Genomic DNA, 72,089 nt, shown 5'->3' on the forward strand with positions numbered 1-72,089 from the left:
ATTGTGGGGATGACAAACAAAAGCAGTTTTTATTGCACTGTTGAACCACTCTGGAAGAATTAGGAGCCTAGTAATTTTTTTCTAAAACCCCGAGGAGGCTGCATTGCCTTAGGATGCCCAAGCAGATGAGGAGCAAACCTTTGGTGATATTCAGTGTCTCTCTGGGCAGGTGCACAGACAAAAATAATCCAGGTGCAAAAGAAAACTGGATCCTACAGAAATGCAAGATAAGAAAAAGGTGCCGGAAATAAAACAGGTCAGTTCACAATGATAAGAGCAAAGGTGACTGAGAATGAGAAACGGCTACATCCTTGCCTATATCACTAACCAGTGACAATATTTTATTACATCCTGACAGAAAGTAACATAAGGCTCACTGGAAATTTCTACTCCTTCAAGTGTGAGAAACCATATTGTTTCACAAATGTCTCCAGTTGAACTATCTAAAAATGCAATGTAAGTCAGTCCAAAGGCTAACAGACTCCGGAGGAGAGATGCATGCTTGAGTAGGACCATCTTGGCAGAAGAGATAAGAGAAAACTACCTAGTTTTAAGCACAGATCATGTACCCAGAGACCAATTCCATTTTCTCTGAGCTACCAGTGTCTCTCTTTCAGACACTTCTCATTTTGCTAACTTTATTATATATACCTTGATAGTTAAGTATGTACATCTACATGTGTTTATATAGTTACATACAACAATATAATATGTTTAATTGATGGTGTTATTCAAAGCTTTAAACTCTACTTTTCAAAAAAATAATCTAATCACTCTAGTTCTGGGCAGAGTTCCATGAAATAGTCCATTGACCTGCAGAAGCAGCATCACCTCAGAGATTGTTAAGTTCCAATCCTCCAGTCCTATTCCAGAATGAATGAATCAGAACCTCCAGAGGTGGGGCCCAGAAATCTGTATTTTAACAAGCTCGGCAAGTGACTCTTCTTTGTTGTTTTTGTTTTTATTGAGGTATAGTTGATTTACAATACTATGTAAGTTCAGATGTAATAACGTAGTGATTCACAATTTTTAAAAGTTATATCCATTTATAGTTATTATAAGATACTGGCTCTATTCTGTGTATATATCCTTGTAGCTATTTTACACATAGTAGTTTGTACCTCTTAACCCCTATCCCTCTCTTGCCCCTTTCTCCTTCCCTCTCTCCACTGGTAACCACTAGTTTGTTCTCTATATCTATGAGTCTGTTTCTTTTTTGTTATATTCACTAGTTTGTTTTAATTTTTAGATTCCACACATAAGTGAGATCATACAATATTTCACTTTTTCTGTCTGACCTCTTTCACTAAGCATAATACCCTCTAAGTCCATCACGTTGTTGCAAAAGGCAAAATTTCTTTTTTTTTTTTTTTTTTTGCGGTACGCGGGCCTCTCACTGCTGTGGCCTCTCCCGTTGCGGAGCACAGGCTCCGGACGCGCAGGCTCAGCGGCCATGGCTCACGGGCCCAGCCGCTCCGCGGCATGTGGGATCCTCCCGGACCGGGGCACGAACTCGCGTCCCCTGCGTCGGCAGGCAGACTCCCAACCACTGCGCCACCAGGGAAGCTCAAAATTTCATTTTTTTATGGTTGAGTAGTGTTCCATTGTGTGTGTGTGTGTGTATATATATATATATAGAGAGAGAGAGAGAGAGAGAGAGAGAGAGACATTTATATACCACATCGTCTACCTCTTCATCTGTTGTTGGACACTTGGGTTCCTTCCATATTAAGACAGCCAAGGTTATTGTAAATAATACTGCTATGAACATTGGGGTGCCTGTATCTTTTCAAACTATAGTTTTCATTTTCTTCAGATATATACCCAGAAGTGGAATTGCTGGATCATATGGTGGTTCTATTTTTAGTTTTTGAGGAACCTCCATACTGTTTTCCACAGTGGCTGCACCAAGTTATATCCCCACAAAAAATGTACAAGGGTTCCCTTTTCTCCACATCCTCACCAGCATTTGTAATTTGTGGTCTTTCCCAGATGATTCTTATAAACCCTAAATCTAATGAAAAGACGCACTATGTCGGAAGAAGGATTAAAAGACGTGGAATGACTTTCCATCTTAGTTTGAGCATTATGAAGAAGACATATATGGTCAAGAATACATAGGTTAAAAATTCATTTGAAGAATGTATGGCAATTAAGAATTTTATTTTCTCTCCCTCTCTGAATTTTAACTTCTTTGGAGGCTTCCAGGTAAACAATGACTACTATTATCTTAATATTGGATTAGTCCAAGATCTTAAAGTCAGTTAGCAATTTCACATGACATAATTAAATTATCATTGAAGAATAATACCATCACTGTTAATAATAAGAATCTGACAGAGAAACAAGACCCCTGAAAACATTTCCCAGTTAGTTTAGTTAGCCTAATTCCACAGGCTCACATAATTTTCATTTTTGCCTGAGATTATAAGGACAAAATTTATAAAGATGTTAGTTATTTAAATTATGATTCAATTTAATTGGACAACCATGTTTACACTTACAATCCTTAAATATTAGTGTAAATAATAATAAACTATACAGCTTATAGGCAATTTAAGAATTTAGGTGATTCTTTTAATTTAGATTATTTATTTAAACCAAATCCAAATCCTACATAAATTAAAGTGACCTATTTGCATGTTTATTTCTCACAGTGGTGAAATCAAGAAGGCATATAGCCATCTTTTTTATTTTTTTGCTTTGTACACATTTTAATAAGTTGGGAAAATCCTCATAATTTTTTTAACATCTTTATTGGAGGATAATTGCTTTACAATGGTGTGTTAGTTTCTGCTGTATAACAAAGTGAATCAGTTCTACATATACATATGTTCCCATATCTCTTCCCTCTTGCCTATAGCCATCTTTGAAGCCCCAGACTCCCCCCAAAATTTAATTCATCAAAGAGTATGCCATGATAGGTATATAAAATTACTTTGGGGAAATTTTAATTTCCTGGATTTAGTTTACCTTCTAAATCTCAGTGAAAAGTCTTAATGCAAAATTGTTTCTTAAAACCCCTTTTATGACTATGAATTGTTGACCTGATGTCAACTTGCATGTGTTCATTATCTTCAATTCAGCAGGGACACTCGAGTCAACAGCCTCAGGTAGCTTTTCTCTTTCTCATCAAACAAACTGTTTAGGAAAAGGAATTACATTAGAAGGATACTGTTTAAACTTTGGCCAAAAACTTAGTAGTTTACCTGGTTATTCACATGACGTTCTAAATCTTTATTAGAGTGTAACCTTTACCATTTAACCAAAGTTTTACTTTTTCCACTTGGCAGCCCTATTTTTTCAAATACAAAACCACCTTAAGGTTGAAACTACTCATTTCTTCAAACTATTTACTGTATTTCTTTTACCAATCAATGCAAATTCCATCAGTGACACTGGATTTGAGAGGCTTGTGCCCTCGGTTTTATCTGTGAAAGTCGACGGGCCTTCAGTCCTTAATCAAAGGGAATTTCCCAACTTATCCAAAGGTAACCTGGAAAGGAAACAGCTTTCCTTTGCCCTGGGGGTGTGCTCACACCAGGCGCTTCCTGCACATGCCTTGCTTCAGAATCAGAAAAGCCAGTCCCTCCTGAGGACCCCGAATTTTCTGGGATGGCATCTCATTCCTCTACTCACACAAAGGAAAAAAAGCCGCTCTAAAAAGACTACACTGAGGGCTTCCCTGGTGGTTGAGAGTCCGCCTGCCGATGCAGGGGACGCGGGTTCGTGCCCCGGTCCGGGAAGATCCCACATGCCGCGGAGCGGCTGGGCCCGTGAGCCATGGCCGCTGAGCCTGCGCGTCTGGAGCCTGTGCCCCGCAACGGGAGAGGCCGCAACAGTGAGAGGCCCGAGTATCGCAAAAAAAAAAAAAAAAAAAAAAAGGCTACACTGTCTATCCACAGGAATAGATATGAAGACATAAGTTCCAGTGAGAAAAGGCAAATTTAAGAATAAGTGCTGGACTTCCCTGGTGGCACAGTGGTTGGGGACCCACCTGCCAATGCAGGAGACATGGGTTCGATTCCTGGTCCGGGAAGATCCCGCATGCCGCGGAGCGGCTGGGCCCATGTGCCACAACTACTGAGCCCTAGAGCCTGTGAGCCACAACTACTGAGCCCGTGTGCCGCGACTACTGAGACCCACGTGCCTAGAGCCCATGCTCTGCAACAAGAGAAGCCACGGCAATGAGAAGCCCGCACACCGCAATGAAGAGTAACCCCCGCTCACCGCAACTAGAGAAAAGCCTGCCCGCAGCCATGAAGACCCAATGCAACCAAAAATAAATAAAATAAATAAATTTATTTTAAAAAAAAGAATAAGTGCTGAGTAATGCCAGGTATATGAGTCTAAAAGCACATAGAAACACTATACGTTGTCATTTACATATGTGGAATAGTGAGAGAAAACGCAACAGTGGTTGCCTGGGGATGAACGGGTTTGATTGAGAAAACGGTCTGGATTATAAATGAGAGCAGCTGCCTCTGAGAAAGCAGAGGGCAAGACGACTGGAGATGCCGACGAGAACAGGCCTTCCAGCAGCCAAGAGCAGAAGCCAGGATCTGGAAATCCATCCAAGGACCCCGTCAGGCTCCTTCTGCCCCGCTCACCTCACCCCTCAACCCAGGTCGGGGCCCAGGTGAAAGGGCATGAGCACCTTGCTTTAAAATTTTTAGAGACCGGAGGCTGTCGGGGCTCCCCTCAGGCGGGTCTACAAATGGCTAAAGCCCCGAGGCTTGTTGGTCATGGATGAGCCATAGGCCGTGGGGACCAGACACGAACCTGGAGCAGAGTTGGAAGCGGGTCAGAAGTCACTCATGCGACCTCAGTATCACTCTGCTGGGATGAAACAGTCTCCGTGGGACTTGGGGGTGGGAGAGGGGAGGTGGAAATCATTTCTAGGTGATCTCATCAAATCCAGGATTTCACCCTGGAAGTATTTCTGATTATGTTTACAGCCAAGAGATGGAATCTGCAGAACTCAGTGGTGATTGGATCCTGGGCTGACACCTCTGATGTGTTCAAGGGCCCAGATTACTAACGCTAAGCCCTTTGAGTTCAAATCTAGAACCTATGACTGACTCTCTGTGTGATCTCCAGCAAATGGCTTAACCTCTCTGAGCCTCACTTTCTGCATCTTATGCTGACAGTTATAAATTCCACCTCATACTACTGTGGTGAGGATGAAATGGGCTAATTGTGTAAATCGTCCCGCCCACCCCACCCCCACCCCCACCCCCACCCCCACCCCCCGCCACAGTTTGAACACCTGGGAAATGGGTGTAAAAACGTCCCGAGGTGCCTTGTGGGTAACCCAATCAGGTAGGTAACCTGAAAGGTTGAGAATTCCCAAGTGTCTGATTTGGGTGCGCTGGGATCCGCCCAGAGGGCGTGGCCAACCAAAGAATGCTGGTCTGGGACCCCAGTACATCCGGCCCCCGAGACTATATAAGAGGTCAGCTAGTTCAGCCTGCAGCCCAGTCTTGGCACCTCTTGGCTCATGACGCTGAGGTCCCTGGCCACACAATGGATCCACTGATGGTGAGTCTGCGGCCAATGTCTGGGTACTGAGGTGGAAGGTCGTGAGTCCTAGCAGGGGGTACACTCTCATGGAAGAGGAGCCCAAACATTCAAAACATTAATTTATTTGAGGCCTTCTTTACTGAGCACCCCTGCGTGTCTGCACTGTCCAGGGGGTGCCCTCGTGCAGACAGTCGAGTTCCTGAAGAAGAGACAGTGTTGGGACCTGTCCAGTTGGCTGCTGTCCCCGAAGGCCCCTTGAGGGCAAGGCTGCTGCCTAGATGGTACACCCCCCCCCCAGTCCCCAGATCACTACCTGGTACTGGGCAGCTGCAACCTGTGTGGAAAGGATGGAAGGATGTGCAAAATGGGTGGCCATGTGTGGAGGGGCCTGGGTGGATTCTGGTAGAAATTAGACAATCAAGAGAACGAGTTATATAGCCCGTGGCAGGGGGCACCGATTTCTCCCTTCCTTGAAAACATTTTATTTTTATTTACCCAGCTTTATTGAGGTATAATTGGCAAACTCGCGTAAATGTAAAGTGTACGACATGCTGATTTGATGTATGTATATGTTGTGAAATGATTACCACACTCAAAGTGGTTAACACAATCATCACCTGATGTGTGGTTACCTTTCTGTTTTGGGTGACGATGCTTAAGATCTACTCTCTTAGCAAATTTCTAGTATCCGGTACAGCATTATTGACTATCACCATCATGCTGTACATTAGATCCTTAGAACATATTCCTCTTATGAATTGTGTACTCTTTGACCAAGAGCTCCCACTTCCCCACCCCCCATCCCCTAGCAACTTCCACGCTTCTCTCTGGTTCTATGAGTTCAACTGTTTTTCCTCATTCTACATAAAAATAATAAGATAAAGTTTATGTTTTTTTCTGACTTATTTCACATAGAATAATGCCATGCCCTCTAGGTTCATCCATGTAGTCACAAATGTCAGGATTTCCTTCTTTCTGATGGCTGCATAATGTTCTCTGTTCTCAGAAAGTAGAGCGTTCCTATGAAACTTTTTGTAAGCTGAAATGGCATAAAGCAATGAGGCAATTACCTCAGGACGCTTCTTGCTAAAGGATGGGCAAAACAAATGGAGATAAAGCCCAGGTGCTCACAGACAGAGTTCAAGGGTATGGCGGCTTGCTGAGGAGGTGCTGAGTGTAGTCCCCCAGGGAGGAGCTGCCACTCTCCCTGTTCTGGGTGTGCGTTGCCTCTGTTCAAGTTCACTGCAAAACAAATGTTGAGGGACTTCCCTGGTGGTCCAGTGGTTAAGAGTCTTCGTTTCCAGTGCAGAGAGTGCGGGTTTGATCCCTGGTCGGTTAACTAAGATTCTACATGCTGCACGACGTGGCCAAAAAAAAAAAAAAAATGATTAGCACTATTTTCACTTTCACCTGTTTTTCTAAAAGTGAAAATCCTCTTCTGGTTTTTTTTTTTTTTTTTTTTGCGGTATGTGGGCCTCTCACTGCTGTGGCCTCTGCCGCTGCGGAGCACAGGCTCCGGACGCGCAGGCTTAGTGGCCATGGCCCACGGGCCCAGCCGCTCCGCGGCATGCGGGACCCTCTCGGACCGGGGCACGAACCCGTGTCCCCTGCATCGGCAGGCGGACTCTCAACCACGGTGCCACCAGGGAAGCCCCTCTTCTGGGTTTTTTGTTTGTTTGTTTTTGGTTATTGAAAACAGGTATTAATGTAGGTCTTCCATAAAAGCAAAGTGGCATAATGCAAACTTTCCAAAAAGCTCTGGATACCTGAATAGCACATTTTCTGTATCATTCATCCTATGGACAGACACTTGGGTTGTTTCCATATCTTGACTATGGCGACTAAGGCTGCGTTGAACCTCTGAGTGTGGCTCTCTTTTCGAGATACAGATTTCATTTCCTTTGAACACCCAGAAGTGGAATAGCTGGATCATATGGTAGTTCTAGTATTTAATTTTTCAGGAACTCCCATACTGTTTTCCATAACAGCTGTACCAATTTACATTCCCAACAGCAGTGCATGAGGGTTCCCTTTTCTCCAAATCCTCCCCCAATTTTATATCTTGTCTTTTTGATAGTAGCTATTCTAACAGTTATGAGGTGCTATTTTACTGTGGTTTCTGTTTGCGTTTCCCTGATGATTAGTGATGATCAGCACCTTTTTGTGTACCTATTGGCCATCTGTATGTCTTTGCAAAAATGTCTGTGAAGGTCCTTTGCCCATTTCTAAGTCAGATTGGTTTTTGCTATGGAGTGGTATGAGTTCCATATATATTTAGATATGAACCCCTTATCAGATAGATGGTTTGCAGAGATTTTCTCCCATCCACAGGTTGCTTTTTGACTTTATTGCTTGTTTCCTTTGCTGTGCAGAAGCTTTCAGTTTGATGGAGTCCCACTTGTTTATTTTGGCTTTTGTTGCACATGCTTTTGGTGTCAAATACAAAATAATCAATGCCAAGACCAGTGTCAAGGAAATTTTTCCCCTATGTTTTCTTCTAGAATCTTCATGGTTTCAAGTTTTATATTTAATTTTTTAGTATATTTCAAGTTAATTTTTGTGAGTTCTATAAGATGGGGATCCACTTTCATTCTTAAACCTGTGTGTATCTAGTTTTGCCAACACCCTTTATTGCAGCGACTATCTTTTCTACATTGTGTGTTCTTGGCACCCTGGTCAAAGATGCATAGATTTATTTCTGGCTCTCTATTCTGTTCCATTAGTCTATGTGTCTCTTTTTCAGCCAGTACCATACTATTTTGATTACTATAGCTTTATAATACAGTTTGAAATCAGGAAGTGTTATGCCTCTTTTCTTTCTCAGATTGCTTTTGTAATTTGGGTCTTCGGTGGATTGAGTTGAACTTTAGAATTGTTTTTTCTATTTTTGTGAAAAATGCCATTGGAATTTTGTTAAGAATTCCTTTGAATCTTTAGATCAATTTGGGTAATTGCTCATTTTAACAATATTAATTCTTTCAATCTAAGAATAGGGGCTATCTTTCCATCTATTTGTGTCTTCTTCAATCTCATCAATATAATTTTCACTGTTCAGGTGTTTCACCTCTATGGTTAAATTTATTCCTAAGTACCTTATTGTTTTGATGCTATTGCAAGTGGGATTGTTTTTTTAATTTCTCTGACTGAGAGTTGTTTGTGTATAGAAACACTACTGATTCTTGTATCCTGCAACTTTGCTAAATTCACTTATTCTAGGCATGTTTTTGTAGAGCCTTTAGAGTTTTCTGTATATAACATCATGACATCTGCAAACAGATATTTTTGCTTCTCCCTTTCTGATTAGGATGCCTTTTATTTCCTTTTCTTAATTAATTGCTCAGGCTAGGAATTCCAGTACTATGTTGAATAGAAGTGACAGCTGGCACCTTTGTCTTGTTCTGGAACTTAAGAGAAAAATCTTCAGCTTTTCAACACCTAATTTGTAGATTTTGTCATGAAAAGGTGTTGAATTTTGTCAAGTGTTTTGTCTGCAGCTACTAAAATAACCATATTTGTTTCATCCTTCATTTTTTAATTCATTAGACACATTTATTGATTTGTGTGTATTGAACATTCCTGTAACCCAGGGATAAACCCCATTTAAGGATGGTGTATAATCCATTTAATGTGCTCTGAATTTGGTTTGCTAGAGTATTGTTGAAGATTTTTACATCTATGTTCATCAGGAATACTGACCTATAATTTTATTTTATTATTTATTTATTTGTTTATTTATTTATATTTCTTTTTTGTTGGGTCTTCATTGCTGTGCGCGGGCTATCTCTAGTTGCGGTGAGTGGGGGCTACTCCTCGTTGTGGTGCACAGGCTTCTCATTGCGGTGGATTCTCTTGTTGCAGAGCGTGGGCTCTAGGTGTGCAGGCTTCAGTAGTTGTGGCTCGCGGGCTCTAGAGTACAGGCTCGGTAGTTGTGGCACACAGGCTTAGTTGCTCCACGGCAAGTGGGATCTTCCCAGACCAGGGCTCGAACTAGTGTCCCCTGCATTGACAGGCGGATTCTTAACCACTGCGCCATCAGGGAAGTCCCTGGCCTATAATTTTATTTTCTTGTAGTGTCCTTATAAGCTTTGGTGGCAGGATAACACTGGCCTCATAATGAATTTGGAACTAATCCTTCCTCTTCAATTATTGGGAAGAATGTGAGAAAGATGGACATTAATTCTTTAAAGGTTTGGTAGACTTGATCAGTGAAGTCACTTTCACTGTTGGAATCTTGTTGGAAAGATTTTTGATGACTGACATACATCTATTCAGATTTCCATTTCCTTATGGTTCAGTCTTGGTAGGTTGTATGTTTCTAGGAATTAACCCATTACTTTTAGGCTATCCAATTTTTTGGCATATAATTGTTAATAGTAATCACTTATGATCTTTATATTTCTGCAGTCTCTGTTATACTCCTTCCTCTTTCATATTTGATTTTATTTGTTAGACTGTTCTCTTTCTTTCTTCTATAGTCTAGCTAAAGCTTTGTCAATTTTGCTTGTCTTTTCAAAATCCATCTCTTAGTGTCATTGACCTTTTCTATTATTTTTCTAGTCTCTATTTCATTTATTTCTGCTATGGTCTCTGTTATTTCTTCTTTTCTTCCACTAGCATTGGTTGTAATTTGTTCTTTTCTAGTTCCTTGAGATGTGAACTTTGATTGCTTATTTGAGATCTTTCTGGTTTCTTAATGTGGGCACATAATTGTTATAAACTTCTTTTCTAGAACTACTATTGCTGTCTCTCATATGTTTTGGTATGTTGTGTTTCCGTTTTCATTTGTCTCAAAATATTTTCTTTTCTTTTGCTTTCTTCTTTGACCCATTGATTGCTCAGCAGTGTGCTGTTTAATTTCCACATATTTGTGACTTTTCCAACCTTTCTCTTTTTTGATTTCTACTTTCACACCATTTTGGTAAGAAAAGATACTGGATATGACCTTAATCTTATTAAATTTTTAAAACTTTTTGTGATGTAACATATGATCATGATTTATCCTGGAGAATGTTCTATGTGTACCTGAGAAGAATGTGTATTCTTGTGCTGTTGGATGGAATGTAGTATATATGTCTGTTAGTTTCATTTGATCTAACGTGCAGTTCAAGTCCAATATTTCTATATTGATCTTCTGTCTGGAAGATCTATCTATTGTTGAAAGTGGGGAATGAAGTCCCCAGCTACTGTTGTGCTGCTGTCTATTTCTGGCTTCAGAACTGTTAGTATTTGTTTAACATATTTATGTGTTCTTATGTTGAGTCCATTAATTTACAATTGTTATATCCTCTTGATTAATTGTTCCCTTTTCTTATATAATGATATTCTTTTTCTCATGTAACAGCTTTTGATTAATCAACTTTTCTGATATAGTATAGCTACCCTGCTCTCTTTTGGTTTCCATTTGCATGGAATGTATTTTGTCATCTTTTCACTTTCATCCTACATGTGTCCTGAAACCTTAAACATCAACTATATTACAATTTTTAAAAGTCTGTGGGGCAAGATCTCTGCAGGGGATGGTGTGGTATTCATGCATTTATCGAGATACCACGTCCACTGACAGATGAGAGTACCATAGGGAAAGCTCATATTTTAGAAATATTACCCTGACTGTCTTTGGAGGATACACAAGATGGAGTCAACCCCAGATTCACAGAGGCCAATTAAGAGGCAGTTGCAGGCTTTTAGGCAAGCAATGATGGTGGGCTAGACTAGGATTTGGTCAATAGGTATGGAGAAGCACGGTGTGTGGAACTGGGATTTGAGCTAGGTAAGGCACATGAAATTCTAACTTTTTTTTGCAGGATCTCACAAATGAAGACCAAGTTCATTTATCAGGCAGTGGCAAAGAGGCTTCAGGGGATTCTTACCTTCAAGCAATTGAAGAAATGGAGGCATTTTATCAATACCTCAATGAGAAATATAAGGCAGGAACTCCAGCTGCACCAGAGCCAGAGCTCTATGTACCTTTGACTGACCATGATGAGAACAGCCAAAAGGAGTCAATCCAGAACCAGGTGATGTATCCTTTGAAGCCCACAATGATGATTTCTACACGTTCTAACATCCCTGGACAGTTCTTATCCTGAACTAAGATCACTCCATGTTAGAGCCCTTGGTTTGCCCTTGGAAACATAAGCAAGACCCTTTTTGACCCCAAGGTGACCTCTTTTGATGAGAGCAAACCCACAGTAACATCCCAGATGACAGATGTTACTGACACCCCAAACACATCCTGAGATTTTAAAGGCTGGCTGCAGACCTAGAACTGGGGAAGTGGAAATCAGAAGTCCTTTACTGGGTCCTTTTTCTATGAGGTCTTCCCAACTGGATCTGTCACACCCTGCTAAGGATGAAGTAGAGTTCTCTAGTCTTGAGGAGCTTTCAGTCCAGTGGTGAGGGAAGGGGAGTAGAGAGGCATAACAGTATTTCAAGAGTGGAAATGAGAGGAAAGGAAGTGCCCTAATATGATGTTATTAGAGGTTGACTTCCAATGAGGCTTCATCTCAGAGAATCCCTAGGTTTTTTTTTTTTTGAAGTGGCGCTTTTTTTTAATTTTTTAATATTTATTTATTTGCTTGTGCTGGGTCTTAGTTGCGGCCGGCAGCCTCCTTAGTTGTGGCTCACAGGCTCCTTAGCTGTGGCATGTGAACTCTTAGTTGCTGTATGCATGTGGGATCTAGCTCCCTGACCAGGGATCAAACCCGGGCCCCGTGCATTGGGAGTGAGAAGTCTTAACCACTGCCCCATCAGGGAAGTCCCAAGAATCCCTAGGTTTTGATGGTCCTTTTTGTTGGAGTGTCTCCACAGTGACATTGGCCTCATGAGGGTACCCATTTCCACACCTCCAAGTGACTGTGGCTTCTGCTACATTGTGGCTTGGAAAATTCCAGTTATTTCCAAGTGTGAATATATATAATAATTAAATTTAAGGGCATCTATCACTTCTATGGATTTTTTTGTAGGAGAAGATGACTTTGGAGTGCCCTCAGTCTACCATAGTCAATGGCTGTACAGTCATAAATTTTTAATATAACCTGGGGGAATTATCCTAGCTGTCTCTCTGCTCTGAGATTCAGGACAGGACAGAGAGACCAGTCTTTGGTGGCAGGGATAGGAATGGATGTCATATTTGATAAGACAGGCTATAGTCACTAAGACACGTTACTGAGAGAGACAGGCTGAGCAAAGGACAGGACAGGGGTATGGCAAAACTGAGCAGACTGGTTTGGCTAAAGCAGGACAAGAGCTGCAAGGAGGCACACAGGGTGAAAAGATGTGAGGCTACTGACATGATGGCTTTGGGGAGTTCATTGTAAGCTTTCTACCAGATGTATAGGAAACCTAGAAGCGTAAGGATGGCCAATGAGAATAGAAGTATAGACTTTGGCCATGTGCACGTTAGGCCACTGCTTGTAATGAGGCTCCTTCTTGGAATGGTTCCTGGAGGCTGATGCTTTCCAGGATGGTTCTCAGGAAGCTGGAATGCCAAGGACAACCCCGTACATTTCTGGGGGAAATGTCCACAGTGGTTCAGGTCTGTGACCACCCAGAGTGAGATAGGTCCAATTCAAGTTAAGAGTCTTCTACTTAGGCCATGTCACTTCACCTTTTTGGACCCCTATTTACTCTTCTTTAATAGGGATTAAGCATGGCTCCTGTTTCTGAGGCATGATGGGAATAAAATGAGATAAGATGTTTGGAAGTTCATTAATTTAACCAAATCTCCAGTAGGATGTCTGGGAGATGGGACATCTTTGGAAAAGTCTCTGGGCAGGGGCGGGCAATACAGAGATAGGGGATTAAGAGGTACAAACTCTTATGTATACAACAAGCTACAAGTATATATTGTATAAAACAAGGAATATAAAAATTATTTATAATAACTAGAATTTGAGTATAACCTTTATTATGATTCACTATATTGTATACCTGTAACATATAATACTATACATTAAGTATACATCAATTTAAAAAAGGTCTGTGGGGCAAGATCTCTACAGGAGATGGTGGGGCTTTCATTCATTCATCGAGATTCCCACCTTCACTGATAGATAGGAGTTGCATAAGAAGACTTTTCTTTTCCTTTTTCTTTTTTTTTTTTTTTTGCGGTACGCAGGCCTCTCACTGTTGTGGCCTCTCCCATTGCGGAGCACAGGCTCCAGACGCGCAGGCTTATCGGCCATGGCTCACGGGCCCAGCCGCTCCGCGGCATGTGGGATCTTCCCGGACCGGGGCACGAACCCGTGTCCCCTGCATTGGCAGGCGGACTCTCAACCACTGCGCCTCCAAGGAAGCCCAAGACTTTTCATTTTAGAAATATTACTCTGACGGTCTTTGGAGGTTACCCTACATGGAGTCAACTCCAGATTCACAGAGGCCACTTAAGAGGCAATTGCAAACTTTGGGCAAGAAATGATGATGGGCTAGACTAGGATTGGGTCAGCAGGGATGGACAGGAAGAGCGTGTGAAATTGGGATTTGAGCTGGTTATGACACATGAACTTCTTTTTTTGCAGAATCCCACAACTGAAGATCTAGTTCAGTTATCAGGCAACAGCAAAGGGATGTCGAGGGACTCTTACCTTCAGACAATTGAAGAAATTGAGGCATTTCTCCAGGACATCAATGAGACACATGAGGCAAGATGCCCAGCTGCACCAGAGCCAGAGCTCTATGTGCCTCTGACTGCCCATGAAGAGGACAGCCAAAAGGAGTCAATCCAGAATCAGGTGATGAAATTTTTGAGGCTCACAGTGATGATTTCTGCATGTTCTAACATCCCTGGGACAGTTCTCATCCAGAACTAAGATCACCCCATGGTAAAGCACTTGATTTGCCCCCTGGAAACCTTAAGTGAGACATTTTTTGACCCCAAGGTGACCTCTTTTGATGAGAGTAAACCCAAGTAACATCCCAGTTGACAGATGTCACTGACACCCCAAACACATCCTGAGATTTTAGAGGCTGGATGCAGACCTAGAGCTGGAGGAGTAGAAATCAGAAGTCTTTCTTTGGGTCCCTTTTCTCTGACGTCTGCCCAGCTGGATCTGTCAGACCCTGATAAGGTGGAAATAGAGTTCTCTAGTCTTGAGGAGTTTTCAGTCCAGTAGTAGGGGAAGGGGAGAAGACAGGCATGACACTGTTTCAAGAGTGGGAATGATAGTAAAAGAAGTGCCCTAGTACGATGTTATGAGAGGTTGACTTCCAGTGAGGTTTCATCTCAGAGAATCCCTAGGTTTTGATGGCCCTTCTTGGAGGATTGTCTCCACAGTGACATTGGCCTCATGGAGGTACACTTTTCCACATCTCCAAGTGACGGTGGCTTCTGCTACACTGTGGCTTAGAAAATTCCACTTACTTCCAAGCATGAATGTAGATAACAATTAAATTTAAGGGCATCTATCACTTCTATGGATTTTTTTGTAGCAGAAGATAACTTCGGAGTGCCTTCAGTCTACCATAGTCAATGGCTGTACAGTCATATGTTTCGAACATAGCCTGGGTGAACTATCCTAGCTGTCTCTCTACTCTGAGAGTCAGGACAGGGTGGGAGAGACCAGTCTTTGGTGGCAGAATGGATGTCATATTTAATAAGACAGGCTATGAGCAAGGGACAGGACAGGGATATGGCAAAAGTGAGCAGACTGGTCTGGCTAGAGTAGGATAAGAGCTGCAAGGAGGCACACCGGGTGAAAAAGATGTGAGGCTACAGACATGATGGCTTTGAGGAGTTAACTGGAAGCTTTCTACCAGATGTATAGGAAACCTAGAAGCGTAAGGATGGCCAATGAGAATAGAAGTATAGACTTTGGCCATGTGCACATTAGCCTCTGCCTGTAATGAAGCTTCTTCTTGGAATGGTTCCTGGAGGATGATGCTTTCCAGGATGGTTCTCAGGAAGCTGGAATGCCAGGGGGAACTCCAGGAGGTCTCTTGGGGAAACATCCACAGAGGATCAGGTCTGTGAGCACCAAGAGCAAGACAGGTCCAATTCAAGTTAAGAATCTTCTACTTGGGCCATGTCATTTCACCTCTTTGGACGTCTGTGAATTCTTCTTTAATACGGTTTTATCATGGCTCCTGTTTCTGGGGTCATGGGTGGAATAAAATGCGATAATATGTTTGGAAGTTCATTAAATTAAACAAATCTCTGGTAGGATTTCTGGAAGATGGGGCATCTGTGGAAAAGTCTCTGTTGGGGCGGGGCAATATAGAGACAAGGGATTAAGAGGTACAAACTCTTATGTATACAACAAGCTACAAGGATATATTGTACAAAACAAGGAATATAGCCAATATTTTATAATAACTAAAAATTGAGTATAACATTTAACTATTGTGAATCACTATATAGTACATCTATAACATATAATAGTGTACATCAAGTGTTCATCAATTTTTTAAAAGTCTATGGGGCAAGCTCGCTGCAGGGGATAGTGGGGTGTTTCCATTCATCTAGAATCCCACCTCCACTGATAGGTAGGAGTAGCATAGGAAGACTTTTCATTTTAGAAATATTACTGTTTATGGAGGGCACACCGGATGAAGTCAACTCCAGATTCACAGAGGTCAATTAAGAGGAAATTGCAGGCTTTTATGCAAGCAATGATGGTGGACTAGACGAGGACTGGGTCAGCAGGGATAGAGAGGAAGGGCGTGTGGAGTTAGGATTTGAGCTGGGTAAGACATCTGACTTCTAACTTTTTTTGCAGAATCCCACAGCTGAAGATCTAGTTCGGTTATCAGGCAACAGCAAAGAGGCTTCCATGACTTCTTTCTTTCTGACACTTGAGGACATTGATGAGTTTCTCCAGGACATCAATGAGATACATGAGGCAAGAACCCCCGCTGCACCAGAGTCAGAGCTCTATGTACCTCTGACTGCCCGTGATGAGGACAGCCAAAAGGAGTCAATGCAGAACCAGGTGATGAATCCTTTGATGCCCACAAGGATGATTTATGCATGTTCTAACATCCCTGGGACAGTTCTTGTCCATATCTAACAACAACCCATGTTAAATCCCTTGATTTGCCCCCTGGGAACCTAAAGTGCCTTTCTTTTTGACCCCAAGGTGACCTCCTTTGATGAGAGAAACCCTGCAGCAGCATCCCAGTTGATGGATGTCACTGACACCACAAAGGCGTTCATCACTGATTGTAAAGTGACACCCGTTAATGCAAACAAGATGACAATCCCCAATAAGGGTAGCCAGATGAAGATCCTCGATGATGACCAGAGCCTCAGTGGAGGCCAGATGACCTTTGGTGGGGACCAGACCCTCTATGAGGGTCAGATGAAGAACCCCAGTGAATGCCAGATTCTCAGTGGAGCCCAGATGACCTTCCCTTGGGACCAGGCTGTCTCTGGAAGTCAGATGAAAACCATCCATGTATACCAGACCCACAATGGAGGCCAGATGAGCTTCAGTGGGGACCAAACCCTCTATAGGCGTCCAATGAAGATACTCAATGATGAGAACACTCCCCATGAAGTCCATATGGTGCCACATTCCTCATCATCATTGCCATATCCTAGATTTCTGTACATTTCTAGTTCCTATTTGATCCAAGGACAACCCCTAGAAAAGCAGAAGTGGAATCTCAAGATTCAGAGATGTTCGTTGCAGAAGAATTCTGACATTTTGAAACCCTACATCTGTACATACCAGGGCTGTGGGAAATCGTATTCAAAATCTTCCCACCTGCGAATCCATGAGCGCCTACACACTGGTGAGTGAAGACTGAAATATAAGGGTGTCAGGAAAATGACTAAAGATCTCTGCCTTTATAAGACTTTGGGGTCATTTGAGATTGTTGCCACCTCCCTCTAAGTCTAGGACCCAGAAGACCCTAGAAAATGCTGGCAAATCTGAAAGGGTATATAAAGCAGTCCTAAGAACAGACACTAGTTCTGGGCCAGAGGCAACCTGGCTGCAGCCTTTTGTGGTATTGAATGTCTGGGATGATGGAAGAAGTGGAGGGATTTGTTTGACCTCCTAGAATGGTCTTGACTTTACCTCTCCTGGGACTTCTCTTCATGGACTCCTATAGGTCCAACAGATAACCCCTCTTCCTCAGCTTTCTTTACCCACCACTGACCTTCGTCTTCCCCTCCTGGTTTTCTTTTTCTTTTCCTCTCCCTCCTTCACAGTTTTCCTCTCAGCCTTCTAGCCCATCCTGCCCTCCTTCTCTTCCTTTCCCATGCAACCCCTCCAGTCTCCTGTCTGTCTCTCCCTGTCCCACTGCAACATGCCCAACCCCTTTTTCTTCTCCATTCATTTCCAACTTCTGTGTCCCATGCTATCCTGAAGCATGACAAGTCTTGCTTTCTTTTTGGGGTCCAGGAGAGAAGCCCTACAAATGCAACGCGAAGGGATGCACATGGGCATTCTCCCGTTCGGATGAGCTCAACAGACACGTGAGGAAGCACACCAGGGAGAGGCCCTACCAGTGTACTAAATGCGACAGGAACTTTTCACGATCAGATCACTTAAAGCAGCATCAGAGAGTCCACAGATAAATTGCTTCCATGATACCAAACCTATCAGCCTTTGAGAAAATGAGTTGAGCTGAAAGATTCTCCCTGCAAAACTTTGCTCGGTGCTCAGTACCTAGCACATAGTAGATGCTTAATATTAGTTGTAAACTTTTAAGGTTTTCATTTATTTTTTCTGAAACATATAAAGAATGCATGTATGCATTTCAATAGAATCAGCACTACTCTTCATTCACTTTCCTGTACGTGGTGAATGTTCTCAGTGTGCTGTGTATGAATTCTTGTAGATCGCTGCTTGTGTATTTACTTCTATGTGTACATGTAAAGATGTTTATATGTAGATGATTGCAATGTGGCATAGCATAGTTCAGATGTATAAAGAATGTAGCATTTCATATCTGAGCTCATGTTTCTTTGGAGGTTCATTTCAAGGGAGTTGAGAGGGACACTTGGTCACTTGCAGTGTCAAGTGGCCTCAGATTAAATGAAACTCATTTGGATGAACTTAATCTATTAAAAGGTTGAACCTCTTGTCTTGGCTGTTTTTCTCTCAGACAAAGTGTCTCTTTTCCCCTCTGCCTTCTCTATATGCCGTCAGGACACGGGGCGGGGGGTGGTATTGGAGGAGGAGTCAAGTGCTGGCTGCCAGGGGAAGGACATTTCCTTTGCATGGGGGCTTCAGGGTCTTTTCATCATGGCTTCTGCTGACACGTCTGCAGCTGCAGTGACCTGGGGTCTGTTTCTCTTGGCCTGGGCATGGCTGGACACCTGCTCCTGAGGAGTTTAGCCATCTTTGCCTGCTGCTAGGTCCTTCTCCTAGCAGGTGGCTTGGGCTCCCATCCAAATGCCAACTTGTATAATATTCTCCCTGGAAAAGTGGGTAAAACCCAGGATGTGATTTGTCCCACTGCTCATTTCCAAGGGGGGTCCTCTGAAAAGCACTTTCCAGATGAAGACTTAAAAAAGAAGCAGACTACAAATCCCAGGGCTTCAGTTTGCCCTGCAACATTTGAAGATCTACTTAACCCACCCAATCTCACCTCACACAGGTCTCAGATGCTAGATCCCCCAAGATCCCCACATGGGTTATATGAGGGCGTCAATAGTTAAGGACTCCAACCAGTCACTGGACCTTTTTTATGTTTGTCAGGGCAGTCATGTCTGGAATGAGATATCATGCCCATTCCCAGATAATGCCGAGGAATTTCACTGGATACTAGGTCCTTGTGCCTTGCTTGTGTCAGTGGCCCAGCTATGTAGCTGCGTGTGAGTCAGCTGGGGGTCCAGTTCTTGTTAGGTGGTGCCCTTGTCTAGGTCCACCAGGAGAATGTCATCAGTATAATAAAGGCCGGTGCTCCCTCCAGGGGCAGGACTTTTTCCAAATCACATTCATCACCGATAGCTGGAGAATTAGGTAGCCTGGAAGTAAGACATTAAAGGTATACTGCAACCCTTTCCTTATGAAGGCAAATTGATTTTTATCATCTGGGTAGAGAGGGGATGCTTTAAAAAGCATGTTCAGTAACAATTGCAACATACCAAGTTCCCTCAGCTTGGGCAATAACCTCTGTGATACAATATCAGGTACCTCTCTGGAGCTATGGCATTGAGCCTCCTATAAGCCATGGTGAGTCTCCAGATACCCAAGGCCTTGAGCACGGTCCGGGTGGGGCTATTGAATGACGAGATCTCTCGTGGAGAACTTTGGCTTCTGTGAGATTGGCAATGTGGGTGGCTATTCCTTTTTTTGACCAATCAGCCCATATTATTTTGGATAAACCATGCTACTCAGCACTGGGAAGAAATTGGGTAGGTTCATGAGTCATCCTCCCACTAAAATGCTGCAGTTCTTATCAGGGATTTGGGGCAAAGGCAGGTAGGAGTACACACAGACAATCCATCTATAACAATAATATGTTCAGTACTGAGCCATGGCAAAGGAGCTTTATAAGGACCCACAAGGAATTACCCACAGCTCAGTTTCAGCAAGACTCCCAGTGATAGAACCTCAAACCCCAAACTGGAGAGGTTTATCTGTTCCCCCTCATTCTGGAGCAAGGATTTCAGGGATCACAGTCACTTGTGTACCAGCAGTCAAAGGCCAAGAAGTGCATATTTACCATATCCAAGACATGGAAGTAATCTAAGTGCGCATTAACGGATGAATGGATAAGGAAGATGTGGTATATGTATATAGTGGAATATTACTCAGCCATAAAAAGGAATGAAATAATGCCATTTGCAGCTACATGAATGGAACTAGAGATTATCATACTAAGTGAAGTAAGTCAGACAAAGACAAATATCATATGATATCACTTATATGTGGCATCTAAAAAATGATACAAATGATCTTATTTACAAAACAGAGACAGACTCACAGACATAGGAAACAAACTATGGTTACCAAAGGGGAAAGTGTTGGGGAGGGATAAATTAGGAGCTTGGGATTAGCAGATACGCACTACTATATATAAAACAAATAAACACCAAGGACCTACTGTATAGCATAGGGAACTATATTCAGTACCTTGTAATAACCTATAATGGAAAGGAATCTGGAAAAGAATATAGATATAGATGATACAGATACACATATAGATATCTGAATAACTTTGCTGTTCACCAGAAACGAACACAACATTGTAAATCAACTATACTTCAGTTTTTAAAGAAAGGCCAAGAAGTGCAATTCTCCCTCACATCCCTGTTGAAACTTGACCTTAGCTTAGGGCCTCCAGTCCCCCGTGGGGACAGAGGGATCTTAGTATGGCCCGTAGTTTTGTTAATTTTTTTAGTCTTATTTATTTTTGAATGCCAAGAGGTCCAGGTAAAAGTGGCAGTACTCTTCATTTCCAGGCTCCCCAGGAGCCCCATCAGGTGTCCCATGGCCCAGCATTTGGTCCTGATTTCCTTGGCCTATCAGTTTCCTTTGAGACTGCCAGCCAAGAATCAAGTTCAGAGAACTTTCTAGGAAGGCCTTAGCCCAGTTTGCCCAGGAGAGGGCGCCAGGCCATTACTCTAACATCAGTTATCTCTCTCGCTCAGTCTTTGCTATTTTGCCAGTGGCCACGTTTTCCGCATCTAGGAACTCATCAGTTAAGACTTGAACTGTGTCGTGGACCAATTGACCTGACTTCACAACAGGGTGTAACGGCCTGATGACCAGGGCCAACCCAAGTAGCATCTACAAACCTGGAAATTTGAGTCTGGCTAAGTCTTACCATCTACTGTCCTCAGTCCCTCATTGTAGGTCCCCATGGGGCCACAAGGATGGCTTGCAGGGAGGTTATATCCTCCGCAGGTGTGGTCTAAACAAGGGACCTGTCACAGGTGAGCCAAACCTGAGGGACTGCCCAGTAGAGGAAGGGGGTCTCAGATGGTGGGGCTCTCTCCCTTCCCTCTTCCTCTTCCTCCCCAGCCAAAATGGACACCATCAGGGCACTTTGAAAGAGAGGGTCTGTAGCAATGCATCCCACAAACAGACTCTCCATCATGAAGTTTAACAAGATGATCTTGGTTATGGTGGAGGCAAACTAACCAAGTCTCCAGGTCTCTTTGAGCTACTGGAGAAAGCAATCCTGAAGGACTCCATAGTCTTTCGCAGACAGTATGAATCTCAGTAACGCACTGGGTTGCCCGGCCTCTGTTGGCACCAGGAACCTGCTTGGATCCAACAAGAGTTACTGCATGCAACGCAGTGTCTCTGACAGCTGTTAGTCCCGTGGCTGCAGGACCATGAGCAGTGGCCAGGGAACTGCTACCTTAGCTTTCCTGGAGTCCCTCTGTTGGATTTCTAATTTGACCCATGAGGGAACTCAGCCAAGGGAGTTGAAGACCAATGGTTCCTCTCAGAACTAAAAGTTTCCATAAATAATTCACTAGCACTTCCAAGGCCCATTTGCATGGCTGTGGAAGTGCCCAGGGGACCCTCAGGTTTTTTGTTCTTCCAGAAAGGCTTAGGGCTCGATTGGCCACCCTGCTGGCTGCATCAATTTGTTGAGTTGCCAGGGGCCAAGATGGTTAATTAAGACAACAAGCCAAACTGCAGGGAAAAGTCCAACCTCACTTACTGTGTCACTGCAAGCAAGAGGTGAAATGGAGAGGTGCTGGCTCCTTAATGCTCCGTTTTCCACAATGGAAAAGATTTTCACACGTTGGGGTATGGGGAAATCATTCTGGCTTATACAAAGTTTGGCCTAAACTTTATGTGAACTAGAACATCCTGGCTTTTGGCCTGTCAAACATCCATTGTACATCTGCTTTAACTATAGAAGAATGCATTATCTAGAAGTAAAAAGAATGTCTACTTTGAGGATAAGAATCAATGCTTCCCTTCCTATGACACCAATGTTAGTACTCCTTGGAAGGTTCCTTTCCCAAATGCCAAGGCCATACTGACTCGCCATGTATTGGTGCACTCTAACCTGTTTCTTCTGAAACCTTGAAGGAATGTACCCTTGTCATATCTGATGTATGTTCTTGTCCTGAGAAGATATGAAACTGTGCTGAAAGTCATGCATCTCCGCAGCACTTCCTTCCTTGGTGGAGACTGCACTCCAAGGCTAGTCCTCAGTATGGCTAGAATAACACTCTCTTCTATTCCTTATTTTAGATTGTTTATTGATTGTTGGGGTTGACACCCACTTGGAACAGCACAAGGCAAGGGTCAGATAATACGGGCAGACAGGAATGATCTCACTGCCAAGGATCCTCAAACAAACACTTCCTGTCTTTTCATGCACTTGGGGGATCTGGGGGAGGAAGAGGAGGAAGGGCTAAGACTGGAAAAGTACTGAGTCATAGTGAAGAAAAATGCCTCACCAAGGCCCCTGGTAAGGTGGCCTCTGGATGGAGGTGACCAGGCAAGAAACACAAATATGCATCAGTTTATCTGGTCCAAGTGGCCCTGGGATCCTTGCAGCTCCCTTCAGGAAACTGCAATGGCCTGGCTGCGCCTGGCTGCCTGGCGTGGGGAGGGCAGCTTCCCCCAGCAGACCAGTCAGGCAAAGCGCTATGGTCAGACCTGAAAAATCATACACAGGATTTAGAATGGAACCTGATTCCTCACCCAATTTCAGAGTTGGAATATTATTAATACTTTTGTACCTACTTGTGTTCTCCCCCATCCAACCATCTGTCTAGCCTCTAGAATTAACAACTACTCTGAATTTTGTATGTATAAAGTCCCTTGGTTTTCCTTGTAGCAATTTATTACAAATGTATGTATTCAAAAAATGTACAGTTTTTCTTATTTTGTGCTTCATGTAAATGACATTACGCTCCTCATAGTCTTCTGAACCTGATTTATTCTCAACTCAAAATGATATTTCTAAGATTCATTTGTGTTATTGCTTGGACCAAAAATAAAAAGAAATCCTTAACAACTGCCAAAGAAAATTTCAATGCCTTATCAACACACTGGGATGGGAAGGAGACCAGAGATATGAGAGTGCACTTGGGTCTTATGTCAAGTGCAACCAACCGAAAGAGAAAAGATAATACAGCCGTCCCTTATTATCCAAATTTAATCTGCTGGACAGTGAATTTTTAGACATCGACTTAAATATGCAAAATTGTAACATATTTCCACCCCATTGAAAATCTCAGCCAATTTCCTCAAATCTCACTAAAACACTCATATACTAATCCACCAAGCATTTCACATTATATAAAGAATTAAACCCTCAATTCCATATTTATTTATAATGTAATAAACTCACTAGTAGACATGGCAGTGTGCAGTAGGCCATGATACTGTACGGTATGGGATACTAATTGCATTCTCCTTTTGCACCACAGCAAACATGCTCTGTGATTGCATCATTCAGAGTCCAATCAGGAGACAGAAAACACAGTGATTTAAACATTCATGAAACAGAACGAATAAACTGTGATAAAAGAGTAACCCTCAGATGCAAGGGAACATTATATGAGACCCTAGGGCTGAAAGAGCACAGGCTCAGGAGTAAGGACAAGCATGGAAGGTGAGCCCTCTCTCTGAGGTTGGGGTTCTGATCTCATTGAAGAAGGTATAGTTGCAGAAGGTGGATGGCAGAGAAGTTTGCAGGTTTGTAGTCATTGCGGAAGCAGAGCTGGACCACAGTCACTGCTCAAGCAGGAAGGAACCCTCCAGGGTGCAGGTGAGCTGTAGACGGGGGCTGGATGCATGAGTGGGAATGGAGGTGCTAGTGTGGGCCCGAGGCACAGAACACACAGTGCCCATGGTGGAAGGGCTGTGGTGCTGGGAGGGTTAGAGGAGACAACCTTGAGAGTTAGCAGAGGGACTGAGGGCACTGGTGTGGGTGGGAGGCCTGCAGTGTGCAGTGTCTTCATTGACGGGGCTGCGGGAGGATGATCACCAGGCTGTGCTCTGGCTGCAAAAGGTCAACAAATAGTAATATGGAGGCGGTGAACGAAGACGCAGATAGATCAGTGGGATGAAATAGAAAGCTCATAAAAAGACAGAAGGACCTATGGGAAATAAGTATAAAAGTGACAAGTCACTGGAAGAAAGATGATCTTTAAGAAATTGTGCCGGGAGAGCTGCTTAACCCACTAGCAAAAGTTGAAATTAGATCTGTAGCTCATTCCATAGGTAAAAGTAAACTCAAATGGATCAGGAATCTATAAGTAAAATATGCAACCATACAACTACTAGAAAAAGAAACAGGTGAATTCCTCTATAACCAGAATTTAGACATGGGGTTCTAAGTATGACTCACATCCAGATGCAATAAAAGAAGAGAGTTCGTAAAATTGATTGCCTGAAAATAAAAATCTTTCACATGGCAAAATATAGAAAGATAGATTATTGATAGATGATAGATAGATAGGTAGATGATAGATAGGTAGATAGGTAGATAGATAAAATCAAAAGACAACTGGCAAACTCTAAAAATGAGGGGAAAATACACAAAAACTGAGAGGAAACAATGGACAAAATCATGAACAGATAATTCACGCTAAAAAATACTTCAATTGTCCATAAATATATGAGAAGACATCTAGTTGTCATTCATCATTTGAAAGGCAGAAATTAAAACTACAATGGGGCTTCCCTGGTGGCGCAGTGGTTAAGAATCCTCCTGCCAATGCAGGGGACACGGGTTCGAGCTCTGGTCCGGGAAGATCCCACATGCCGCGGAGCAACTAAGCCCGCGAGCCACAACTAGTGAGCCTGTGCTCTAGAGCCCTCGAGTTACAACTACTGAAGCCTGTGCTCTGCAGCAAGAGAAGCTACCGCAATGAGAAGCCCCTGCGCATAGCAATGAAGACCCAACGCAGCCTAAAATAAATAAATTTTTCTAAAAAATTATAAAACTACAATGAAAGAGTGAAGTCAGTGAAAATGGTGCGGTAAAGACCTCCAAAAATTCTCTCCTCCATAAAAGCAATGAGAACCCTGGAAAAAATGGTTAGAATTCAACAGTTTTATAATTCAGGAGATTAGTTAAAGGCTTGCAGCTATCTGGGGGGAATTTATTCAAGAAAAATGGCTGATACCAGTAAGAACAGCGAACTCTGTGGCATTTCAACTTGTCCTATTTCCATCCACCTCAGCTCCATGGTAGCCTTGAAAACTAACAGCCTGCAGTCATGGTGAAAACTAGCAGCCTGGCAGCCACTGCAGGGGACAGAACAAGCCTGGAGTTACTGTAAAGCACTGTTTCCAGAAAACTGTCATTATTTGACCTGTCTGGTGGTTCCCTGAAAGAACCCACTTGCAAGGCTGACTATATTTGGCCAACCTCAGAGCTTGCCCAGTGCAAACAGCCTCTTCTCCAGGGATATCTATCAAAATGACCATAGGCAATTGTTGAACACCACACTTGCGTGACGCAGTAGATAACAGTTGGGAGCAAACAAACCAAAAAGGTTAAATGGAAAAGCTGGGGAATAAGATATCCATAGGAGACTCTGGAAAGTTCCAACATATAACTGGGATTCTAGAAGGTCACACACATACATAGGGCTGGGCTCATGCCCAGGCCTCTATGCATGCTTAGGAAAGAGATGGCCTTAGTTTCTCATCTCTGGTTAACTTTGAGGTTTTGTGCAAGCAGGAAGTGAAAGCTAACATGGAGATGTCAATTGCCTGGCTGAATATTGAAGATGTGCTACCCCAGTGTGCACACAGGGCCACCTGGCAAAAACCGTAAAACTTACTGGTTCCAGGCATCTAAAGAGATATCTGTCCAATCATTAGCTGACCATTAAAGTAGCTAAGCAGAAACTTTGGTCACACACAACAAAAAATTCAATCTCTGTAGAATTATTTCAGAAAAGTCACTAAGCAGATAACAACCACAAATACAACAACCATCCCTGGGAGGGGGGGAAATTGGATCTCTAGAGTTGCCACATTATTTTTAAAATGTCAAGTTTTCAACAATACAAAAAATGATGAGACATGCAAAGAAACAAAAAAGTATGGCCCATACACAGGGAAAAAAATAGTAGAAACTGTCCCTAAGGAACCCCAGACATTGGACTTACTGAACAAAAATTCAAATCAGCTAATTTAAATATGTCCAAAGAACTTTAAAGAGTATGAAAATGATGTCTCAGCAAATGGAGAATATAATACAAAAACAGTGGGATATACACATGCAAAAGAAAGAAGTCACAGCATAGACAAAAAATTAACTCAAAACGATGAAAGACCTAAATATAAGAGATAAAAGTAGAAAACTCCTAGAAGAAAACATAAGGGTATAAATTTATGACCATGAATTAGGCAATCGTTTCTTAAATATGACACCAAAAGCACAAGCAACCAAATTAGAAATAAATGAACTGAACTTCATCAAAATTTAAAACTTTTGTACTTCAAAGGACCCCATCAAGAATATGAAAATTCCACCCACAGAGTGGGAGAAAGTATTTGCAAATCATATATCTGATAAGGGTCTAGTATCCGAACATAAAAACTCTTACAATTCACCAATAAAAAGACAAATAACCCAATTTAAAAATGAACAAGCAATTTGAAAAGACATTTCTCCAAAGAGAGAATACAAATGGCCAATTAGCTATATTTGTAAGAAAAATACAAGAGGTACACAAATGGACAATAAGCGCGTGAAAAGACATTCAACTTCATTAGTCATTAGGGAAATGCAAATTAAAACCACCGTGAGATACGATTTCACACCCACTAGGATGACTATAATCAAAAAGATGGAAAATAACAAGTGTTAATGAAATGGAGAAATTGGAACCTTCATGCATTGCCAGTGGGAGTGTAAAATGGTGCGGTCACTTTAGAAATAGTTTGGCAGTTCCTCCAAACGTTAAACTAGTTACCATGTGACTCAGCATTTTCACACTAAGAGAATTGAAAACATATGTCCATGCAAAAACCTGTATATGAGTGTTCATAGCAGCATTATTAATAATAATAAAAAGTGGAAAGAACCCAAGTGTCCATCAACTGATGAATAGATAAACGAAGTGTACCATATCCATACAATGGAATATTCTTCATCCATAAAAGGAATGAAGTCTTAATTCATGCTACAACATGGATGAAGCTTGAAAACATTTAGCTAAGTGAAAGAAGCCAGTCACAAAAGACCACATATAGTATGATTTCATTAACATGAAAGGCCCAGAATAGGCAAATCCAGGACACAAGAGTAGATGAGTGGCTGCCCAGGGGTAGAGAAAGGGGGGGAATATGGAGGTGACTATTAATGGGTATGGGGTTTCTTTCTGGGGTGATGAAAACGTCTTGGAATTAGTGGTAATGATTGCACAACTTCATGAATATATATATTTTTAAATTATTTTATTTTATTTTATTTTTTTGCGGTACGTGGGTCTTTCGCTGTTGTGGCCTCTCCCGTTGCGGAGCACAGGCTCCCGACGCGCAGGCTCAGCGGCCATGGCTCACGGGCCCAGCCGCTCCATGGCATGTGGGATCTTCCCGGACCGGGGCACGAACCCGTGTCCCCTGCATCGGCAGGCGGACTCTCAACCACTGCACCACCAGGGAAGCCCCATGAATATATTTCTTAAATGCTGAATATACACTTTAAAAAGATGAATTTTGTTATGTGAATTATTATTATATTATTCAGATACAAATTAATTATTCAATGAATAAATGAATGGGGGGAATAATAGACAAATCTCTCAAGCAGAAGAATTCCAAATAATTTACATAGAAACTCCACCTTCAGGGAGGTGGAACACAAGTCTCTACTCCTTAATTGTGGACTGCACATAGTGACTTCCTTCCAAAGAGTACAGCATAGAAGGTGAGAGGGGCCTTCCCTGGTGGCCCAGTGGTTAAGAACCCGCCTGTCAATGCAGGGGACACGGGTTCGAGCCCTGGTCTGGGAAGATCCCACGTGCCGCGGAGCAACTAAGCCTGTGCACCACAACTACTGAGCCTGCGTTCTAGAACCCACGAGCCACAACTACTGAGCCTGTGTGCCACAACTACTGAAGCCTGCATGCCTAGAGCCTGTGCTCCGTAACAAGACAAGCCACCGCAATGAGAAGCTCACGCACCGCAATGAAGACCCAACACAGCCAAAAATAAAATAAATTTAAAAATTAAAAAAAAAAGAAGGTGGGAGGGGGGAGCAACTTTGCAGTGGAGAAACTTAACAAACACCACCACAGCCAAGCAATCAAGCTTAACATCAACAATGATAAGTCATGTGAATAGTATGTAGTATCTGTGGTATGATTTGCTGGAGATATCTCCAACCAAATCATGAGAAAAACATCATACAAATCCACTGAGAGACTTTCTACAAAATATCTGACCAGTACTCCTCAAAACTGTGAAGGTCATCAAAAAACAAAACAAAACAAAAAGGAAAGTGAGAAATTATCACAGCCAAGAGGAGCCTTCATTCTAAAGGCAGTAAGAAAACATGATTACTAAATATAAGGTACTATCCTGGATGGAAACCTGGAACAGAAAGAGGACATTAGGTAAAAACTAAGGAAATCTAAATAAAGTATAGACTCAAGTTAATAAAAATGTATCAATATTGGTTTATTAATTGTAACAAATACACCATCCTAATGTAAGATGCTAATAATAAAGGGAATTGGGTATGGAGTACATGAGAACTCTCTGTACTATCAACCCAATTTTTCCAAAACTTCTCAAAATAAAGTTATTTAACTGCTCTCCAAAAGGCAATAAAATAAATCAATAAGATTAAATATTTATAACTGCAATGGAAATAAACTCATCTATTAAAAGAAAAACAACATTCTCAAGATTATAGCTTTGATAATAGCAAATGAACTGAATGGCCTTCAATAGAAGGTTGATGAAATAAATACAGTACCTCCATATGACGGAGTTATATGCATCAATTTAAAAGATTCTGGTAGCTCTATATTTGCTGACATAAAACAGCCTTCAAGATGTACTGATAAGTGAAAGCAGCAAGAGACCCAATGGTGTGAACACCATGCTATTTATGTATTAAAGATAGTTCTGGAAGCACAAAACAAAGAGTAGCATCACTTCCAAGGAGAGAAGTTCAAGAGTGGCAGGAGGACTTGTCACTGAACAATATGTTCTACCTTTTGGATTGTGTGCTGTATGTACATATTATCTATTTAAGATGTTTTTAATGAAGGAGGCAAAGGAAAAGGAGGAAGGAAAGGAAAGAGAGAAGAGAATAACTGAAAGTTAGAGGGCTTATCTTTTATCTCAACACTCAACACAAGTACAAGTAAGATTCATAGCCTGAGGTTCTCACCAAGTCAGAACTGAATGAATGAATGAATGAATGAACACCTGAAAGCCAGAGGAGAGACATTGAAAAAGGGCATTATTTCCTTGCTATATTATATGTAGGAGTGGAAGAGATGTACCAGTATTTATTTTCTAAGAGCCTTTTGACATGCCATCCCTCCTATCCCTCCCCCATCCCATCTCTTCTGCAATCATCCAAGGCTTCATTCTAAAGGCAGCTTCCAGGGACTTCCCTAGAGGTGCAGTGTTTAAGAATCCACCTGCCAATGTAGGGGGCACGGGTTCAATCCCTGGTCTGGGAAGATCACACATGCCACGGAGCAACTAAGCCCGTGCGCCACAACTACTGAAGCCTGTGCGCCTAGAGCCTGTGCTCCACAACAAGAGAAGCCACCATAATGAGAAGCCTGTGCACTGCAACAAAGAGTAGTCCCCACTTGCCGCAACTAGAGAAAGCCCACGTGCAGCAATGAAGACCCAATGCGGCCAAATAAATAAGTAAATAAAATAAATTTTAAAAATAATAAAAATAAAGGCAGCTTCCATGCCCCTGTTTCTCCAGAATGTAAGATTCTCTTTAAGAACTGTTTCTCCAGTCTGTAGAGTGTGGCTGAATTCTGCACTGGCCCAGACATAGGAGGGGGTGTCTTCCTCTGGACCCCAGCTGGGCCAGGGAAGTAGCCTTCAAGAGGGCATTAGCTGCCCTCCATCATGCAGCCGCCTCCAGCACTTTCTTGAAAAAACACAATCATCATCGTATGCACAGAGCACTGGGCATGTTACCAGCACAGCCCACCCTGAGCAGGGATTATGGCTGGGGGCTGGCAGGGGACCTATAGAATGAAGACATGAGAAATTCTCAGCTCAACTACTTCATCCCAAATACTGCTACTAACAATCTACTTGACTGTGCAGACCACTGTCTGCTGCCTTACCCATAAGTAGTTGTCTACTCTTCAGCCCAGAATCTTCCATCCATCCTCCATACAAGGCAACCAAGATGGGCTTCCCAAATGCAATGGTAATCATCTCTCTCTGGGTCAGCCTTTCCTCCACTTAGATCTCCAGGAGGAGGTAAGATCCAGTTGACCTCTTGTCCACTGTATTCCCAAGCAGCGAGACCCCTGGGCACCCAGTAGACACCCAGTACATTTTTGATGTTGAATGAGAATGAATAAAATGCGGGTTCCAACACTGTGCAGGGTCAATGTCCAAAAGATCTTTGGAAAGCCTTCCCCATTTCTAGATCTTATTTTCCATCCTTCTCCCAAGCTCGTTCCCAAACTACCCCACTGTAGTAGTACAGGCTGGAACTCCTGTTCCAGAATCCAGAACTCCACTACCTCCTCCACCTCTGCCAATAAGCTCCCTCTTCTGCTTGCCTTCACATCCTGCTACATCTCTGTCTTAGGGAGACCTCTCATTCTCTCCATCCTACCTACCTTTGAATCCCTTACCACAGTGCTACTTAAAATTCATTATTCTACTTCCCTACCAAAACCCTGTTTCCTTGGATACCTTATCCTTTTCCTGGTCACTATTTTTCACTCACCTCCCTGGTCACTTTCACTCATTCCTAGAATTTGTCACCTGCCTTGAGTACTCCTTCTTTACCCAAGGTTTAGCCATAGTCCTTGGCACCATCCAAGGATGACCCAGATAACACCTTGAATTCTCTACATTTCCAAAAACCTTCACCCCTAGTCCACCCCAGCCATCCACTTCTTCGGCCACATCCTGGATCTCATCATCGTTCCAACAGCAAAAATACCTATTCAACATCCTAATCTCCATCCTAAATTCTCTTTCCAGGCTCACTCAACAATTGCTAATCTACTAGTTATCTGACTTCATTAGAACCTGTTCGTAGCTCTACCGTATCTGTTCCTCAGCCTCCTCTAGACTTGACATTCCCCCTACCCAACCCTGTCTTAGCTTCCAGGGCCCCTTGATTCTCCTGCCATTTTCCTAAACTCCTTTGTCCCTTTGTCTTGCTGTGGCACTCAACGGACAAAGCTCCAACTGCTGCTGACTCTAACCAACTCCTTCTCAACTATGCAAGCAACCGATGCCACAGGAGAAAGTTCCATAACACGATAGACTGACTCTTCAATAAGTTGTCACCAAGCTCAGCCCTTGCCAACCTTGCCCTTTAATCGTACTGTTTCTCTAGTCCACTCACAACCCACTAATGAGTTAACAACCACCCTTTGGAAATGCTTCAAAGAGAGATTTATCATAAATGCAAGCATTTAGGCAGGAATATTCAGGGCAGCACTGTTTTTAATAACAAAACAAAACAAAAAAAAACAGGGCTTCCCTGGTGGCGCAGTGGTTGAGAGTCTGCCTGCTGATGCAGGGGACACAGGTTCGAGCCCTGGTCTGGGAGGATCCCACATGCCACGGAGCAACTGGGCCCGTGAGCCACAACTACCGAGCCTGTGTGTCTGGAGCCGTGCCCTGCAACGAGATGCCACGACAGTGAGAGGCCTGCGCACCGCGATGAAGAGTGGCCCCCGCTCGCCGCAACTGGAGAAAACCCTCGCACAGAAATGAAGACCCAACACAGCCAAAAATAAATTAATTAAAAAAAAAAAAACTGGAAATGACCCAGTAGAATAGACAGATTATATATTCAGATAATAGAATTCTGCACAACAGTGAAAATAAACTCCATCTGCATGCAGGTCATAGATAAATCTCAAAAGCATAAATGTGAGAAAATAAATAAATTCAGACTTCATTAAAATATGACTCCACTTGGATGCATTTTAAAGATGGAGTGACAGCCACTGGATTTTGTCTAGAGGATCAGACCAAATATGAAGCAGTGGTATTCTCCAAGGACAATAGACGGCACAGGACTGTGACCCCTGAGATAAGGGAGGGAAACCGAAACAGAGCATGGAAATCTGAGATGAGGAGACAGAAACTAAAGTTTAGGAAGGCCAAGATATCTAGTTTGTCAGGCAGAGTACCTGAAAGGATAAGAGTTTTGCAGAGAGTGCTTGAGATCTAGAAAGTTGTATCCTTGAGTCTGAGTACTGATCAATCATGAGAAGAAATTACCCAAGACTAAGAAAAAGATCACTGAAAAAAAGTAGGCAGAACATGGATGGGGCTTCTCTGGTGGCACAGTGGTTGAGAGTCCGCCTGCCGATGCAGGGGACACGGGTTCGTGCCCCGGTCCGGGAAGGTCCCACATGCCGCGGAGCGGCTGGGCCCATGAGCCATGGCCGCTGAGCCTGCGCGTCCGGAGCCTGTGCTCCGCAACGGGAAAGGCCACAACAGTGAGAGGCCCGCGTACCGCAAAAAAAAAAAAAAAAAAAAAAAAGTAGGCAGAACAAATGCTGTAGCCCACACAGGGCTGGAAATAGTTTGTTTCCACTAGCCAGAATGCAAAGACATAACATACAGATAAGGTAGAATCCTTGGGATATTGCCATAGCAGTGGGGCAAATTAGAAAAAAAAGGCAGCTCTGGGCCTGTCCTAGAAAAGCTTAAAAGTAGGCCTCATACAAATAAAAATTCCCTAAGTTGGGGGGGGGGGTGGGCGGGGAAGTAAGCCTCAAAGAGATCCAACTAATTCCAAGTAGAATGCATGCCAGAAATAAAAGCCAACACCATTTTAAGGAATAAAACAAAATCCAGCAACCAACAATGTAAATTCACAACTGTTTGGCACCCAGTAAAAAATTGTCAGCCATTCAAAGAAGTAGAAAAATAAGGACAGTCACCAGAAGAAACATCAATCTACTGATACAGACTCAGAAATGACAGACACAATGGAAATTAGCATCTGAAGGCATTAAAACAGCTACTATATCAATGCTTCATATGTTCAAGAAAGTAGAGGCAAACACAAGAATGTTAAGAAGAGAAATGGAAGATATTTTAAAAGATCCAGATCGAATTTCTAGAAATGAAAAATACCGTATTTGAGGGAATTCCCTGGAGGTCCGGTGGTTAGGACTCGGTACTTTCACTGCCAAGGGTGCAGGTTCAATCCCTGGTGGGGGAAGTAAGATCCTGCAAGCTGTGCAGCACAGCCAAAAGAAGAAGAAAAAAAAAGGTATGTGAAAAACATACTGGTTGGAACTGGTAGCAGATTCTAATCTGCAGAAGAAAAGATCAGTTAGCTTGAAGACATCTAAAATGAAGCAGGGGAAAAAATGATAGAAAAATATTGAGTATTAGTGATCTATGGGACAATAGCAAGAGCTCTGTTTACATGTGCAGATTGTGTGTCAGAAGGAGAAGGGGTGGGGACAAAAAATTGACAAAACATAGCCAAAATTTTTCCAAATTTTATTAAGAATATAAAACTTCAGATTGAAGGAGTTCAACAAACCCCAAATAGAATAAACACAAAATTCAAAACCACGTAAAACCAATCATTATATGCTTAAGAATAGATACATATATGGTAAAAACAACAAAGAAAAGCAAAGACAAGATTAAAAATTCAAGATAGTGGTTACCTCTGTTGAGGACAAGGAATGTGATGAGAGGCGAACTCAAAGTTCTTCTCAGGTGTCATAAAAGGCAAATAAGTGTTTTTATTATTAAGTTGTACATATACAAAAGATTTTTTGCACACGTTAGATATCACAATAAAAATAAATAAGTTATGAATTTCATCCGGTTCTCCTTATTTATCACACAAGCGAGAAACCTGGGTGTCATCCTGACTACTCCCTCATGGACCTAATCCAATGAATTAACTGGATTAATTCATTGGATTAGGGTTAATTGTCTCTCCTAAATCTACTACCCTCCACCTCTACTTCTACAACCTGGTCCAAGCCACCTTCCACTCCCACCTGGAGTACCAAAACACCTCCCTCTCCCTTGAACAAGTCAAAGAGACCATTTTTGAATGGGACTAATCCTATCTCTCTTGAGCTGGACTCTACTAATCTGGCCCCACTGCTATCTGAAGCAGAGATAACTAATTTGCCCAAGGCCACACAGTCACATATGGCAAAGGCAGAATTAAAATCTTCTAGTCTTACTAGAGAGCCCACAATGTCTTACCCACCCATTATCCTGCCTTGTGTTGAAACAAAGATAACACGGGAAATGCTTAGTCATGCCTGTCATAGGGTAATCACTGGATAAAGGATAGATTGACTTTCCTCACCTCCTTTATCTGCCTAACTCCTAGTTAATCCTTAACTCTGAGCTCAAATTACTCTTCCTAAGAAGTGCCTTCCTAACTGCTTTATAGTAAACCCCAGATACATATATTTGTCCTCACAGCATGCTGTACATTTCCTATGTCCCTCTTCCACTAGTTTGTGACCTCCAAGAGGTGGGGGCCTGTTTTGCCTGCCACTGAAGCATACATGGCGCACCCTTGCCCACTCTGGTTCCTACCCACTTCCATTCTTCAGTGAAAGTGATGGGTCACCAACAGACCCCTCTTGCATCCCAACAAGCAACCTGGCCTGCTGACCAGGGCTGCGTGTGAGCAAGATGGGTGGCGGACAGAGATCAGACCTGGCCCATTGAGCCTAAGATGCCCTGCTCCATAAAAGGGACCTAGTGCTCAGATGGGAACGAAAGAGACTTTGGATACTTCAGACTGCTGTCCCTGGGGCCAGTAATTGGGTCACAAAAGAGAGCCCCCTGCCCCCATTTTTTAATCATATCCACTCCCCTGGCTTACAATTTGGGTGGAAGCCACGGGATGCCAGGCCCAGGTATGCTGGGACCACTAAGGAAATGGACCAAAGTGGCCCTGCAGGACAGGGTCAGGGTGGAGGTGGGAGGGGCAGGCACAACCAAGGCCATGGGACTCCCCAAGACACCCAGAAAAAGTTTGAGTCCACAGAGGTTTGGCTCTTCTCCTTGGCAGCATTGAGCGCTTTCAGAATTTTTGTTGTGATCTTCCTGCCCTGCAGCAAGGCACTGTCATGCTCTCCGAGTGCTTAGTGTCCAGCACAAGGCATGACTAAAGGTAGATGTCCAGGAAATAGGAGGTCCAGCTAACCCCCATAAACCCGTTAGGTCCGACTCAGGCACCTCCTTGAGAAGTCTTTCTTCCCTGACACACACTTTCGTTGTCTTCGTGCCCCTCACCATGAGCTGTCCCGACAGCCATGGTGCTCTCTGTATTGTGGGTTGAAGAACATTTGTCGAATGAATGGAAGTTTGCAGGCTGACTCTCCTGGGAGCAATCGCCAGACCCAGCTTCTCTCTGCCTGGAATTCTCTTTTCTCTTCATTCATCTGCTCAGTTTATTTCAACGTCAAGGGATTACTAGATGTTACATACCCTCACTTACTGAGCTCAAGGGTCACCTCCCCCAGAAATTCTGACCTTCCCCTTCAGGTGGTCCTCCTCTCCATGACCACTGCACCAAGGTGGACCTCTCAGCTCCTAGACCAAGATGGTCCCTGGGCCACAGGAACCAGATGTGATTCATTTCCCTGTGGCCATCACCTGATAGTACTGGGCACCAGACTGGGCCCAGGAGACACCTGTAGGAGACGTCATCTCTAAGATAAGAGATCTACCTCTGAAGTGGACAGATCCTGCTTGGGATCCCAGCTCTGCCCCTTGAGAACTTACGCAAATTCCTTTCTGTTAGTTTGCTGTTCAGTAAAACAGCTGGCTGAGAAATCCAGGAATGAGGTTCTGACCTACCTGGGGCTGAGTTTCCAGAGGAGTCATTATGCCCTCAATCCCAGGAGAGGGGCAGGGCAGAGCAGGCCTTTTAATAGCTGATACTTACTAGTCCAGGTACCTGGGCTTGGTGGGGGGAAGAGGGAAGGTTACAGTGCGGATCATCCTTCTCTGCCCCAGTCTAATGTCTTCCAACCCCAAGTTACCTAGAAAACAGAGCCTAGAACAAGAACTAAGTACCGATGTTTTATTTGGGTGATGCAAATACAGGGCATTGAGAGTGAGAAAAGGGACTCGACGCAAGAGAATGGGAGGCAATGCCAGGTGATAGCAGGTTGAGTCTGCTTCATGACAAGACTGGAAGAGGCACAGAAGGTGTGTCCATTGGCCACTTGGGAGGTCTCCCCATTGGGAGAAATGGTGTCTTGCACCGGACCAGTTCAGGGAAGGGAGGGAAGAAGAGGGAATTTATCATCCTGGATTTCTCCCGTCTCCCATTAGTCAAATGTTACCCCAGGAGCACTAACTCTTCCACATTCCTGGGTTGCTAGTGGCTACTTGAGGTGCCAGATCCCATGTCTTGTTCCATCCAAGTCTGGAAATGATGGGAGGCGACAAACTCTGGGCATGAGGCTGGTGAGTGCCGGACACAATCTGATTTTGTACGTAAGATGTGTTCACAACGGTCCAATACTGTTTTTCTTTTACCAGAAGAGGGAATCTGGCATAATGATCAAAGACCTTTCCCAAAGTCACATGGCTAGTAAGTGGTAAATTCAGGATTTGAACATAGTCTGTCTCTGGAAACTGTCAAAGACCAAGATAAGGAACTTAGATTTTATGTAGCAGGCAAAGGAGAGTCGCTAAAGGGTTTCAAGCTGGGAGTGACATAAGATAAAGAGCTTTTTATAAAGCTCCCAACCGCTACTTTGCTCCATCTTGCCATGTGGCTAAACTTGGCACAAAAGCAGGTGGCCCCAGAGATGTGAGGACACCCAAGACAGTTTTTGAGGAGCCCCGACTAGGTCCAGAGCTCATATGGGCTTCCACACTGCCTCATAATCTTTCTGTCTTCATCAAAACCTACACCTACCAAAGAGACTAGCTGGTCAGAGGCAGGCAAGATCTGGGCAGAGAAGCCAAAATGAGGGGAAGAGCAGATTGACCTAAAGACCAGGAGCAGGAGGACCAGCCATATGTCCACTGTCAGCCGGTGGGTCTGGGGATGTTGGCATCCGCATATGAGTCCTTTGGTGTTGCCTGAGATGGTCGGATCTCATGAACTGTCGGCCGCACTGGTCACATTTATGTGGTCGGTATTTGGTGTGTATCCGAGTATGTCTTCTAAGTTCATCAGAACGGAAGAAGGACCAAGTACAGGCTTCCCACATGCATTTATAGGGCCTTTCACCTGGGGGAATGACAAGGGAGAGAAGGAATTTTGAGGAAGAGGCCAGCAGGTAGGAAGGAAGGGGTCTGACTTTATGAAGCAGAGCAGTCAACATTGAGGAATCAAAAGGAAAAACTCAGGACAGCAGTGAGAAGACAGCACCATCAGCAGTCTCCACCTTGGCACAGTCATCCTGGACTGTGGGAAAGCAAGCTGGTGGGCCCAAAAGAGCTTGATCCCAGACTTGAAGGATGATGGGCTAATCCCAAACCACTACAAACCAGGGGTCCCCCACAAATCTAAAGTCCAGAGATCTCTCCACCCACCCCACCCATCCGACACCTCATTTACCTGTGTGTTTGCGTTGGTGACTCACGAGGTGGGAGCGCTTAGTGTAAGCTTTTTCACAGTTCTCATAGTCGCAGCGGTAAGGCCTTGAAACTGGGGATCTCCTCCTGGGAGGCCTTTCCTGGGCCCTGGAGTACTGCTCTGCTCTCCGTGGAGCAGGTAAGGGCTGCTTAGGTAGGAAGGGGTCTTCCTGGGAGACTGGCTGGCTCACAAGAGGGCCCTGGGATTCCAAAGCCAGCAATAATGGCGATTCAGCTGGGGGCATCCCATAGCTGTGGGGGTTTCTAGGGGGCAACATCTGATCCAAAGAGCGGAGCATTGCCAGGGCCTCAGTGGAAGGCATGGTTGGATCCAATAATGTTTTAGGTGTTAAAGGGCCTCCATTAGAAGGTACTGTTGGGAGGCCAGAATAAGGCATTGTTTGCATTCTGACGTGGGACATCATTGGGATTCCACTGACAGGTGAGACTGGCGGCCCATTGGGGGACATCCTTAGATTCCCACCAAAGGTCGTGGCCACCCCTGGAATACTGGGCTCTCCTAAGGGCATCGCCTGGGACCCCTTGAAAACCATCATTTCTGTCTGGGAAGGAGACATTCCCTCAGTGTAAATCATCTGGGAAGGAGTGAAAGTCACTTGGGGGCAGTAGGTCACACCGTGGTCAGGCAGCAACATACTGAAGTGTGACCCCATTTCACTGGCGTTCTGCCTGGGTGCCTCAGCAGAGACCAAGGAGGTCGTCTCCAGCTCTATGCACTGAGGGACGTGTTGAATGCCTGTTGGGCCATGGTTCCAAGAGGTGTGCACTCCACTGTTTCTGGGAGATGAAGACACATCCAAGATGGACATTGACTTCTCAGTATCCTTAGAAAAAGAAAGTCAGGTGAAATTCACCATAGCTCAAATTCCAGTTCCACATGTCTCTTCTCCCCATTTCCAGGCCCCACCCTAATCCAGGCCTCTATCATCTCTTGCCTAAATTATTCCACCTCCAGGCCATTCTCCAGTTTGGGCTTTCTAAAATGCAAGCCTGGGGGATTTTCCTGGCTGTCCAGTGGTTAAGACTCTGTGCTTCCACTGCAGGGGGTGCAGGTTCCATCCCTGGTTGGGAAACTAAGATCCCATGTGCCATGCAGTGTAGCCACTAAATAAATAAACAAACAAACAAACAAAATGCAAGTCTGGCTAATAGAAGCATGGTGGAAATCTAGATGTGACTCATGCCACTTTCCTTGCTGGGCATGTTTTCGGTTTTATTTCAAAAAAAGCACAAAGAGCAAATAAAATATTCTACAACCTGTACTTTCAGCAAAACTGAGAAAACCCTCAAATTCCAGATTATGTTTAAGTGTGAGGGATCATCCCAAACCAGCAGAACAGGTTCAGAAAGCCATAAAGGTAAGAAGAATGGAGGGTTCAGTTAGTCTTGGCTTTGGCAAGACTTAGAAACCATTCACAAATATTTACCTACGAAGAGGTTCTCACCTGAGTGGGAATGCTGTGGGCAGGTGTGAGATCAAGCATTGGAGGAGGTAAAGAAAAGAGGCAGACTTTTAAAAACACTTTTAAAAAGGGTGGGGGATTGTCTTGGAAGTCAAGGGAAAAAAGAAGAGATTGGTGGTAGAACTTCTTGAAACAGGACAGGATCCAAGAATCATATTTTTTAAAGTTGTCAATTACCGTAGCAGTAGAGAGAGAGCTCTTGAGCTGAGAAATTGGGAAACTACCCTGTAATTTCCCATCTGAGAGGATCCAGAAAAGACCAATCCACTTAAATATGAAAAACAAAACATGAGTAAAATACAGTATCTATAGAAGATACTAAAACATCAAAGATCCCACATGCCGCGGAGCAACTAAGCCCGTGCACCACAACTACTGAGCCTGCACTCTAGAGCCCACAAGCCACAACTACTGAGTCTGCGTGCCAGAACTACTGAAGCCCATGAGCCTAGAGCCTGTGCTCCGCAGCAAGAGAAGCCACAGCAATGAGAAGCCCATGCACTGCAATGAAGAGTAGCCCCTGCTCACCGCAACTAGAGACAGCACAGCAACAAACACCCTACGCAGCCAAAAATAAATAAATAGATAAATAAATAAATAAATTTATTTTTAAAAAGATCAAGGAAAAATTTAACAACATTCAAACACAGATTTAAAAAAAAGAATAGAAAGCAAAACTTAAGAAAGCAATGGCGGCTTTTACCAATTACAGGAACACCAAAGGGCAGAAATAGAGGAATTCAAAGAAGTTATGTCCAGACAATAGGCTATGAGTAATATTAGAGGGGAGGGAAGGGGGCAATAAGGGAAACTGTAGGGGCTTCTGCAGTGCTAACAATGCTTCAAAGGTCTTTACTTTGTAATAATCCATTGAGCTGTGTACTTATATTCACTTTTCTGTTTGAGGGCTATTTTTCATAATAAAGTGGTTTTAAAACAATACTGTGAGAAACAATACTATGAGGATTTTCAGCATAAGTGAAATTATAAAAATCAGAAATAAAAATAATGCTATATTAAAATAATGCTATATTTAAATAGGAAATATTTTATACAAACACAAACCCCTCATGCTCAGATTTTGGTCTTTAATTCCATTCCTTACTAAGAGGAAGAATCATCCTTGGAGTATTTCCTGACTCCAAGTCTGGAAGAAGGAATGAATAAGTGAGCTTGTGGTGCATCTTACTGTGCCAGAAAATAAGGGAACTTCCCAAGATTATTAGGACTGTGTCAAAAGGACACAGGAAGTGACACCAGGGAATATGATAGAGTAGAAAGCACCAGGAATCCATGTCCCCACCAAGATAACAATTACACCTGCAGAATTTGCCTTTTGTAATTACTTTGGAACAATGGAGTCAATTAAATGCTTGTGACTTCCAAGGGAAGGCTTGGAAGGTAAACTGCAGTTAATTTCAGTCAGTTTCAGCTCTTAGGTAGGTAGTGGCTATCCCAAAACACCCCGGGTCCCATACCAGGAAGCTGTGCACACATTTCTGGACCTGTGGGAGCCAGAGTGGGCAATGAAAACCTTGTGCTCCAAATATTGAGTAATCTGTATTATCACTAATTGCTGCTTCTGATCATGATGAGCAGACAGAGGTGGGAAGCCATTGTCACAAACCTCTCCTCCAAATGACAGGACTTCCAGGGTATTTAAAAGGACTAGCACCTGTTTCTCTCTCTCTCTCTCTCTCTCTCTCTGTCTCTCTCTCTCTCTCTCTCTTTTTGGCTGTGCTGCATGGCATGTGGGATCTTAGTCCCCTGACTAGGGATGGAACCCATGCCCCCTGAAGTGGAAGCACGGAGTCTTAACCACTGGACTGCCATGGAGGTCCCTGGCGCCTGTTTCTTTCCCCCTTCATTTTTCCTTTTTCACCTTTTGGGAACCAGACATTTAAGAACTAGTATATTCAAAAGTAACCACATATACTAGAAAATTTGGAAAGTTACCACACATATCCAAGAAAAGATGCAGGCTCATAAAAGGTCTAAGAAAACCTTAAGTTTACCTCTCAAGCTGATGCTGGCACAGAGACAATACACATCAATTTAAATAAGCTATAAACAAACAAAAACAGCAAACCCCGAGGAAGAGGAAGAATTGGATTTCCAGAGTTTCTACATTTTAAGATTCAAGTGTCCAGTTTTCAACAACAACAAAAAAAATCACAAGTCATAAAAAGACAGGAATGTATGGCCCATTCAAGGGGGGAAAAAAATAAACAGAAATGTCTAAGAAAGACCAAATGATGAACTTACTTCACAAAGAATTTAAAACAACTGTCTGTCTTAAAGATGCTCAAACAGCTAAAAGAAGATGTGGACAAAGTCACAAAAATGATGTATGAACAAAATGGAAATTTTGGTAAAGAGATAGAAAACCTAAAAAGAAACTAAAAAGAAATTCTGGGCACCCTGGTGGCACAGTGGTTAAGAATCTGCCTGCCAATGCAGGGGACACGGGTTCGAGTCCTGGTCTGGGAAGATCCCACATGCTGCGGAGCAGCTAAACCCGTGCGCCACAACTGCTGAGACTGCACTCTAGAGCCCACGAGCCACAACGACTGAGCCCACGTTCCACAACTACTGAAGCCTGCGCACCTAGAGCCTGTGCTCCACAACAAGAGAAGCCACTGCAATGAGAAGCCAGCACACCGCAAGGAAGAGTAGCCCCCACTTGCCACAACTAGAGAAAGCCCGCGTGCAGCAATGAAGACCCAATGCAGCCAAAAATAAATAAATAAATAAATTTATTTTTTAAAAAAAGAAATTCTGGAGCTGAAAAATATAATAACTAAAATGAAAAACTGACTAGAGGGATTCAAAAGCAGATTTGAGTAGACAGAAGAATCAGCTAATTTGAAGATAGGACAATTGAAGTTGTCAAGCTAAGGAACAAGAAAAAAGATTGAAGAAAACTGAACAGAGTGCCTAAATTACCTGTGAGACAACTTCAAGCAGACCAACATATGCATTGTGGGAGTCCTAGAAGAGAGAGAGAAAGGGTCAGAGATTGCTTGAAAAAATAGTGGGTGAAAACATCTCAAATGTGATGAAAGACATGAATATAGACCTCCAAGGAGCTCAATGAACTTCAAATAGAATAAAGTCAAAGAAATCCACACTGAGACACATTATAATCAAAACTGTCCAAAGACAGAAAGAATCTTGAGAGCAGCAAGAAAGAAGTAACTCATCACATATATGGAATCCCAAATAAGATTACCAGCAGATTTCTCATCAGAAACCTTAGATGCCAAAAGGCGGTGGGCTGACATATTCAAAATGCTGAAAGAAACTGTCTAACCAAGAATCTTATATCTGGCAAAGCTGTCCTTCAAATATGAAGGAGAAATTAAGTCATTCCCAGATAAACAAACACTGGAGGAGTTTAATGTCATTAGACCTGAACTGCCCTGCAAGAAATGGTAATGGGGTCCTTCAGGTCAAAATGAAAGAACACTAGACATTAACTCAAAACTATCTGAAGAAATAAAGATTTCTAGTAAGGGCAAATATATGGACAACTATAAAAACTGGTCTTATTGTACTTGATTTGTAACTCCACTTTTTGTTTTCTACATGATTTGAGAGACTAATGGTGGAATAAGAAATCAGTATATTGGTCTTTGCCTCAGTTCCTGATACAGAGCTCCTAAATCCCTTGGAATTTCCTGGATGATAAGAGCATCTTTTGTTCTAATGCGGTGACTCTTGGTAAGCTCCTGGATAGGGGCTGGTCACCAGAAAGACCAAGCCATGATTAGAAGCTTGGAATTTTTGGCCCTATCCCTCATTCTCCAGAGAGGGGAGAGGGGCTAGAAAATGAGTTAATACTTGATCATGTCTACATGATAAAGCCCCCATAAAAATCCCCAAAGTACGGAGTTCAGAGAGCTTCTTGGTTGTTGAACACATGGAGGTGCTAGGAGGGTGCTGTGCCCAGAGAAGGAATGGAAGCTCCGTGCCCCTTTCCCATACCTCACCCCCTATGTATCTCTTTATCTGGCTGTTCAATTGTATTCTTTAAAATATCATTTGTAATAAATCAGCAATAGTAAGTAAACTTTTCCTGGGTTCTGTGAGCTGCTCTAGAAAATTATCAAATCTGAGGAGGAGGTCATAGAAACTGGCCCTGATTTACAGCCAGTTGGCCAGAAGCCCAGGTGACAACCTGGACTTAGGACTGGCGTCTGAAGCAGGGGGTAGGGGGCAGTCTGTGGGATTAAGCCCTTAACCGTGGGATTGGGCACTAATTCCAAGCAGTTAGTGTCAGAGTTTCTTGGTGCAGAAAACCCACATATATGATGTCCTAAGTGTGTGAGTGTGAGAATGAAGGAAAACAGTTTTCTTAGACACTAATGCATTAAAAAAAATTATTAGTCTATATTTTTGGACACTCAATGCATAAAGATGTAACTTTGTGACATTAATAACTGAAATGGAGTGGGGACAGAACTGGATGGGGAATTTTTTTATCTTATTAAAGTGGTATAAATTCAAATTAGAATATTATAATTTGGCAATGTTAAATGTAATCCCCATAGTAAACACAAAGAAAATAGTTATAGAATATATACAAAAGGAAATGAGAAGGGAAATAAAGTTTCACTACAAAAAAAAAATCAACTAAACACAAAAGATATAACACAGGAAACAAGGGACAAGAAAAGCTAAAAGCCATACTGAAAACAAAGAGCAAAATGACAGAAGTCTCTCCTTATCATTAATTACTTTAAATATAAATGGTTTAAACTCTCCAATCAAGACAGAGATTGGAAGAATGGAGTAAAAGAAACATTATCTAATTATATGTTGTTTACAAGAGATTACTTTAGATCCAGAGATAAAAATAAGCTGAAAGTGAAAAGATATTCCATGGAAATAGTAAACAAGAGTGGGCGTGGCTATAGTAGTGGCTATCAAACATAATAGACTTTAAATCAAAAAAGTTGCAAGAGACAAAGGATATTATATTTTAATAAAAGGTTCAATACAGCAAAAAGATAAACAATTATAAACATTTACATATAATAATAGACCATCAAAATATCTGAAGCCAAAACTGACAGAATTGAAGGGACAAATAAACAGTTCTAAGTAAGAGTTGGAGATGTCAATACCCCACTTTAAATAAAGACTAGAACAACCACACAGAAGATAAGTAGGGAAACAGAGAACTTGAACAACACATAAACCAACTAGATATAACAAACATATACAGAACACTCTACTCAACAACAACAGGATACACATTCTTCTCAAGTGCACATGGTACATTCTTCTCCAGAATAGATCATACGTTAGGTCACAAATTAAGGCTTAAGAGATTTTGAAAGATAGTTAAAAATCAATAATGGCAGGAAAGCTGGAAAATCTCCAAATCTGTGGAATTAAACAACATACTCTTAAACAACCAATAGGTAAAAAAATAATAATAATAATAAAACAACCAATAGATCAAAAAAGAAATCACAAGGGAAATTAGAAAATACTTGAGACAAATGAAAATGAAAACAACAGTAAAAAACTTACGAGGTACAGCAAAAGCAGGACTAAGAGGGAAGTTATAACTGTAAATGCTCATAATTTAAAAAGATCTCAAACCAACAACCTAGCTTTACACCTTAAGGAACTAGGAAAAAAAAAAAAACTAACCCAAAGTTAGCAGAAGGAAATATTAGAGAAATATTAATGAAACCAAAAGTTGGTTCTTTGGAAAGATTAACTAAATTGCCAAACCTTTAGCTAGACTGACCAAGAAAAAGAGGACTCAAATTACTAATAGCAGAAATGAAAATGAAGACATTACTACCAATTCTATAGAAATGAAAAGAATTATAAGAGTACTATGAACAGTTGCATGCCAACAAATTGGATAACCTAAATGACATGGATAAAATCATTGAAAAACAATATCTACCAACACTGAATCATGAAAAAATAGAAAATCTGAATAGACCCACAACTAGTAAGGAGACTGAATCAGTAATCAAAAGCTTCCAGGACAGAGAAAGTTTCTTTACTTGATGGCTTCATGTTGAATCCTACTAAACTCTTAAAAGAAGAATGTCAATGCTTCTTGAATTCTAACAAAAAATCGAAGAGAAGGGAACACTCCCTAATCCATTCCATGAGCTGGGCATTGCCCTGATACCAAAGCCAGACAAAGACTCACAAGTAAAGAAAACTATAGACCAACATCTTTTATGAATACAGATACAAAAATCCTTAAAAAAAAAAAAGTAGCAAACTAGATCCACCAGCATATTAAGCAGATTATACAACATGACCAAGTAGGATTTATCCCAGGAATGCAAGGCTGATTCAACATACAAAAATCAATCAATATAACATGCTACATAAGAAAAATAAAGGTGAAAAAACACATCATCTCAATTGATGCAGAAAAAAGCATTTGAAAAATCCAATATCTTTTCATGATTAAAAAAAACCCATAGGAATGGAAAGAAATTTCCAACATGATAAAAGACATTTATGAAAAACCCACTGCTAACATCACACTCAATGGTGAAAAACTGAATGCTTTTCCTCTAAGATCAGAAAAAAGACAAGGATGCCTGCCTCCACAACTTCTATTCACATTGCATTGGCAGTTCTAGCCAGAGCAACCAGGCAAGAAAAACAAGTACAAGGCATCCAAATTGGAAAAGAAGTAAAACTGTCTCTGTTCCCAGATGATACACTCATATGTAGAAAACCCTAAAGATTACATACACAGACCTGTTAGAACTAATAAACAAATTAAGCAAAGTAGCAGGATACAAATTCAAGACACAAAAATCCATTGTGTTTCTATACACTGCAATGGACAATCTAAAAAGGAAATTAGGAAAACAATTCAATTTACAATAGCATCAAAAAGAATCACTCAGAAATAACCAGAGTTTAACTGAAACTATATCACTGAAAACTATAAAACACTGCTGAAGGAAATTAAAGACATTTTAAAAAATGGGAAGAAATAATCTGCCCAATATCCAGTTGCAATGCAATCCCTATCAAAATTCATTTTTTGCAAAACTAGAAAAATCAGCCCTGAAATTCATATGGAATCCCAAATAGCCAAGAGCAGTCCTGAAAAGGGAGAACAAAATTGGAAAATTCACACTTCCTGATTCAAAACTTACTATAAGGCACAGGTAGCAAAAGAAAAAATAGACAAAATTGAGTTCATCAACATTTAAAACTTTTGTGCATCAAAAGACACTTCCGGGCTTCCCTGGTGGCGCAGTGGTTGGGAGTCCGCCTGCCGATGCAGGGGACGCGGGTTCGTGCCCCGGTCCGGGAGGGTCCCACATGCCGCGGAGCGGCTGGGCCCGTGAGCCATGGCCGCTGAGCCTGCGCGTCCGGAGCCTGTGCTCCGCAGCGGGAGGGGCCCCGGCGGTGAGAGGCCCGCGCACCGCCAAAAAAAAAAAAAAAAAAAAAAAGACACTACCAACAGAGTGTAAAGGCAACCCACAGAATGGGAGAAAACATTTGCAAATCGCATATCTGGTAAGGGATTAATATCTAAACTATATAAAGAACTCCTAAAAATTACCATAAAAACCCAATTCAAAAATGGGCAAAGGACTTAAATAGACTTTTCTCCAAAGACATAGATGCTCAACATCATTAACCATTAGGGAAAGGCAAATCAAAACCACAATGAAATATCACTTCACACCCACTAAAATGATTATTATTTTTTAAAAAAGTGTTGGCAAGATGTGGAGAAATTGGAACCCTTGCACTGCTGGTGGGAATGTTAAAATGGTGTGCTGCTATAGAAACAGAGTGGTGCTGCCTCAACAGATTAAAATAGAATTACTATATGCCCAGCAATCCCACTTCTGGGTATATATCTACAAGGACTGAAAGCAGGGACTGGAAGAGACATTTGTACACCCATGTTCAGAGCAGCATTATTCACAATAGCCAAAATGTGGAAGCAACCCAAGTGTCCATCAACAGATAAACAAAATCTGTTATATACCTGCAGTAGAATATCATTCAGCCTTAAAATGTAAGGAAATTCTGACACATGCTTCAACATTAAGACATTAAGCCAAGTGAAGTAAGCCGGTCAAAATAAACAAATAATGTATGATTCTATTTATGAGGTACTTAAGGAAGTCAAATTCAAGGAGACAGAACGTAGGACAGTGATAGCCAGGGACTGGATGGAGGGTGGGCAGAGGGAAAACTGAGAAGTTACTATTTTAATGATTACGGAAATTTCAGTTTGATGAGAAAAGTTCTGGAGATGGGTGGTGGCAATGGTTGCACAATAATGTGAATGTGTTTAATGCTACTGAACTATACACTTAAACATAGCTATACTGATATTTTTATGTTATACAGATTTTACCACAATTTTTTAAATGTTTAAAAAGGGGCACAGAGGGACTTCCTTGGTGGTCCAGTGGTAAAGAATCCGCCTTACAGTGCAGGGGATGTGGGTTCGATCCCTGGTCAGGGAACTAAGATCCCACATGCTGCGGGGCAACTAAGCCAGTGCGCCACAACTACTGAGCTTGCACGCCTCAAGTAGAGAGCCTGTGTGCTGCAAACTACAGAGCCCATACACTCTGGAACCCGCACGCCACAACTAGAGAGAAGCCTGCACACCACAACAAAGAGCCCGTGCAACTAAGATCTGATGCAGCCAAAAATAAATAGAATAAGTAAAAAAAAGAAAGAAATACTTAAACTAATTGTATAAAAAAGGGGGGTACAGAAGGGGTTCCCACTGGCCAAATTTGTGACAATTTGAGAATCAAAAAGAATGATTGTTGATTTTAATAGATTGAATCTATGAAAATTCATGAGCCAAAAGTGACAAAGGGTCAGCTATTATTCCAGCTTTGAACATTGTGAATTGAAGTGAAAGAAGCATTTATTCTGTCCAATAGGAAACTGTTATTTCAAATTCAACCAATGATTCCAGTTGTTTAAGAAAAATTCTATTTTACAGAAAAATACAAATGCATGTAGAAGGAACGATGGAATTGAAAATCATTTTACAACCTCTAAGGAAACTTCTGATTAAGGAAAAATTAATATTTGGTTCAAACCCGTAAGTGAATGATAGTGGGGAACTGGACATTTGCATGTATCCAAGGTAACATTACACAGATTACTTTCTGACCACAAGGCTAAAATATAAGTTTGAATAGAGAGATCAATGAGGCTTTTCGCTAGCCTAATTCAAGCGCCACGCCTAATGTCACCAAATGTGGGGAGTCAAATGTGTCTCCTGATGTAATGCAAGATGAAGTCTATCATACTTATGAGACATCCTTACCCCAAATCAGGAATCCAATTAGCTTTAAGATCTATCTTCGATTTAGAGGGAATACAAGAGATAGATCAAGCTAAGTCATACCACGAGAAAGCAATCTGATAAATCCACGAGGAGGAATATTTTACAAGACAAAACTTAGGATGATGAAAAATGGAAAGTCAGTCAGGAAAAAAGAAAACTTTTCTAATTTCAAAGAGACTCAAGAGACATAATAACCAGATACAGCATGTGGTCTTAAACTGGATCCTGGTTTGGACATACCAGCTGGAAAGGACATTTGAGGGACAACTAGGGGTACTGAATAGATGATGTTAAGAAATTATTTGGACTTTCTGGTGGCACAGTGGTTAAGAATCTGCCTGCCAATTCAGGCGACATGGGTTCAAGCCCTGGTCCGGGAAGATCCCACATGCCGTGGAGCAACTAAGCCCGTGAGCCACAACTACTGAGCTTGCGCTCTAGAGCCCATGCTCCCCAACAAGAGAAGCCACCGCAATGAGAAGCCTGCACACCGCAACGAAGAGTAGCCCCCCCTTGCCGCAACTAGAGAAAGCCGGCGCACAGCAACGAAGACCCAACGCAGCCAAAAATAAAAATAAATTAATTTTTTAAAAAACCCAAAAAACCATAGTCCATTTTATTCGCCACTATATGCTCACTAACTAGCATAAACTAGGCACACAATAGGTACCAGATAACTGTCTGTTGGATGGGTATTTCTGGGGGAACTCAGCCACTTTTCCCTCCCTTTTACTTTCCTGATTCTTCACAGGCAAACTTCTTTGGAGATGTCTAAACACATCTTTACCACTATCTCGCCTCCAAGTTCAGTCTGGCCCCCATCTCTCCACAGAAACAGCTTTCATAAAAGTCACCGATGATCTCCGTGTTATTAAGTCCAAACACATGTCAGATTCCTCCCTGCTGGACCTCTCATGAGTTTCTGAGACTACTGGCCATTGTTCTTTTTTTTTTTTTTAATTTTTATTGGAGTATAGTTGATTTACAATGTTGTGTCAGTTTCTGCTGTACAGCAAAGTGAATCTGTTATACATATACATATATCCACTCTTTTTTAGATTCTTTTCCCATATAGTGGCCATTGTTCTTTAAATGTTTCCTTCCCTTGGCCTCCGGAACACATTGACACACTAGCCTGGTTTTTCTCCTTCCCTTCTCTCTGGGCTTCCTCCTTCTCAGTCCCCTTTGCATTAAGCTACTCTCGGGGCAATCTTTCTCATGTTAATGAATCCATTTCTGTTTATAGTCAATTATTCTTAAATCAATAGCTCCAGGGCAGACCTTTTCCAAATCTTCAAGCTGCCTAGTGCTCAGTCCATTTGGATAGCCCAAAGGCACTTCATCCCACTACCTCCAAAACTCTTGATCATCTTTACTCACACACCCACCCCTCAACCTACCCCCAGGGGAAAAAACTGTTAATCCTCTTCCTTCTCATCCTTTGCTCTCAGAAAATGTCACCACTATTCTTATCCAGTTTTGTAAGCCAGAAATCTGGTCAATTGTTCTGGATGCCTCCTTCACAACCTAGATCCAAGTCATTACCAATTCTTGTGGTGTCTGCCTCCAACACATCTCCAAGATCCATTCCGTTTTCTCCATCTCTCTAGTTAGGCCACCATTTTGATTGGATTATCATGATACCTTTCTAATTATTGCCTTGACTTCTGCCCATTCCCCCCCACCCACCCCCGGGGCACTCTTTTTAAAATACAAATCTAATTGTGATCGATCATGCTTAAACTCATCAATGGCTCCCCCCTGCTCTTGGAATAACCAACTCAAGCCCCGCATGACTTAGGTGGTGCTGGGGTCCCTGCCTCCCCTCCCCTTGACCACTCTCCCATCAGTCTCTTGGTCTTGGTCTCACAGTCCATCTTTCATTACCTCCAAAGTGGAGGCATTCTGTCTCTGGCCTCAGGATCTGCTAACCCTTCACCTAACCAGTTGTCTCTGGTCCCAGACAGAATCCTCAGCTGTCTTCTCCACCTCCTAAATCAGATCAAACACCTCTACTATTCATTTCTGTGGACCCTGTATTTCTTCTTTACAGTAATTTATATACTTCCGATCATTTAGCTACTTATTAATAAAATGGTAAACTGTCTTATGGTAAACTCACAATTGTATTCCCAGGGTCTGTCAAAGGCCTGCCAATTAGTAATTTTTTCCTCCCTGTCTGCTTCCCTCTGACTTTCTAACTTTGTCTTCTTTCCTGAGTACTGAAAAGTCTCTATCAGAAGTTATCTGGAATTTCTTTACCCCCAGCACCCAATGCTAAGAATATTAACTGAATAAACGACACGTGATTTAGGTTCTTGATCTTCCATCCCTTCCCTTCCCAACCTGTCCCTCGGACCCCTAATCCTCCAGATTGCTACTTCCCTCCACTCCCCCAGCTTCCATGCCCTCAGCCCCCACGCGGGGCCCTGGGGCTGACGCCCTGACTCACCTCTGTGAACTGGTGCGGAGCCCCATGCCACTGGCTTAGGTCCTCGGCTCCCTGCTCCATCTTAAGCTGGGATCTGTTGCACATCGAGCCTGCGCGAGGGTCCAGACCCACATCTGAACTGAGCTCTGACTCGCCGAGCGTCGCAGTCTGGTGTCGCGGCACCACCACGCCACAATCACCGCTCTCAGCTTCTACTTCTCACAGAGCAGCGGGGGGCGGAGCCAAGGGCCGCACCCACCGACCCACCCAGCAGCCGCTACCCCACCCTGCGGGGCTCCAGCCTCGCGCTGATCCTGCCCAAACGCAGCAGGGTCATTAATAGGGGACCTCAAGACTTTCATCACTTATTGTGTCTCACGTCTTCGCCACCCTACCTACCCCATCCACCCTTCAGTCTGAGCATCTTTATTTGGTCCAAGTGAGGGTGGGGAACACCGAGGTTTCAGACTTTGGCCAGCCGTTGTTGACCTCCGAGCGGAGAAACAAGGGAAAGAGGATGGAGAGAGCAGAAGATCGGGGTGCAGGGCCTCTGCAGACAGGAGAGCTTCCAACACCACCCCACCAGGTCGGGGCTCTTGCCATAAGCTGGATCTCCTCCACTATAGGCCACGTACCATGTCCTTGTGTGTACAAACCGGAGACTGGGAGCTCCGGGGAACAAGTCTTTTTTCAAGGATACTTCGGGAGTTCCTACTGTGCGTTAGGCACTATTTTTTGGAATTAGGGATACACTGGCAAATAAGACAGAACAAGGTTCTTTCGCTCAGGGAATTTTCATCCTAAATGGGCAGACAAGAAATGAATATAATAATAGTTAACATAAATTTAGATGGTGGTGAGTACTGAGGAGAAAACAAAACAGGACACAGCTCACCTGAGAACCAAGTGCCTGAAATGAACCAGCCATAGGAAGATTGGAGGGATCTGGGGCAAGAAAGAGCTTGGCAGGCCAGAGGGGAAATGGGAGAGCCAGGTGACCTCAGTGATGTGAGTATAGGGAGAGAGTGGAATGGCGTGAGAGCAGAGATGGGCAGGGTCTTGGAGACCATGGAAAGTAGTTTGGATTTTATTCTAAGTGTGATGGGAAGCCACTGAAGGATTTTAAGCAGGAAATAGATGCGATCTAAGTTTTTAAGATAATCATCTGACAGGGACCTACTGTATAGCACATGGAACTATACTCAATATCTTGTGAAAACCTGGAATGGAAAAGAATCTGAAAAAGAATCGGAATCTCTTTGCTGTACACTTGAAACTAATACAACATTGTAAATTAACTATACCTCAATAAAAAGAAAATAATCATTCTGATCCTTTGAGGCTTATGGACAAGATGGCAGCAGAGACACCAGTTTGAAAGCTAAAGGAAGTCTCCAAGAAAGAGAAGTCAGTATTTGGTGCGGGGTGGGGGGTGGTCATTAGAGAATATTTTAGAATTTAAAAAGTCAGGACTTGGTAATGGATTTGAATGGTAAAGGGCTGGGAGGAAAAGAGGAATCAAAGATGACACCTAGATTATTGGGAGAGCAACCAAGAGATGACTGCACAATTTAGTAACATGGAAAGGTGGAAATCTGAGAAAATTTAGAGGCAGCTGAAACAAGAATTCCATTTTAGACATGTTGATTTTGAGATGGCTATTAAATATGCTCAGGGAGAGGTCAAGGATGTAAATGTAAATTTAGGTGTTGTCAGCATAGAGATGGTGGTTTTAAGTCCATAAGAGTGAATGATATCAACTAGGGAGATAGAGAAAAACTGAGGACAGAACCCAAGTTCCCTCTACATTTAAGATCAGGTAGAACAGTGAGGTCATCCAAAGACACTGAGGAGTAGCAGCCAGAAAAGTAGAGAAAAAGTCAGGAAATTATATTTCAAGAAGCCAAGAGAGGGAATTCCCTGGCAGTCCAGTGATTAGGACTCCACGCTTCCATTGCAGGCAGCCCAGGTTCGATCCCTGATCAGGGAACTGGGATCCTGCAAGCCACACGGCATGGCCAAAACAAAACAAAAAAGCCAAGAGAAGCACGTATTTAAAAGAGGGAATGTTCGACTGCACCACGTGTTGCTGAGTTAAGAAACAGGTAAGTGCCTATTGGATTTGACAAGGTGGAGGTCCTTAGTGACTTTGACAAAAGCAGTTATAGAGGATCTAGAAGCCCGATTGGAGTGGGTGAGAAGGGAACAGGCACTGATGAGGTAGAGACACTGAGACACTGCCTGGTAAACAACTTTTCTGAAGGAGTTTGAAACTGACATTGAAGCAGAGAGAGGGTTAAATTATAGAAGCAACTATGATAAGTGAAGAAAAGACAGAACACAGGATACAAATAGACAAGAGAGCTTTTGGTGAGAGCAGGGACTTTTGCTCTATCGTAACAGGTGAGATAACAAGAGACTTAAGAATCTTAGTGTCTCCAGGTACTAGCATGGGGTGGGGCTGAGAACAGGCCCTTGAGAAATAGTGGCAATGCTTCTATGACTAACACCAGCTCAGGTATCAGCTCCAGTATCACCTCTTCCTGGGCCATCTCTGACCCCCGTTTGTTAATTTTTTTTTTTTAGGCCGAACCTCACAGCACGTGGGATCTTAGTTCCCCGACCAGGTATCGAATCCATGCCCCCTGCATTGGAAACATGGAGTCTTAACCGCTGGACCACCAGGAAAGTCCCTCTGACTCCCATTTGATGCCTCTTCCAGTTACCATACACCTAGCGTTTCTTCCAACATGAAACTTAGAAAATATTTGTGAAATGAATCGTATTTGACATATTAGATCAGTTTTTAACACCTTATTCCTCTATAGGATAAAATTATTTCACAAATCACATTTCGTATTAATTAATTTCATAACACTCTGGTTTTGAGATTTGGGGATCACTGATTTAATCTTCCTGATTCTCACTTTCTTTATTAGCAACCAGCACCTAAGAGGATTAGTTTTGTGATTTATGAACAACCCATTAACATCTTTATTTCATCAAATTCCCCAGGGCAAGGCACAAAAAGACAGAGCCAGCCCCACCCTTCAGCCTTTTAATTCAGAGCCTTATTTTTGTTGTGGACATCTGGAACACCAGGGACTGGAGGGGAAGAGAAGCTTACTCTGGGGTCCTTCCTCCTGCCCCAGCATAAAACTACACCCGATTGTCTGCTGACTGTCCTAGAGAAACATGCCTCAGGCCTGGGAATGACTCAGGGACAGGCGTGTCCCCCTGTTTTCCCTGTCACACACACCCCCACAGAGCCCGAGTCATTCTGGACACCAGTCTTGGCTCCACCCACTCTACCCCGCCATCCAAGAGAGCTCTGATTCCTGTGAATATTCCTCACACACAAAAAAGCAGTGGTACCAAGCACCAGGCATTGTTACATTTTCATCCTTCTCTTCTTTCATCATTCAAAGAGAGGATTATCACATCCATTTATGCATGCTGAGGCTCAGAGAAAAGCAGTCAGTCCATCAAATCATAGGAAAGGTAATTCTGCAAGCTGTATGCTACTTAATGTCTCCAGAACTTTTCTCTGCTAGGAGTATCCTTCCCGCTCGTCATTAGAGCATCCGCAAGCTGACTAGCTCCTACCTGTCTTGCACCTCCTATAAGGTAGACTTCCCTGATACTCAGGCTGGGTTAGGTGCCTCCTCTGTGCTCCCACTGCCTTGGGTTACCCACATCTTGGCACAAATAGCTAATTGCTTTTGTTGTTGATCATGTGGTTAGGTTTTACTTGCTTAAGAGTCTTCCTTTTCTTCCTTCCTCCCTCCCACTCTGAGGCCCACATATACATACCCCGTTCTGTGTTTACCTCTCTCTCCTCTATGCTACTCCGGGTGTGGTCCATGGATGACACCAGTTTGCAGACTTAACCAGTCTGCAATGAGATAGGTACAGAAATCGAGATAAACATTTATAAACTTTTATAGTAACTTGGCAAGTAATTTTTGTTTATTGAATCTAATAATGAAAAACTGGGACTTGTATTTTGTCTGTCCTTTTTCTCATTTTATTTTTCTACTAATTGATTTTCATTGTATTTTACAAAAGAATCCATTCTTGACTGATTGGAAAAAGAAAAAAGAAAAGAAATGGTCCTTCACTAAGATAGTTTGAGAAACACTGGTTTATTTTTGTTTCCCAGAACCCAGGACAGGTTCTGGCATAAAAGGCATTGAATAAATGCAAAAATGAATAAAAAGTGAATGCAGTTGACAAATGTGTCTATCCTAAGGTAATAGAATAGACAGAACTTAGTGCTGCATTGGATTGATGCCGGGGAAGAGAAGTGAGTCAAAGGAAACTCCCAGGTGTTTACCTTGAGTTCTAGGAGGTTGCTGATGCCATTCCCTAAGGGAACGTTGGAAGAAGAGCAGATTCAGGGCATGTTTACAGGTGATGAATTCATTTTTTAAACAGGTTGACTTTGAGGTTACCTATGAGATAGCCAAATGGGGATATTCAGGAAGCAGTTAGATACATGTGTTAGAAGCTTGGAAAGCAAAGTCTAGGCTGGAGGTGTAGATTTCAGAGTTGAAGCCATTAGTATGTATGAGATCACCCGGGATAGATTAGACTTCATACTTTTCTGCTGCCTCAACAGCCCCACAGTCTGTGAGCCCCCTGCCCAGGAGACCAAGTGCACCAGTGTGAGAAGGCTGGTCCCTGCCACAAGTTTCCCTTCTTGTCCAACCCTGACTGTGACCCAGCGACATTCAAGCACACCAATGAAATCCCATCACCCCTTTTGCTGTGTACTTCACTTTATGACCCTCATAAAGGCACTTGCCCACCGTCTTCAGCCTCTCTCAGCTCCCCACCTGCTTGGTTGAGCCAGCTCCCTTCGCGATCCTCCCACATAGCCCCTTGTGTGGCATGCCTGCCTCCCTCTTCTACAGCCTGTGAGTATGATAAATCTTTCACTTTCATATGCCTCTATGTGGTGTTATTCCATATCCATGCTGATCATTAAAAAAAAAAAAACATTTTAAGAACATAATTATTTCTTACAACCTACTTACTAATCAATCCCATTCTGCTCTTAATCCGCACAGCATTCTAACAGATACCACTGAGGCTGATGGTGGGGTGAGGAAGATGACCAGAAACGACAAGTCTGGGAAACAGGAAAGCACTGGGCAGAATTAGAAAACGTTAGAGAGCTGGAGAAGTCAGTAGTGAACTTGAAAGGTTGTCTGGGAGTTAAGATGAGGCTAGAACAGAAAGTCAGAGCCAGATTTTGAAGGTTATAGGCTGGGACTTCATTATAAGTTACAGATAGATGCAACAGATAGATGCTTTCTGTTTCCTGACAGGGTAAAGAAAATAAGGACAAAGGTACCAGGATTGCACCAGTTTATAACAGTAAAAGAAATTTGGAAACAACCTAAATATCTACCGATAGGAGAATACATACCTTGGTTACAGTCAAACAATGGAATTCTATCTTCGGTTAGAATGAATAAATAAGAATGCCATGTATCATTATAAATCTCAAAAATGCAATCTGATAAATGTAATGTAGTATCCTGGGTTGGATCCTAGAGCAGGAAAAGGACATTAATGGAAAAACTGGTGAAATCTGAATAAACTCTGTAGTTTAGTTAGCTGTATTGTACCTGTATTTGTTTCTTGGTTTTGACAAATGTCCCACAGTTATGTCTGACATTAACATTATGGGAAGCTGAGTGAAGGGTAATTCTCTGTACTACCTTTGCAGCTCTTCTGTAAATCTAAAATGATTCCCAAATAGCATTTATTTATAAAAATGTAAGCTCATAGAAAAAAAGGAATCATGCAATATGATAACTTTTATAAATAGTTTTAAAACATACAAAATAATACCAAATATTATTTATGGATATATACATACATAATAAAGATTTTAAAAATTCATGAGAATGATCAAAACCAAATTTAAGACAGTGGTTTCAAGGGGCGGGAGGGAGGAAAGGAAAGAAGCAGATCCTAGAGGAGTAGTTAAGGAGTTTTAAACATATCTGTACTGTTTCTTTCTCTTTAAAGGAATCTGGGGCAAATGTTGTAAATGCTAAGATCTGACAAACCTGGGGTATGTTTAAATTTTTTTCCAGGAAAGAAAAAAACTATAAGCGTTTTCTGAATTGTCAAATTATATAACTATAGAGAAGATCTTAATTCCTCAGTAATGTCATCTCAACCCTCAGAACCAGGCTCACACTAACTCTGTCGAAGGAGAATTTTTTAAAGCTTAACTCAGAAAGTTGGGAAAGCTGATTCAAAGGGCATTTAAAGAACAGAGATTTACATAATTACATGGGAAAGGAATGCTTAAATAAGTTCACCAAATTAGAGGCTTATGGACTGAATGTTTGTGTTCCCCAAAATTCATATGTTGAAACGTGATGGTAATAGGAAATAATTAGATAACAAGACTGGAACCCTCATGAAGGGGACTAGTGCCATTATGAAAGGGACCCCAAAGAGCTCTCTCGCTCTCTTTCTGCCACGTAAGGATATAATGAGAAGATGGCAGTCTGCAACACAGAAGAGGGCTCTCAACAGAACCTGACCATGCTGGCATCCGCATCTTGGACTTCCAACCTTCAAAACTGTGAAAAATAAATTTTTATTGTTCATAAGTCACCCAGTCTATGGCACTTTGTTATAGCAGCCTGAACTGACTAAGACAAAATGAAACTAGTTAATGTACTACAAGGCAGTAAAACTATAAGCTTTGGAGTTATCTTCTCTACTGGATAGATATCATTTAGATCTTTACTAGGCAAAAATCTCCAAGTCAACATGTAGCTTCAGAGAATCTAAGCCCTAATTAGTAGCAATAGCAAATCAAACAAAGGTACCCACCCTAGAGAATCAAGTAATAAATGAGCCTATTGGACCATACTCCACTACAACATTGAAAGGATTCAAGAGAGTGATGTCATCACCATGGCAGAATAAGAGCTTTCTACCATCTTCCTCCCAAAGAGCACCAATTTAGGCAATTTTGAGATCAGACAAATTAAAGAACGCAAGAGGAACAATTTCACTTTACCTGAATCACCCCTCCCCCAAGAAGGCACAGCTCAGTGCCAAGAGAGACTGATTTGGCCCATGATTTCTCCCATGGGGGAAAATGAGCTTGTGAATGAGTGCCCAGCATCCCCAGTTGTGCATTCCACTGCCAAAGACTCCCGCTTCTTTGTTGCCCCATCCGGAATACTGAGGTGTGCTGCACAACAGGAAGATGGGGAGCAGCAGATAGAGCACAAAGAGGGCATCAAAGGAACATAGAGGAGAGAGAGGTAAACACAGAACGGGGTATGTATATGTGGGCCTCAGAGTGGGAGGGAGGAAGGAAGAAAAGGAAGACTCTTAAGCAAGTAAAACCTAACCACATGATCAACAACAAAAGCAATTAGCTATTTGTGCCAAGATGTGGGTAACCCAAGGCAGTGGGAGCACAGAGGAGGCACCTAACCCAGCCTGAGTATCAGGGAAGTCTACCTTATAGGAGGTGCAAGACAGGTAGGAGCTAGTCAGCTTGCGGATGCTCTAATGACGAGCGGGAAGGATACTCCTGGCAGAGAAAAGTTCTGGAGACATTAAGTAGCATACAGCTTGCAGAATTACCTTTCCTATGATTTGATGGACTGACTGCTTTTCTTGCCAAATTAGATACTACTAACTGTGTCACAAACTCCATCAGGAAGGCTGCCCATGAGCCACTGGAGATGCCTCACCTGCAAATCCCCCCAACTGGTTCACAGCTCCCCTAGCACTCCACATGCCTCACCCACACACACCCCCACCTCATGACTGGCTTTCTGTGCTCGCAGTGGTGGCAAGAGTGAGTTTTTGCAGATGGTTAGTGAGCACACAGGAAAAACCAGCCCAACTCTGCAGGCCTGGGAGAAATCATAGACTTGAGCATTCAGTACCGTTACAGGGAAAGAACAAGGGAGGCTGTCAGCACTTGGTCTGGCTTTGCAGGATCAAGAGAAAGCATGCAATCTTAATTCTGCCACAGCAGGGAATAAGTGTGGAGCAGTATACCCTTAGGAAAGGTCCAAGAGAGCCTCAGAAGCCCTAGCAAGGGTGACAGAAAGTATTTCTCTCCTAAAGTCAGTCAATAAAGAATGAAAAAAGGGATTTTGCTACTTCAAATGAGAAGATAGCAATGCAAGGCTTCAAGGTACATGAAAAATTAAGGAAACATGACACCACCAAAGGAACAAAATAATTTTTCAGTAACCAACCCCAAAGAAATGGAAATCTGAAATTTTCCCAATAAGGAATTCAAAATAGCTGTTTTAAGGAAGTTCAGTGAACTAAAAGAAAACACACCAAAAAAGGCAATTCAATATAATCAGAAAAACAATACATGAACAAAATCAGTTCAATAGAGAGACAGGAATTAAAAAAGAAAAACCAAACAGAAATTCTGGAGCTAAGGAATACAAGGAGTGAAGTGGAAAATGCAATAGAGAGCATAAACAGCAGACTGGATAAAGCAAAAGAAAGAACCCGTAAAGTAGAGGACAGGACCTTTGAAATTAACCAATCTGAGGAGAACAAAGAACATTCTTGACCGTTCTTACTAAATGAAACACAGTGAAGAAAGCCTACATGAAATTTAAGACACTAGCAAGCAAACAATATTTGCATTATGAGCGTCCCAGAAAGAGAAGAGGGAGAGAAAAGGGCTGAAAGCTTATTTAAAGAAATAAGAGCTGAAAAGTTTCCAAATCTGGGAGGAGATATAGACATCCAAATACATGAAGCTCATAGGTCTCCATACAGATTCAACCCAAGGAAGACTTCACTGAGACACATTATAATAAAACTGTCAAACAACAAAAACAAAGATACAGTTCTGAAAGCAGAAAATAAATTTTTTTAAAACTCATCTCATTGAATGGATAAAGAAGCTGTAGCACATATATACAGCAGAATATTACTAAGCCATAAAAAGAAATGAAATTGAGTTATTTGTAGTGAAGTGGGTAGACCTAGAGTCTGTCGCACAGAGTGAAGTAAGTCAGAAAGAGAAAAACAAATACCGTATGCTAACACATATATATGGAATCCAAAAAAAAAAAAAAGGTTCTGATCAACCTAGGGGCAGGACAGGAATAAAGACACAGATGTAGAGAAAGGACTTGAGGACACGGGGAGGGGAAGGGCAAGCTGGGACAAAGTGAGAGAGTAGCATTGACATATATACACTACCAAATGTAAAATAGATAGCTAGTGGGAAGCAGCTGTATAACACAGGGAGATCAGCTCAGTGCTTTGTGACCACCTAGAGGGGTGGGATAGGGAGGGTGGAAGGATGCAAGCGGGGAGGATATGGGGATATATGTATACATATAGCTGATTCACTTTGTTATACAGCAGAAATTAACACAACATTGTAAAGCAATTATACCCCAATAAAAATGTTTAAAAAATGTCTTATTTCATGCAAGAGAACCCCCATAAGGCTATCTGAATTTCTCAGCAGAAATTTTGCAAGCAAGGAGAGAGTGGAATGATATATACAAAGTGCTAAAAGAAAAAAACTGCCCACCAAGAATATTTTAGCTGGCAAATGTGTCCTTTAGAAATGAAGGGGAGATAATGACTTTCTCAGACAAACAAAAGCTGAGGGAGTTCATCACCATTAGACCTACTTGTTCTAAGAACTAGGAGTTCTTCAAGCTGGAATGAAAGGACACAAATTAATAACATGAAAACATCTAAAAGTATAAAACTCACAGGTAAAGGTAAATAGTCAAATTCAGAATACTACTCTGTAATGTGGTGGTGTGTTAACCACTTAACTCTAGTGTAAAGGTTAAAGGACAGAAGTATTAAATATAACTATACCTACAATAATTTTTAACAAATACACAATATAAAAAGATGTAAATTGTGACATCAAAACCATAAAATGGAGGGGGAGCAGTAAAAGAGTAGAGGTTTTTGCAATCACAGTTATCAGCTTAAATAAAACTGATATAACTATATGAAGTTTTATGTAAGCCTCACGGTAACCACAAAGCAAAAACCTAAATAGATACACAAAAGATAAAAGAAAGGAATCAAGGCATATCACTATGGAAAATCATCAAACCACAAAGGAAGACAACAGGAGAGAAAGCAAGGAAAAATGGAACTATAAAACAGCCAGAAACAATTAACAACATGGCAATAGTAAGTCCTTACCTATCAATAATTACTTTAAATGTAAGTGTATTAAATTCTCCAAGCAAAAGACAGAGACTGGCTGAATGGATTAAAAAAAAACAAACAATACCCAAGTATATGCTGCCTGAAAGAGACACACTTCATCTTTAAGGACACACATAGGCTGAAAGTAAAAAGATAAAAAAATACATTCCATGCAAATGGAAACCAAAAGAGAAACAAGGTAGCTATACTATATCATAAAATTAGACTGTCAAAAACTTTTACAAGAGGGAATTCCCTGGCGGTCCAGTGGTTAGGATGCCACACTTTCATTGATGAGGGTGTGGGTTCAATCCTGGTTGGGGAACTAAGATCCTGTAAGCTGTGCAGTGTGGCCAAAAACAACAACAACAAAAACTGTTACAAGAGACAAAGTCATTATATAATGATAAAATGATCAGTTAATCAGGAGGATAAAACAATTGTAAATAAATGCACCCAATAAGAGTACCTAAATATATTAGGCAAATATTAACAGATATGAAGGGAGAAATATGCTACAATACAATAATAGTAGGAGGCAGTTCCCCATTTTCATCAATGAATAGATCACCAGACAGAAAATCAATAAGGAAACATTGGACTTGAACTACACTTTAGAACACAAAAAACTAATAGATATAGAACACTGCATGCAACAGAACAGAATATACATTCTTCTCAAGCGCACATGGAACCTTCTCCAGAATAGATCATATATTAAGTCACAAACAAGTCTTAGCAAAGTTAAATAGATTGAGATCATACCAAGTATCTTTTCCAACCACAATGGTATGAAACTAGAAATCAATAACAGGAGGAAAACTGGAAATTTCACAAATATATGGAAATTAATGCACTCTGAACAATCAATGGGTCAAGAAAGAAATCAAAAGGGATACCACCAAAACAGTTAGAATAAAAGAATTCAGTAAAGTTGCAGAATACAAACTCGACATACAAAAATCAGATGATTTTCTATACACTAGCAACATACTATCAGAAAGAGAAATTAAGAAAACAATCCCAGGAATTCCCTGGTGGTCCAGTGGTTAGGACTCCATGCTTTCACTGCCAAGGGCACAGGTTCAATCCCTGGTCGGGGAACTAAGCTCCCACAAGCAACATGGCAAGGCCAAAAAAAAAAAAAAAAAAAAAGGAAGAAGAAAAAAACAATCCCATTTACAATAGTACCAAAAACAATAAGATATTTAAGAATAAATTTAATCACAGAGGTGAAAGATTTGTACATGAAAACTATAAGACACTGATGAAAGAAATTGAAGACACGAATAAAGAGAAAGACACCTCATGTTCATAGATTGGAAGAATTAATATTGTTAAAATGTTCATACTACCTAAAGCCATCTATAGATTCAATGCAATCCCTATTAAAATTCCAGTGGCATTTTTCACATAAATAGAAAAAATGATCCTAAAATTCATATGGAACCACAAAAGACCCCCCAAATAGCCAAAGTAATCCTGAGAAAGAAGAACAAAGTTTGAGGTGACACACTTTCTATTTCAAACTATATTACAAAGCTATATTCATCAGAACAGTATAGTACTGGCATAAAAATAGACACATAGACTAATGGAATCGAATGAAGAGCCCAGAAATAAACCCACACATATAAGTCAATTAATCTTTGACAAGAGCACCAAGAACACACAATGGGGAAACGGGCAGAGGACCTGAATAGACATTTTTCTAAAGAAGACATACAAACGACCAACAGGTATATGGAAAGATGCTCCACATCGCTAACCGTCAGAGAAATGAAAATCAAACCCAGTGAGAGGGCTTTCACCACCAACCCAGTGGTGGCACAGTTGTTGAGAGTCTGCCTGAAGATGCAGGGGACATGGGTTCACACCCCAGTCCAGGAAGATGCCACATGCCGCGGGGTGGCTAGGCCCGTGAGCCATGGCTGCTGAGCCTCTGCGTCCGGAGCCTGTGCTCCTCAATGGGAGAGACCACAACAGTGAGAGGCCCATGTACTGCAAAAAAAAAAAAAAGCTTAAGGATTAACTGGGCTTTTTACCATTATACCTTTAATGACTAAAATAATAACTTTGAAAAACTAAAAAAAAAAAAAAAAGTACATGGTTACATAAGATGTGAGATGCTGGGTGACAGGTATATGGAAACACTCTGTACTGTCATTGTAATTCTTCTGAAAATTGAAAATTGTTTCAAAATAAGAAATTTTTTTAAAAACTTTAAAAGAAAGGACATGTAGTCATCCTTTTGCCTTATTACCAGTTTTATACAATTTTTCTTAATGGTCCCCCACTGTGATCATAAACATTCTCCAAAGATTATTCCTGATCACAAAGTAAGGCTGGCCTCACAGTGTTTGGCCTGATTCATTTATATCAAGCAGCAGAGCTAGAGTGACATGCTGATGAACAACTACTAAGGCCAGAGAAGTAACCTTTGTCCAGAGATTTCATAAGGAAGCTAGGATTAGATTTTTAAAGACTTTTATTATCTGTCCCTCAATCCTATGGCTCGGAAACCCCCCCCAAAATTATTTCCACCATGTTTCACCTACAGCAGCTATAAAGAATCCTTTCTCAAGATTCCCCAAATCTGCTGAGGTTTGGCATGCCAGGAAGGACCTTTCTTACTACCTGAAAGTCTGCAATGCCATACCACAGAACAGGTAAGATGCCACTTCAGGTTCCTGGAAGGGCTTTGCGGGATTTGATTCCATATATGAATTGAAACCCTCTCTCCTTAATCAGGTTTGCCAGACTGAATGAGATGATATTCCAGGAATGGGTATGACTGCAGAATAGATTTTTCCAATTTCATACTGGTAAAAAGGAGGATGGACACTTATTGAACCCCTGCTAATGTCACTTCCATATAATGTTTAAGATTAAGAAAAGCAGCACTTGCACAAGAATGTTCACAGCAGCATTATTCACAGTAGCCAAAAGATGGAAACAACCCAAGTGTCCATCAACAGATGAATGGATAAGCAATGTGATCTATCAAACAATGAAATATTATTCAGCCATAAAAAAGAATGAAGTTCTGACACATGCTACAACATGAATAAACCTTGAAAACATCATGATAAGTCAAAGAAGCCATGCACAAAAGGACAAATATTGTATGATCCCACTTATATGAAATATCTAGAATAGGCAAATTCAGGGTCTTCCCTGGTGGTCCAGTGGTGAAGACTCTGTGCTTCCACTGCAGGAGGCCTGCATTCGATCCCTGGTCAGGGAACTAAGATGCTGCATGCCGCGTGGCGCGGCCAAAAAATAAAATAAATAAATAAATAGGCAAATTCATATAGACAGAAAGTAGACTAGTGGTTACCTGGGCTGGGGCTTGGGTTGGATGCGAAGTTATGGCTTAGTGATTACAGAGTTTTTGTTTGGGACAATGAAAAATTTTGGAAATAATTAGTGCTGATGATTGAACAACATTGTGAATGCAATTAATGCCACTGAATTGTACACTTTAAAATGGTTAAAATGGAAATTTTTACTGTACATATATTTTACCACATTTTTGTTCATATCAGGGAAATTTTTTAAATTTATTTTTTCTTGAGGTAATACTAGTTTGTAACATTATATAAGCTTCATGTGTACAACATTATACTTCTACTTCTATATATACTACAGTGTGCTCACAACCAAAAATTTAGTTTTCATCCATCACTACACAGTTTATCCCCTTTACCCATTCCTCCTTCCTGCCTGTCCCTCCCTACCCCTATCCCCTGGTCAAACTACTACTCTGTTCTCTGTATCAACATGTTTATTTTTGCTTGGTTTGTTTTGTTCATTTATTTGGGTTTTTTTTGTTTGTTTCTTATATTCCACATATGAGTGAAATCATACAGTATCTGTCTTTGTCTGGCTTCCTTCATTTAGCATAATACACTCAAGATCCATCCATGTTGTCACAAATGGCAAGATTTCAACCTTTTTGTGGCTGAGTAGCATTCCACTGTGTATGTATGTGTGTGTGTGTATATATATATACATACATACCACACATTCTTTATCCATTCCTCTGTTGATGGACACTTACATTGTTTCCATGTCTTGGCTATTGTGAATAGTGCTTTAGTGAACACAGGGCTGCCGGTGTCTTTTTGAATTAGTGTTTTTGTATTCTTTCACTACAATTTTTAAAAATTAATAATGAAATATACCAAAAGCATTGAATCATACACCTTAAATGTGTGAGTTGTATGGTATCAACAAAGCTGTTTTGAAACAAAAGATTAGAAAAACATAAAATTATGTGTTTAATTAAACTGAAGTATAATTCTGACAACCTTTTTTTTTTTTTTTTTTTTTTTTGCGGTACGCGGGCCTCTCACTGCTGTGGCCTCTCCCGTTGCGGAGCACAGGCTCCGGACGCGCAGGCTCAGCGGCCATGGCTCAGGGGCCCAGCCGCTCTGCGGCATGTGGGATCTTCCCTGACCGGGGCACGAACCCGTCTCCCCTGCATTGGCAGGCGGACTCTCAACCACTGCGCCACCAGGGAAGCCCCTGACAAACTTTTTGATAGCAACATTAATTAGGTTTTATAATATGTCGGCTTATATATATAATTCCCAAGATCCTTGGTTAACTTTAAAATCTAGTATAAAAGGTAAGTATAATTTTGGATATCTGGGTAATTTCTAAGTAAGATAGGATGCTCAAACATGGGTCATGAGGTATAGCCTATACCTAGCTTTGCTTCTTATTTTTATATGTTATGAAGTAGTTGATCTTTGTGTCAGTCAAGTTGCCACTTAAGAAGGTATAAAAGGGACGTGTATAGCAGTGGGGGTTATTCCATGTGTTCTTATAAACTTTTGGTTTGTGATTTATAACAAGAAATATTATAAATTGTGATTTATAATAAGAAATATATATTTTGTCTTCCCCTTGTTTCTGGCTCCTAAAACCCTTGGAATTTCCTAAGTGATGAGAGTAATAAAGGTGTCTTTTGTTATGTTAATGAAGTGACTTTTAGAATGCCTGTGATCACCTAAGGATGGGAGCTGGTCACCAGAGGAACCAACCACGTGATTAGAGGGTTGGAACTTTCAGTCCCACCCCTCTGATTTCTGGGAGGGGGTGAGGAGCAATGGCCAATGATTTAACCAATCATGCCTATGTAATAAAGTGTCCATAAAAACCCAAAAGGATGGGATTCAGAGAGCTTCTGGGTTACATGGAGATTCTGATAGGTTCTGGGAGTGCCTGGAAAGGAAATGGCAGCTCTGCACCCTTACCCTTGCGTTGCCCTATACATCTCTTCCATCTGGCTGTTCTGAGTTATATCCTTTTGTAATACACCAATAATCTAGTAAATAAAATATTTCTCTGAATTCTGTGAGCCTCTCCAGGAAATTACTCAAACCCAGAGAAGGCGTGGGTCGCGAGAACTTCCAATCTGTAGCCAGTCTGTCAGAAGCACAGGTAACAACCCCTAGAGAAGAGCGGTGCGGGGGGGGGGGGGGGGGTGTCTGAACCCTTAACATGTGGGATCTGATGCTGCCTCCGGGTAGATAGTGTCAGAATTGAGTTGAATTGTAGGACACCCACCTGGTGTCTGAGAATTATTTGTTGTTGCGGGGAAGTCTATACACACACACACACACACACACACACACACACACACACACACACACACGGAATTGGGTCCAGGAACCTAAACGTTTTGATAAAATATTTGTTCATGATAGGCAGTTCTCAGTGTTCTCTCTCTGAAGCAGAACCTAGTCACTTTGGTAAAAGTTATAATAAATGTGATCGAGCAACAGAGTTAGAGGAGTATATTGTATATCAGAATGTTCATATCAACTTTTCTCTTCATGAGAAAACAAAAGCAAACTTAAAAAATCAAATAAACTAAACTGTATATTTGTATTATGCTCTATACTGGTAAAATCTGGAAAATGACATGTTTGTTTTCAAAGACAAAATTTTCAGATGATTCTGACTAAGGATTAAATCTTGCTTGATGACATGAACTTGGATTCTGTATAAAATTGCTTCTAAGCTAGTAGTTTCTATGAGAAAGTGGTTTTTGTTTTGTTTTGTTTAACCCATTTAAAGTATTAGAAGTTCAGCTTCTTTGTGGTCGGGGAGTTTGGGCAATATTGGATTTATGTAAGCTCTTGTTAGTCTCTATAAACCAATCAGAACGTATCTCCCTTAATTTGAGAGTCTTTATAATCTAATTTGTTAACACCCTTAGGAGATAGGAAAATATTCCAAGCTGGAATAATGAGATTTAAGGCTTTTCTCATTTATCAGCCTACAGACTGTCTGGAGTTTGCAGCTTCAGTTCTACAACTTGAGCCACTAGTCAGAGTAGACACAGAATCACAAAAACTCACCAGTCCAGATCTCAAAGGGCTCTTCTCCTTTCCACTGGGCACAAAATATTTTAAGTGACTTGATCTCACAAATAAACAATCAGACAAATAAAAAGAACCAATGAACCAAAAAAAATCTCTGTCATCTCTCCTCACCCAACAGAGAGATCTCATTATCCACCTGGCAGAGATCACCAAATGTCAAATCATAAAACTAAATTCCTGACCATTGATGCTACCCGTGGGAAAAACTCATCATCCCTGCACAATTAATTTCTTTTTTTTCTTTTTTTTGGCTGCACCGAAGCTAGTTCCCCCAACATGAATTTGAACCTGGGCTCCAGGCAGTGAGAGCGTGGAATCCTAACCATTGGACCACCATTGGACCACCCCAGTTAAATTCTTGTGTACCTAGACTGCCCTCTCAGCCAATGCAGTCCAGCCTGGCCTAGTGGTCTGGTGCCCTCCCTTCATGGACCAGCTATGGAAAGGGACATAGCCCAAAAGACAAGTTAGACAAGTCACAAACAGACTTGACCAATAACCAGAAACCAAAACAAAGAATCAAAAGGAAAAAGGAAGAAGCGGAGTTAGCAGAAGTAATGGTCCAGTGCTTCTTAAGATTCATTCCAGGAGTCAAGAAAAGACATTGCTTAAACAACCCTTGAGATTCTACCACTAATCTTATCAGAAGGTAACTGGACAGAGCTTCCACTTCTGAATTCCTAGCTCTAACATAAGGGAAGAAACCTTTCAGAATCCCTAAGCCAGGCTTTCTTAGTATGGGTTTATCTGTCTTTTGAAACCTCCCAGCTCACTATCAGGTAAGGTCAGGAGAACTCATAGCAAAGTCTTAGGAAAAGGAAGAGACTCTACACAGCAGGTAACTGGCTTGTTGAATGGTCTAAAACTCGGTTGGGGTAGAAACATAAAACCGTTATTATCCTCTAATCACTTCCTTCAACTAGGTTTTGTCACCTTTCCCTTTCCAGTGCCTTAATGTCTTGGGCAGGCTCATTAGCTTTCTAATCATTCAGTATCATTTAAAACTCTAGTCGCATGTTCGTCAACTCATCATCATCATTACAGTGCCACTTCTATTCTCATCTCCACCCCACCCCCAACTTCTCTGTTTCCATCCCAAACACGATCATCTCTGCAGCCAGATAATTGTCCATTTCCAGCTCCTTTCATATTCATTTGGGGAAAAAACAAAACAAAACAACAACAACAACAAAAATGCTGAACAAAGGATTGAATGAAAAGGCAGACCACAATTTTCCCTTCTCTAAATTCCTTGTATCAAAGCCTGACCTGTGGAAAAGAGGGGGAAGGAATGGAAAGAGGTTCAGATTAAATCAGACTTGAAATCTCTTACTCCATATGTTTCTTTCTCTTTTGCCTCTTCTGGTCTCTGACTTATCCTAGCTTCTCTCTTTGTGTCTTTGTCTTTGTATCTCTCTCAGGCTGCCTTACCTACCTTCTACTCCCTCCAGCTTCCTATCCCAATCCCTGCCCTGCTCTACACGCACCATGAACAGTGGAGAAGTTCTATCTGAAATCTAACGTGAGTGATTTCTTTTGAAGTGTCTCACTTGGAATCTGGGGAGGAAATTTTGTATGGAGGGATCATCAACGTTCACAGTCCCCAACATTCCTCCAAACTTTTAGACTTCTTCATGAATCTTTCTCAATTTTCACCTTGGATGAAGTGAGGATGGAAAGGAAATATGTAAGAATAGGGATGGGGTGCATTGGAGATAGGCTGGAGATAGCAATGAAGACTGAGATTCACCAAGGATGAGTATTGGAACGGGATAGGAACGAACCTTGGAAGAAGCAGGAGCTGGTGATAAAGATGGATGAAACTGAAGATAAAAATGAAGATGGAGATGTGGGTGGAATGGAGACCAGATAGGGATGGGGATGGGGTAGAATCTGAGGATAGAGAGGGGGATAGAGGAGGAGAAGGATGGGAATGAAAATGAAGATGGGAAGATGGATCTGTAGGGATGGGGGAATGGAGATGAGGAGAGGGGTATAGAGGTGGGGATACGAGTGGGGGTAGAATGGGAGTGGAAATTGGAATAGGATGGAATCATAAAATGTGTGGCATCAGGTTGGAGATGATGATTCTTATGAAGTCAGGATGGGAGTAGTACACTCCATAGCCTCCAGTTGGTGGGGTCTCCTCATCCAGTACTCTTGAGTAGGGAACTGGCAGTGTAGTGTAAACTCAGCTGGTAGCCACTGGCCTATAGCAAACTCCAAATCATAGGAGTACAGGCTGCTCCATGGTAGTACTCTCTGGCTACCCTGCCATCTCTATCCAGTTTCCTTTCTTCCTGCTCAACCAGACACAGAAGGTAGACCAAGTCCATTTCATGTCCAGCATGGGCATGAGATGCCAGTCTCCTTGTGTGATTACCTCCAATATCCCTATAAGTGATTCTCTTGGACCACCCTTTCTTGGGGAGGGGCATGAAATCTCCTCCTCCCCAGCATGAAGGGAAAAGAAAACCATATCTCTTCTCCCTAGGCCAAAGACCCATATGTCTGATAACCCCCCTCATTCCCTCTCTCCTTCCTCCTTTTTTTTCTGCTTTCTTAGAGAGGGGGTTTTGGAATGGTGGTTAGGGATAGCAGAGCCAGTGGGTTACCTCTTAAGTCCTCAAACAGGTGGCCAGCCCTTAATTATCAGAACACCTGATGCTGCCTTGTTCTCAGCTTTGGTCCTAATCGACCTTCTAGAATAACAGGAAAAAGTCCATTTCAACATCTTTTTATAACCATTGTCATTGAATTGATCGAGCTAAGAGACGGTCAGACCAGATTTAACTGAGAAATTGTGCTCTCCTCCAGGTACAGATGTGCGTGTTTTTTCCCAGTATGAACTGAGAATTATCAGAAAAAGGTATGTTCTTATGAGGTACAGTCATGGATGGTGGAGGCTCTATATTGACTCTATTTGAATGTGCTCCTTGTATAAACTAAGTTACAAAATCTCCTAGGAGAATGTCCCCAAATGCTTGTAGCCTGAGGCAGTCTTCCTGCTCTCATTATGGGCATTTATTCCAGCCCTTGCCATACTTCTTGAAGGAGACTTTGGCTCCAGACTTTAAAGAATAACATTTCCATGGAAGGTAGTGGTCTGAATGAGGAGGTACCCAGGGCTGGATAGTCCTCTTGGATAACAGGTAGGTAGGTATGGGCTTCCTTTGTCCAAACCCATACTTTTCCATTGGCCAGTTTCTACACTAATACCACACTGTCTTTTTAAAAATTACTTTTTACTTTTTATACAATTTTGAAAGGTTACACCCCATTTACAGTTATTACAAAATTTTGGCTATGTTCCCTGTGTTGTACAATACATTCTTGTAGCCTATCTTATACCCAATAATTTGTACCTCCCACGCCGCCACCACTATATTGCCCCTCCCCGTCTCCCCATTGGTAATCACCAGTTTGTCCTCTACATCTGTGAGTCTGCCTCTTTTCTGTTATATTCACTAGTTTGCTGTATTTTTAGATTCTGCATATACGTGAGATCATACAGTATTTGTCTTTCTCTGTCTGACTTATTTCATGTAGCATAATGCCCTCCAAGTCCATCCATGTTGCTGCAAATGGCAAAAATTTATTTCTTTTTTATGGCTGAGTAGTATTCCATTGTATATATACCACATCTTCTTTATCCATTCATCTGCTGATGGAGACTTAGACTGCTTCCATATCTTGGCAATTGTAAATAATGCTGCTATGAACATTGGTAATACCACACTATTTTCATTATGATAGTTTGTAGTAAATACTACTCCCTAGTAGTGTGGGTCCTACTGTCTTGGTTTTTCTCAGGAGGTAATTGGTAATTCTTTTTTTTTTTTTTTTGCATTTTTATAAAACTTGATTTAAAAAATAGTATTTCAAAGTGTACACTCACCAGCAGTACACAGTTATCAAAAATGCACTCACTTTACTTGGTATCTCCAGCACCTTCAGCTTTCTGTGCCTGGTCTGTTTTGGGATCTCCATTTTCTTTTTTTTTTATTCTTTTGCGGTACGCAGGCCTCTCACTGTTGTGGCCTCTCCCGCTGCGGAGCACAGGCCCCGGACGCGCAGGCT

At 41.9% G+C, this 72,089-nt stretch overlaps 2 protein-coding genes and 1 long non-coding RNA gene across 3 annotated transcripts; 2 read left to right on the forward strand and 1 right to left on the reverse strand.

Annotated features, from left to right (window-relative positions):
* Positions 1–11,218: 11,218 nt before the first annotated feature.
* LOC117200110 (Kruppel-like factor 18) lies at positions 11,219–18,046 on the forward strand. The gene is given in 5 exon segments (XM_033421752.1): positions 11,219–11,224; positions 11,328–11,753; positions 16,239–16,451; positions 16,599–17,256; positions 17,871–18,046. Coding segments are annotated over 5 exon segments (1,479 nt in total).
* A 19,299-nt stretch (positions 18,047–37,345) lies between these two features.
* Positions 37,346–38,992, reverse strand: LOC101271002 (Krueppel-like factor 17). The gene is made up of 2 exons (XM_033421736.2): positions 38,128–38,992; positions 37,346–37,797 (listed from the first exon to the last, which is right to left on the reverse strand). Exons 1-2 carry the CDS (start codon positions 38,972–38,974, stop codon positions 37,553–37,555), a joined length of 1,092 nt encoding a protein of 363 aa, XP_033277627.2. The 5' UTR covers positions 38,975–38,992; the 3' UTR covers positions 37,346–37,552.
* A 25,177-nt stretch (positions 38,993–64,169) lies between these two features.
* Positions 64,170–68,364, forward strand: LOC125961129 (uncharacterized). The gene is made up of 3 exons (XR_007471469.1): positions 64,170–64,280; positions 66,990–67,062; positions 68,272–68,364. It is a non-coding gene; the product is annotated as an uncharacterized LOC125961129 (long non-coding RNA).
* The last annotated feature ends 3,725 nt before the right edge of the window (positions 68,365–72,089 follow it).

The sequence above is a fragment of the Orcinus orca genome, chromosome 1 (assembly GCF_937001465.1).
Source record: "Orcinus orca chromosome 1, mOrcOrc1.1, whole genome shotgun sequence".
Classification (NCBI taxonomy): Eukaryota; Metazoa; Chordata; class Mammalia; order Artiodactyla; family Delphinidae; genus Orcinus; species Orcinus orca.

Excerpts from the sequence above, each read along its gene's own strand:
- LOC101271002 (XM_033421736.2), bottom strand. The coding sequence starts at position 38,974 with ATGTCCATCTTGGATGTGTCTTCATCTCCCAGAAACAGTGGAGTGCAC. Across the intron at positions 37,798-38,127 it reads TCACCAACGCAAACACACAG|GTGAAAGGCCCTATAAATGC; the intron begins GTAAATGAGGTG and ends TCATTCCCCCAG.